Genomic DNA, 72,089 nt, shown 5'->3' on the forward strand with positions numbered 1-72,089 from the left:
GTCTTGTTCACGAGTGAGGGGAGAACCGAGCGCGAGATCGACAGACGGATCGGTGCGGCGGCCGCAGTAATGCGGTCACTGTATCGGTCCGTCGTGGTGAAGAGGGAGCTGAGCCGAAAGGCGAAGCTCTCGATTTACCGGTCGATCTACGTTCCCACCCTCACCTATGGTCATGAACTCTGGGTCATGACCGAAAGAACAGGGTCCCGGATACAAGCGGCCGAAATGAGTTTCCTCCGCAGGGTGGCGGGGCGCTCCCTTAGAGATAGGGTGAGGAGCTCTGTCACCCGGGAGGAGCTCGGAGTAGAGCCGCTGCTCCTCCACATCGAGAGGAGCCAGCTGAGGTGGCTCGGGCACCTGTATAGGATTCCCCCTGGACGCCTCCCTCGTGAGGTGTTCCGGGCATGTCCCACCGGGAGGAGGCCCCGAGGAAGACCCAGGACACGCTGGAGTGACTACGTCACTCGGCTGGCCTGGGAACGCCTTGGGGTCCCCCCGGAGGAGCTGGAGGAAGTGTCCGGGGAGAGGGAAGTCTGGGGATCCCTGCTCCGACTGCTGCCCCCGCGACCCGGACTCGGATAATGCGGTGGACAATGGATGGATGGATGGCATCTGCGGCTACATACCACACACCAAGTTAGATGCAATGCATATTACATTTAATTTTAAAATAATCTAATTTCTGTTTTTATTTTGCTCTCCTCAGTGTCAGGATTCCAGAGCGAAGACCAGTGAAACCCGTTTCCAGAGCCTCTCAGCCCTTGTCATTTCCATTTTCTGCCACAAGCTGCTTTTAAACCATTTCATAAAGTTTCCATAGTACAGAGCAGCTAATTGTTCAATAGTTATTTATACTATTTATACTGTTTATCCCTCGTTTTATTTATTTATTTATTTGTTACTGTTTTTGGTTTTTTTTATTTTGGATCCCCATTAGCGGACGCAAAACGCCAACTAGTCTTCCTGGGGTCCATAAACTGTTCCTCTATATCGTAAAAAGAAAAGCATTGTTATTATAAATAAACTTTTTTTATTGAACAAGGAACAAGTCTCTTTACAAACTTGGAACAAAACAAACAATTTGTAGAAACAAAGTATATACAACAAGTAACTTCAAGTAAACTGGAGTCGGGCAGGCAGACGAAAGCAGCAACAGGATGATGCGGGGGGGGAGGGGGAGGGGGGGGGGGGGGGGGGCGTCAGCAGCAGCACACAGCAGACATCCGCATAGGCAGGTGGAAGCAGCAATGGGATGACTAGGGATGGGGGGGGGGGGACCGCAGGCCAGCACGCAGCTCCCGAGGCTCCGGCCTGCAAACATGCACAAAGGAGAAAAAAGGGGGGCCGGCACAAGAAACTACAGGAACGATGGACAAAAATGATAGCTATGAGATATTCATAATAAATAAAAATGGTAATGGAGAAGAGAGGAAGGGAAAAGGAGAGGAGAAGAAGGGTAAGAGGCACCGCCCAGCGGATCATGTCGGTGCCCCCCTGCAGCATAAGCCTATAGCAGCATATCTACCGCAAAGCTATATTTGAGACTAACTATTATAGTCTTGTTCTATAGCTGCAACTATGACTACTGACTCTAACACACCAGAGTTTACACTACCTAGAGATTTACCAACACCAGCTAGAGGTTTACTAAACACTAACTATAGGCTTTACTAAACAGAAAGATTTTAAGTTTAGTTTTAAAGGTGGAGGTGGTGTCAGCCTCCTTAACCCAGATTGGAAGTTGGTTCCAAAGTAATGGTGCCTGATAGCAGAACGCCCGCCCTCCAAATCTACATTTAGATACTGTAGGAACTACGAGTAAACCTGCACTCCGAGAACGGAGAGCTCTGCCAGGAACATAAGCTGTTTTGGGCTTTATATGCAAGTAATACAATTTTTAATTGGATTCTGAATTTTACAGCCAATGGAGCGACGCTAACACTGGAGAGACGTGGTCTCTCCTGCTGATTCCTGTCAGTACTCTTGCTGCTGCATTCTGGATCAGCTAGAGCCTATTCATCAAATTACTTGGACATCCTGCTAACAACAAATTACAGTAATCCAGAAATCCAGTCTAGAAGATACAAACGCATGAACTAGTTTTTCTGCATCACTCTGAAAGAGGATTTTCCTAATTTTTGCAATATTACGGAGATGGAAAAACGCTATTTTACAAACCTGATTAACATATGGTTTAAACAACAAATCCTGATCGAAAACAACACCAAGGTTTCTCACAGTTGCACTGGAAGCCATCGCAACACCATCTAATCCCTTCCTAAGATTCTCTGGACCAAGAATGATAACCTCTGTTTCATCTGAATTTAGAAGCAAGAAATGTCTGGACATCCGGTCCTTGATGTCCCTAAGACATGCCTGAAGTTTAACTAAAGGTTCTGTTTCATCCGGCTTCATAGACAAATAGAGCTGCGTATCATCAGCATAGCAATGAAAGTGTATGCCGTGATTCTGGATTATACTTCCCAACGGCTGCATGTATAAACTGAACAAGATTGGCCCTAGCACTGAACCCCGCGGAACACCATAACAGACCCTTGACTGTTCTGAAGAAACTTCATGGAACTTCATGGAACCTGTCAGATAGATATATTCAAACCAACGTAGAGCTTTCCCTTTAATCCCAACAACATGCTCTAACCTGTGCAGTAAAATGCCATGATCAACAGTGTCAAAAGCAGCACTGAGGTCCAGTAGAACCAATATGGACACTAGTCCCTTATCTGAGGCCATAAGGAGGTCATTCGTGACACGAACCAGTGCTGTCTCTGTGCTATGATGCATTCTGAACCCTGACTGAAAGACTTCAAACAGATCATTTCTATACAAATAGTCACATAACTGGCTTTAAACTGCCTTTTCCAGAATTTTAGATACAAATGGAAGGTTGGAAATTGGCCTATAATTAGCTAAGGTGTCTGGGTCAAGAGAAGGTTTTTTAAGTAAAGGTTTAATTACTGCCACTTTGAAAACCTGTGGTACATATCCTAAGTTTAGGGATAGGTTGATTTGGTCTAGTATTGTCGTACCAATAAGAGAAAAACATTTTTGAATAGTCGAGTCGGGATGGGGTTTAAATTACATGTGGTTGACTTAGCTCTATTGACGAGTGAGGTCAGCTCAGGGAGGTCTATAGGATCAAAACAGTCTAGAGACAGGTCAGAGCCTAGGGAAGTCGCTAAAGCCGAGGAAACACCCACAACCGGCTGGTTGATTTCTTCTCTAATTCTCGTGATTTTACTGTTAAAGAAGCTCATAAAGTCTTCACTACTGAGAGCTGCAGGAATGCACGGCTCAACAGAGTCTTTGTCAGCCTGGCTACAGTGCTGAACAGAAAACGTGGGTTACTTTTGTTATCCTCTATCAACGTTGAATAAAAAGCTGTTCTGGCTTTGCGAATGGCTTTTTTATATATACTATTAGAATATCTTTCCATTCACGATAGGAGTCTACAGACTTACAAAAGTACCACTTCCTTTCCATTTTACGCACGTTTTGTTTCAACATGTGAATATCTGAATTATACCAGGGAGTTAAGCTCCTGTGGCTAGACACCCTCCTTTTCAAAGGAGCAACTTCATCTAAAGCTGAGTGCAACAAATCAGCAGTGTTACTAACAAGAAAATCAACATCAGAGGTAGAACCCAGGTCACTGGCCTCTACTGCTTCATTATTTTCCACTGTCGTAAGATGAGCAATGGCCTCCTTAAATTTAGCAATAGCTTCATCAGACAAACATCTGCTAAAATACTCCTATTTTGCACTTCAATGTCAATGTCAATGTCAATTTTATTTATAAAGCACATTTAAAAACGACGAGGTCGACCAAAGTGCTGTACAGCATACAAGAAAATAAAACAATACCAAAAGAAAAACACAGTACACAGTGTAGAAACAATAAAATCACTAACATACTAAAATGATCAATAAAATAGTAATAAAAAAATAGATAATAGAGAATAGACGACAAAGAACAGACACATAAAGAGCACAATCACTTCACACAGATGTGGGGAACTAATTTGTCACACACTAAAAGCCAAAGAAAATAAATAAGTTTTCAAAGAAGACTTAAAAACCACTAGGGTCTGGGCAGATCTAACATTTAGTGGCAAACTATTCCACAGCTTAGGGCCGGCCACCGCAAAAGCTCGGTCACCTTTAGTTTTAAGCCTAGATTTCGGGACGTCTAAAAGCAACTGATTTGACGACCTCAGAGCTCTGGCTGGTGTGTGAGAGTGGAGAAGTTCATTAAGGTATTGGGGAGCCAAGCCATTCAGTGATTTAAAAACAAGCAGCAGAATCTTAAAATCAATTCTGTAATGAACAGGAAGCCAGTGCAGGGAGGCCAGAACCGGGGTAATGTGGTCACGCTTTCTAGTTCCAGTCAACAATCGAGCAGCAGCATTCTGCACCAGCTGCAGGCGTCGCACAGAACGCTGGTCTAAGCCCACGTACAAGGAGTTGCAGTAGTCTAGCCGTGATGTAATAAAAGCTTGAATGACCCTCTCCAAGTCTTTAGGAGATAGGTAGGGCTTTACTTTGGCCAGGAGCCTTAGCTGAAAAAAAGCACCTTTAACTACAGACCCAATCTGTCTATCGAATTTAAAATCACTATCAAAAATGACACCAAGGCTTTTAATAAAAGAATTCATTTTGGAACCAAGGGGGCCCAGAGCATCAACAGAGTCATTTAAAACAGCCGGATGCCCAAACACAATAACCTCAGTTTTATTTTCATTTAGATTCAAGAAATTTTGTGCCATCCAAACCTTAATGTCTTTAAGGCAAGGCTGCAGAGAGTCCTTGCACTTTAACTTTAAAGGAAGGTAGATTTGGACATCATCAGCAAAACAATGAAAAGAAACATCATGCTTTCGGAGCACAGAGCCCAGAGGGAGCATATATAAAGAAAATAACAATGGACCCAAAATGGAGCCTTGGGGGACCCCACAAGTAAGAGGGGCCACACTGGAGGAGAAATCACCCAAGTGGACAGAAAAAGACCTGTCAGTCAAGTATGACTGAAGCAGCATGAGAGCCGCACCTTTGATACCCACAGAGTTCTCCAAGCGTGACAACAAGGTCCTATGATCAACGGTATCAAAGGCAGCGGTCAAATCTAAGGTCACCAGAATAGCAGCACAACCAGAATCAACAGTTAAAACCAGATCGTTGAACACTCTTAAAAGAGCAGTTTCAGTGCTATGACGAGTTTTAAAACCAGACTGAAACTTCTCATAAATATCATTCTTTTCTAAAAATGAGTTTAACTGAATAAAAATGACTTTCTCCAACACTTTAGACAGAAAGGGCAGTTTGGAGATGGGCCTGAAGTTAGAAAGAACGGAGGGGTCCAGATTTGGCTTTTTGATTAGTGGCTGCACAATAGCATGTTTAAAAGGAGCTGGAAAACACTAAAACAGGCATGAATCAAGAAAAGAATAAAAGAACCAAGTGAAGAAAAGACCTCTTTAAAAAGGCGAGAGGGAATACTGTCCGAGAGGCAGTTAGTGGGCCGTAGCTCACGAACAACATCAGACAGCGAGGACAGTGATATGGGCTCAAACTGATCAAAAACAGCTAAGCATGTAGGAGGAGCAGAAGGGTCAGGAGCTGCTAGGGATGGTACAGCCCGAAGAGAGGAGATCTTGTCAACAAAAAAATTTAAAAAGTCATCACAGAGAGCAGCCGTGGGTACAATGGGGGCAGTATCACGAGGGTTAACAAGAGAATCAAGAGCTCTAAACAGAACTTTGGGCTTATCGATATTGTTGGAGACAAGGTTGCGAATGTAACCAGTTTTAGCAGCTTTGATAGCTCTCTGATACTCCAATAAACAGTATCAGCGTATTTGTGTGGTTTAAAGTTTGTCCTGAACCTTCAGTCTTCCCCTTCATCTATGTAGTATATTTGAAAACAAGTGCATTACTCTGTTTGACCATTAGGCGGCCATATTTTCACCAAATCTTTAGAAACTGGAATAATACCCAATGACCTCAAAATTGCCAAAGTAGTCCCTGTATGCAAATCTGGAGACCATAGTGTATTTAGAAACTACCGGCCCATTTCTGTTCTCCCATGTTTCTCAAAGATCCTGGAGAAATTGGTCTATAACAGAACGATGAAACATTTGCAGGACTGTAATATACTGTATAAACACCAATATGGATTTAGGAAAAATCATTCTGCAGAAATGGCTTTACTTCAATTGGTTGATAAAATTCACACTGCAATTAATAATAATGAATACGCTTTGGGAATCTTTCTTGATTTATCCAAAGCTTTTGACACAGTTCATTTTGTTATTCTCCTTCCACTGTCGATTTGCTCTAAAAAAAAGAAAATCTACACGGAGCCAGTGTGATCTGCATCTTTTCTACAGAATAAAGGATTAAGTGTAAAGTGTGAAATATGAGTCTGGTCCAGATTCTGAATGGAGCATGAAAGGCAGCACCAAGTAAACAGAACAACAAGTTAGTTCGGGATGTTTCCGAATCCCACATCAGCAGCTGCTTGAGCTGGGGAGTTTCCCATTTAGTTGGTTTGCTTCATCACCACGGCTTTTAACTGGAAACAAAGGGATCTTGTAGGAGTCATACTCATGTGTTCATTCATTCAACTTTCCAGGGTTACGTACCGACTCTGTGGAGTCTGATTTCAGGTTTCCAGGCGAGGTCCAACAGTCTGCGCTGACGGTCGAGCTCTTCTTCATACTCCAAGATGCTTTTTTCAAACACTGACAATATTTCTACAGCAGCTGCTGTTAGTCGCTGACCGATAAACTCTCTCAGATGATTCACCTTAGACATTGTTGAAGAGGAAAAAGAAAGGAAACAACAGAACCGTCCTCTCCTTCTTCTTCTCTAGGTTTAATGGCGGATCACAACCAACGTTATTAGGTTCTACCGCCACCTGCTGTACCGGAGTGTGTAACATCAGGATCATTATTACACCAGGTTACAGTCTAACTTAAAGGGGGAAAAAAGGAAATACCTAAATAAAATAAGATAACCACATTTAAATCTTATTATCTATCCCTGCATCTTTAAGAAAGACAAGGATTTCCTTATAACAATCCCTCATCACCTCACTCCTCCCTAATAACCTACTAAACTCCATTCCCGTCCCAGCTCGTACATCCTGTCTCTTAAAGCGTTCCTTTCTACCTCATACTTGCCACATTTAAGAATCACATGCTCTACATTCTCTGTGACATCACACTCATCACATTTATCACACACGGACTTTGACATTAAATACAGAGTTGATTTTAAACTAGTATGACCTAATCTTAATCTAGAAATGATGACTTCCTCTCTCCTACACTTTCCTTTGAAATCCTTCACGTTAATTGACTTCTGTATGTTATAAAAATGTCTCCCTTTTACACCGTTGTCCCACACCTTCTGCCATGAATCCCTCACTGCCTTTCTAATTCATGATTTTGCTTCACCTTTACCAAAAGGAATTTCCATAATTACCTCACTACTCAATTTCAATGCTCTTTTAGCAATATTGTCTGCTTTCTCATTGCCATCAACACCCATGTGGGCAGGAACCCAACAAAACTGCACAGTAATTCCAGTTCTGCATAACCTCCACAACACCATTAATATTTCCAACACTAGATCTTCTCTTATTGTTTTATTTGAAGTCAAACTCTGAAGGGCTGCAGTGGAGTCTGAACAAATGACATAGTTCCTTCTCGCAGTTACAGTAAGTATTTCATTTACCAACGAAAGTAATTAGAACAAAATACAACATTCTTTTCATCACTGGTTTACTACGACTTCTGTCATTTAGCAGACGCTTTTATCCAAAGTGATTTACATCTGAGAAAACAACACAAGCAAGAAGGTTTAGAAAGAGTTTTATTTTTTCCGACACAATGAGAGCTGACGCAATTTATATGATAAGCTTCTGATTGTTAATATCAATAAATAAAAGAAAAATATTTTTTAATTCATGTGTACTTTATTATTTGTCATAAAACATTTATGTTGTTAAGAAACTTTTATTGCAATGGGCTTCAAAATAATACATATAAAAACATTTTTGGAACTTCCAAAGTTTTTTTTGCTGGAATTTCCCAAAACTAAACGTTAGGTTTGACTCTCAAAATCAAGCTTCCCTCTCAGGATTTCTGGCTAGTTCAGAAATGATGGCTGTTATATCTCAGTGTGTTTCAGCCTCTCCACCCAAACAAAGTATCATGAAGGTGTTTTTAGGATGCACTTTATGATGTTGTCCATTTTAATATTTTGAAGGGGAATCATCACTTTTAACTGTACCTGTATCAGAGAAAGAGTTGATGAAACAGGCAGCTGTTGCAAATATTCTGTTTGTAGGGCAGGTATGATTGGCTGTTTCTAACGTCAAATGCTGAATTAGTTGATATGAGCAAAGTTTCATGTTCAAGATTTGCACTTGATACTGTGAACGTTTCATTAAACAGCATTTAATTTTTTTGTGGCTCTAGTGGCCCTTTATTCAAGTTGCAGACAGGAAGGGGGAGAGAGAGAGAATGGGGATGACGTGCAGCAAAGGTGCAGGCCGGGATTTGAACCTAGGACCGCTGCAGGAGGACTGTAGCCTCAGTACATGAGCCGCTACTTAACCCACTACGCCACAGAGCTGCCCTGTGGTTAAAAAAGTACAATAATTCAGTATATGTTCAAAGTAGATACTGATCTAAATTTTACATTTAACATTACCGTAAATGTGTAGAATCATAAAAGAATTAATGAAAATAAAAACTGAGTCATGATTTTGTATTTTCTTTCATAGAAATCTAAATTCTTTTTCAAAATTATACTTATTTAAATTAAGTCAGATGTGTTTAAGATCTTAAATTTGACATTGCATGTATTCAAATTCTTATACATTTATCTTACATTCTAATTAAATTTTAGGCATTTAGTAAAAATTCTTAATATCATTAATCTCCACAACTCAAAATACTAATTAGTTCAATAAACTTTTTTTCAGTTCAATTCATGATGATTCTTGATGAAGCCAAGACCAGTGAAATAACAAACTGGATCAAAATGACGTGATTGAGGAAGTTGAGGATAAAGGACAAAAGTGCATCTCCACTTTTCAACTTCATTTGATGACATTTCTTTTTCCACATTGTTTTCTGATCTAAATGCAGGTTGTACTGATCACGCTGTACCAATAATCTGCTTCACTGACAACTTTCCTCTTGTTGATGCACTAAAGTCTTTTTTTATTTGTGTTTTTATTATTATTACGATAGATTGTTAACTCTTGGGTTTATGTTGAGCTTTTATAACTCACCACGAGGGGGGACTGCTGCTCTTTCTACATATGGAGAGTGTAATATTCCAGAATTATAAACAATAAAATAATTAATCCATCTAAAATGAAAACTTAATTACATTTTCATGATTATTTCTGACTAAATATGAGTTGAGGTAAAAAGACATTTACTTCTAAACGGATGTCTGATATAAAAGGGTTAAATCCAAAGTCTGTCCTCTTCCTGGAATCTGATCCCGATGATCCTCCCTCTTCTTCCTGGGGCCTGTACTACGAAGCAAGTTCAACATATCCAGGATATCTTTTCCTTATCCAGATTCACTAAGCGGGACAATTGCAATCCCGCTAAGCGGTCACACGACAGTGGTTATCAACTCGGTAGATCGACCCAGCTTTCTCCAATCTGGATATGAGCGCGTGCACATAAAAGGGGCGGTGTTTTCAGCGCATGACCAATCGCAAGCATGGAGAAGTCCGCTGTCAGAGCCGCTTACTTCAGCAGTGAAGAGCAAACTATAATTCTACAGAAATACGATGAGTATAGGAATATTATAAAGGCAAAAAGCAACACAGTTGCAGCTGCAAAATCCAGGAAAGACAGCTGGCAAAAGATCGCTGACTGTATAAATGCATAAGTTCATAGGGATATAAACATATATTTGAATATTCTGGGAATCTTAATCTTAAACTGTAAACCATGATCGGCAATATTAAAATAATAAAAGGCTTGCAATATTTCAGTCTGATTTGTAATGAATCCAGAATGTATGAGATTTTTTTTGTTTTTGTGTTTGCATTACAGAAAATCACAATATTCTAATTTTCTGAGACAGTCCTGTATATATTGGTTCTATAAGTATTGTTGTTGACCGATAACTTGTGCTGATGCTGTACCAAAGAATTGGGTTTATTTATTTATTTTATTTAATTTTTTCAGGAGGGGGGTATTTAGTATTTTAAAGTGACTTCTCAGAATGTTCGAGGGACGAAATTGAAAATCCCTTTTTTGCTATCCCCTTACAAATGCATCTTCTTTTTGATTTCTTCTTGATTTATTTATTTAATTGGTATTAGTTTTGGATTGACTGTACATCGGATTTTGGGTGATGATTTGTTTTATTTATTCATTGATTGATTTATTTTTTATTTTCTCCTCCACCTATTTTTTCTTTTTTTCCTTTTTTTTTGGATCGTTCATACAGGTACTCATCAGGGAAAGCAAAGGGGTTTTGGTGGTCCCTGAATACGCGTTCTGTTCGGAGGGATCCTCTCACGATCCGCGCACCAAGCTCCACTGGATTCTCTTCGACAGGGCATGTCATTTTCCAAGAGAGCTGATTGGTCAGCTGATCTGTATCTCGAACATAACCTGCTCCGGAGCAGGTTAGCTGTTCAGCATAAGTTACCATGGCGATAAGAAGTGAACCACCGTCGTAGTCCTGAAAACCCAGGGTTAAACCTGAAGTTACCTCGCTAACCCCAAATCCCGCTTCGTAGTACAGGCCCCTGCTCTCCAACCTGCAGATCTGCAGCTTCAGCACGGATCTCAACATCAGCTTTAAAATAAATCTTGTGGCAGACCAGTTGTACATTTAGATAACTTTATTTTATACATGTGACTAAATAATATTGTTAATTTCATATTATGTAAATAATGTGAAAAAGGTACATAAATATGTTGTAACTTTAGCTTGTATAGGTACAATAACACAGTTTGAATCATTTGAATTGCATTGTTTTGATTTAGTTTGTCCCATGAATTATCACGATAATCTGATGTACGCGCAGCTTAGATTTTAAAAAGCATAAAGCCTTTTACAGTTTTCAGCGAACTATGTATAACATCACAATATACAGCAAAATTTGGATACCGCAATATCGTATTGTATCGTGACTCAAGTATCGTGATGTGTATCCCACATTACACTCATTTCCTCATTCATTTGAGAAACAAATGTTCTTGTTTTCTAAATCAATAAAAACATTTTAAAAAGGGAAATAAAAGCAAACCGTATCTGACTGCACTGACTTCTGAAATCTTCAAGGTTTTTTGTTTAATGCTGCAGACATCAAAGTTTAGAAAATGGTGACAGATGGTTGGCTGTTCTGTTTCTGACGTGTTGATGGTTGTGTTTCTTCTTTTGTTTCTTCCTGTTTTTCAGAGAAACGTTATAAAAACTGAACACGTATATCAAACTTGGACTAACCTCTGAACGGAGTAGATGGAGAGAGTTTAACAACATGGACCTGCAGATTAACTTCACAAAGACAATGTGAGTGAAGAAGAAACAGACAGGAAAAAGAACGTGTGAGAGAGGCTTTGTAGATGAACGAAATAAACTGTCACGTTTAAAGAAACTTCAGCAAACGCTAACAGCTCTTTATTAAACCGTGGAGACAGCAAGTTACCAACAGCAACAAATAACGATTTTAAGAAGGAACAGGGATTAAAAAAACTCAATGCAGAACTTTAAAAGAAAGTAAACAACCACATCGTTCCCTCTGCGTCAAGTTGACGGAGAAGCATAAATCCGGGTTGAACCTGCAACCCTTGTGGGAGGGGATTAGGCTCATCGGCCACAGGAGGGGGTGGTTGGACTTCTGCGGGTTCTTCTTCTGTGGGTCAGACAGGAGTGGACAGCTGCCCCCGGAGGACGACAACATGAGCTTCATTTGTCACGAGTCACCAGACTTCTACTCCGGGTGATTTTTCATGTGACTCAGCAAATCCATTCTGCGGCCAAAACCTTTGTTGCACGTCTTGCACTAATATTGTTTTCTCGCTCGTGTGCGTGGTTATGTGGCTTTTAAGATTTGACAATTGAGTAAAGGTTTTTCCGCAGGTGTTGCACAGGTACGGTCTTTCGCCGGTGTGGGTCCTCGAGTGAATCACCAGGTTAGAACGTTGTGTGTAACTTTTTCCACATGTTTTACAGATGTAGGGCTTCTCGCTCGTGTGGATCCTCGAGTGAATCACCAGGTGGGAACTTCGCGTGTAACTCTTTCCACATGTTTTGCAGATGTAGGGCCTCTCGCCTGTGTGCGTGTATATGTGGCTTTTAAGATCTGATAATCTAGTAAAGGTTTTGTTGCAGGTGTTGCACAGGTACGGCCTTTCGCCGGTGTGGATCCTCGAGTGAATCACCAGGTTAGAACGTTGTGTGTAACTTTTTCCACATGTTTTACAGATGTAGGGCTTCTCGCTCGTGTGGATCCTCGAGTGAATCACCAGGTCGGAATTTTGCCTGTAACTTTTTCCACATGTTTTGCAGATGTAAGGCTTCTCGCCTGTGTGCGTGGTTATGTGGCTTTTAAGATGTGATGATTTTCTAAACGATTTGCCGCAGGTGTTGCACAGGTACGGCCTTTCGCCAGTGTGGATCTTCATGTGAGCTATTAAAATACAACTTTTACTGAACTCTTTCCTGCAAGTGCTGCAAGAAAATACCTTCTTCCCCGTGTGGGTCCTGGTCAGCTTTGATTTACAGTTCCTGTCTGACGGGACAGCAGCATCTTCGTGGTCACCGTGTCGTCTCATTGGCTGCGGATCTGCAGTTTTACTGGAGTCTGAGCGTAAACTTTCAGTCCCTTCCTCATCTTTGTTTTGAGCTTCAGGAGAAGTGTGCAACAGCAGCTGGTCACAGTTTGGTCCTGGTTCACCATTTTCAACTTTCACATCAGCAACATTGACCAATGAGACATCCACCTCTACGTCCTCATGCTTCATCTCCTGACCGCTGGAGTCTTCCTCCAGTTCTGTAGTCTGTGGATGCCCTGGTTCCTCCTGGTCCGGGCTGCAGCTCCTCTCCAGGTTATCCAGGTGCTGGTCACTGAAAACCCTGTCCTCCTCCACCTTACAAACATTTTCTTGTGGGAGTTCTGGAATTACAAAAAGGGACAAAAAGATAGGATTTTAACAAGTCAAAAGTGTTTCCCAGTGTTGATTGTTTGGTTGTATTTGTGAGGTTTAAAGTTTGTCCTGAACATTCGGTCTTCCTCTTCATCTATGTAGTATATTTGAAAACAAGTGCATTACTCTGTGACCATTAGGCGGCACTGTGACTCTACTCTTGTGTTACTGCGTTGGTATCGAGACAGTTGAAGAATAAAGTTGTTGTTCTAGGAATGGCTTCTTCCGTGTCATATATAACATGGTGTCAGAGTAAAAACTTGAAGTAAAACAAAAATAGGAAGACAAAATGGAGCAGATGAAACATCCGACCTCATTAAGTCTAGAACGAAATCTAGCGGAAAATTGGAGAGTCTGGATCCAGAGATTTGAACTGTTTCTTGTCGCCAGCGGAATCGACGAAAAGTCTGATGCAGTGAAAAGAGCCACGTTCCTACATGTGGCCGGGGACGAAGCAATTAAAGGTATATAAAACTTGTGACTTTGATGAAGATGTAGACGACTATGATACATTGAAAGAACTTTTCCGCCAACATTGTGAGCCAAGGAAAAATGTGACGTATTTGAGGCACCTGTTCTTTATTCGAGTGCAAGGAAAATCAGAGACTGTTGATGCATATGTGACTGATTTAAAAAACAAAGTGAAAGACTGCGAGTTTGAGCACCTCACCGACTCACTGATACGAGATAGAATCGTGTGTGGAATCACAGATGACCAAGTGAGAGGGCGACTACTGAGAGAACCGGACCGTATGCTAAATAAAGCAATAGACATTTGCAGAGCCAGTGAGTTGAGTCGGAGTCAGCTAAAAAGTCTACATGAAGAGGTCATGTCTGACCTCCAAGTTGGTGAAAATGTGCGGGTTACACAAGGCAACAAGTGGGAACCAGCCACTGTGGTAGAGAAACACATTTAGCCCAGATCAAACATTATCAAAACCACAAGAGAAGTGTACAGGAGAAATCGCAGATAGCTGCTCAAAAGAAGAGAGACTTCATTTCCAGTGACACCTGGTGACATCACACCAGAGCACTCGTGGAGCAAGACACTCTAACAAGTGCTGATCCAACTAGCTCTACTCCAGACTGTTCCGCTGTACTGCAGAGTCCAAGAGTAGCGACTGACAATGCTGTATCCAACAACAACCCTGTGAGAACAACTCGCTGTGGAAGGCCTGTTAGAGTGACTTGGTGTTATCTGGAATAAAAAACAGAAAAAAAAAAAAAAAAAAAAGAATGGAACAAGTATGATGTAAATGTTAGCGATCGAGCTGTTATGCGCTAATTGTGATCTTTTCAAATTCAGTCACAAGATTTAGGCATTAATGTTTTGTTTGAATTGAAAGTTATATTGTTACGCTTAAGTCAATTGTTTTTCCAGCTTCAAAGAAATATGCAGACTTAATACGGATCTGTGATATTGGATGGCAATTTTGGTTGGTAAATTTAGTCTCATGAGGACCGTATTATGTTATTTACAGTGCCTTTAGTGTAAACTTGGTTAAATGTTGTAATGCTGTTTTCATAACTGTCATGTCCATATAATAAATAGAAACTGTTATGAGGAAAACAAATAAACTTGAGAAAGGGAGGTGTAGTTTATTGAAAACAAGTGCATTACTCTGTGTGACCATTAGGCGGCACTGTGACTGTACTCTTGTGTTACTGCGTTGGTATCGAGACAGTTGAAGAATAAAGTTGTTGTTCTAGAAATGGCTTCTTCGCGTCATACATAACGATCTAACTACAAGTCCTGCATATGAACACATATATGAGCATCCTCCAACCATCGTGTTTTTTGCCAATGTCATCTCACATCTTACAAGTTCTAGTTCTACGGTATAGTGTATAACAACAGAAATGTTGACCGGTTTGAGAAGCAGGTTGATAACAGCCTATGGGATGATGGATACACCCATGATGATGTTGAACAAGCATATCAGTCATTTTTCAAGTCTTTCAACTCTGTATTCAACAGGTGCTTTCCTCTTGTCAGCAAAAAAGCAAACAAGGTCTCCGCATAGGGCTGGGCGATATATCGAGATTTTAATATGTATCGATATATTTTCCAACGCGATATGGTACGAGACAATATCGTTTATATCGATTATTACATTTTTTTTTTTTTTTTTAGGATTTTGAAAATTTTTTATGTTTTATTTGAGATTTGCGCAAATGTTTTGTTATTTGCACAACTGTCAACCTCAGTGGAAAAGTCTGCCTGTTACTGTCTACATTGTATTAATTGCACAGTGTATTTTAATTTAATTGTTATGCAGGAAAGGGATATTTGTTTTATTTTATTCAAGAAGCATTTTTATTCTATATATGCAGGCAGTTTATTTTTATTCCATTTGTTTTATACATGTTGATATTGTGCAGACCTCTGTTAATAAAGGAACCTGTGTGACATTTGGCACGAGGTTTTGTATTAAAACTGACTGTTTTTTTAAGGGTTTGCCTCAGAAAAAAATGAAGCTAACAGAGATGCTATGCTATAATGCTTTGGGGGAACCCCCAATTATGGCACAGAAAAAATATCAATATATATCGAGTATCGCCACTCAGCTAGAAAATATTGAGATATGACTTTTGGTCCATATCGCCCAGCCCTATCTCTGCATTTAGAAAACCCTGGTTTACACCAGATCTCCATAAGTCTCTGAAAGCTAAGAATAGATTGTATAAGAAATTCATCAGTAATCCATCCCCAATTAATATAGAAAATTATAAGACATTTCGTAACAATTATAATCATCTTGTTAGAACTGCCAAGAAAAATAACTTTTCCGACAAATTCAATGAGGCTTCTAATAACATAAAACTACCTGGGGAGTCATTAACCAGCTTCTAAATATGGATAAGTCTACAGCCACTCTTCCATCTCAATTTGGTGATGAAAATCGAGTCTACTCTGACCCATCTGACATTGCATACAATTATTTTGTTAATATTGGTAATATTGGTTTCTGACACATTTCCATCCTTCTATTCAGAGCTTCAAGCCTCCTACAGAGAAGGAAATCTTGGACATAATGATGTGCCTGAAAGACTCAGCTGCTGGTCATGATGAGGCCAGATCTAACTTAATTATGAAAACTAGACATTCAATTGCTAAGCCTTTCACCCATATTTTCACCAAATGTAGTCCCTGTTTACAAATCTGGAGACCATAGTGTATTTAGAAACTACCGAACCATTTCTGTTCTCCCATGTTTCTCAGAGATCCTGGAGAAATTGGTCAATAACAGAATGATGAAACATTTGCAGGACTGTAATATACAGTATAAACACCAATATGGATTTAGGAAAAATCCTTCAACAGAAATGGCTATAATTCAATTGCTTGATAAAATTCACACTGCAATCAATAATAATGAATACACTTTGGGAATCTTTCTTGATTTATCCAAAGCTTTTGACACAGTTAATTTTGATATTCTTCTTCAAAAATTATTACACCATGGATTTGCTGGAATCACTCATGTGTGGATTTTAAATTATATTCATAACCGTCAGCAATTTGTTATCATTGATGTTAAATCATCAGAGAGGGCCACCTTAAAATGCGGGTTCCCCCAGGGGTCTATACTAGGGCCCCTGTTGTTTTTGATTCATATAAATGATTTGGCCGCAGCCTTGTCCTCCTTGTTTCCTGTACTTTTTGCCAATGATACAAAGATATTTATTTCACATAATGATTTTTCATCTCTAATGGGAAAGGCTAACCATGATTTACAAAACATTTCAAAATGGTTTAAAAGGCGTTTATGTTTATGTTCTGGATCTCTGGAAAGCGTCTAGAGACAACATCTGTTGTATTAGACGCTATATAAATAAAAATTGAATTAAAATTAACAAACTATCACTGAATATAAAAAATCTAATTTTATTATATTTCCATCAAAATACAAAATATATTGTAAATCTAACACCGGTCTGTCTATAGGAGATGACCCGCTCACTCAGGTTACATCAACAACCTTCCTTGGTGTAATTATCCATGAAAGTTTAAGCTGGAAAAACCACATCAACCATGTCTGTAAAAAATATCTAAATCTATTGGTATTATTGGCAAATTCCGTTGGTTGGTGAATGAAAATTGTCTCCCAAACTCTTTACTATAGCTTGATATATCCATATCTCATTTACTGTAATATTATTTGGGGAGCTAGCTACAACACACATCTTCATAAACTTCATATGTTGCAAAAAAAGATTCTGCAGGATTGCCACACACTAATGAAGTTTTAAAAGTACTAAATTGTTAGTTTCTGACCTCTCTGTTACAAGTATGTTTTAAATCTGCTACTGTTCCCTCTGATTGGTATAAATCACTTATTAAACAGATTCCAAAGTCAACTAAAAGCGACCCTAGGGTCCCTCTTAATTATAGAGGAATCAGCCTTTTAAGTACAGTTCATAAACTGTTTTCTAATATTTTAAATTGTAGGCTGTATCAGTACCTAGAGGAGGAAAACATTTTAGTGGAGGAGCAGAATGGGTTCAGAAAACATAGATCCTGTCTAGATCATATTTATAACCTGTGTACTGTAATACGAGCTAGAACTTTTGAAGGAAAGTCTTTTGTTTGTTTTATTGATTTTCAAAAAGCTTTTCATTGTGTGCACAGAGATTTGTTGGAGTTTAAACTTGTGTTGGCTGGGTTTAACGGTTTATTTTACAAAGCAGTGTTACATCCCTGTAAATTTACTGTTTTTGTTTATTTATTATTTGTGAGTATCTGGTACTGGGGTGCAGAGGTTTGGTTGGGAGAGTGTTTCCTGTTGGAGGTGGCCTTTACCAATTCACCTGTCAGCTCAGGTCCACTGGTGTGGGAGGAGCTGGAGCTGCTGCAGGTGTGCTGATGGAGAGCGACGCCCACCTCTACCGGAGCCAACCAGAGGGAACCTCTCCCCTACAAAGCTGCTGCTGGAGCAGTGCACTTAGGCAGTCGTCTCACACCACCCATGTGTGAAGACGTGCTGTCCGTTCTGGCTGTTGTGAGAGCTTTGGGGCCAAATGTTTGGTTTCCCTCAGCCTTTCTGCCCAAGCAGTTTGGTTCCTGCTAAATCTTGTTGGTTCCTGCTAAATCTTGTTGGTTGAATGATTTACAAAAGTAATGGGAGCAGTAAGGTAAATATTAGATGGCTCCAACGCCTGAGTGATGTAAAAGCCTAATTTGTTGAGGATTGATTTAGAGTCGTTAGTTTAGTATAGTTCATTTTGTTGTAATTTTGTTTTGGTTAAAGGTTAGGTTAAGTTAGTGGATTTATTGTTTTAAGGTTAGGGTCCAGTTTTTTATGCTTGTTTCTTTGGTTTACGTTGGAGTCATTTTCTTTATATAAACTTTAGTTCTTTGGTTTAATTTGTAAACTGCTTTCCATACTGTTGTAAATAATCACTTGCATCATTTTCACCTTGAACAAAAGAACCATGGGTCAAAATAAAACATATCTTTACTCGCAAAACCTGCCTTTCATTTACATATTCTGTGATCCCTAGTAGCAGAGTACGTAATAAGCAGTGTGTAGGATCCATACTAAAAGTGCACATGCAACCAAAAGCCGAAAATGGCGTGCGCACAAAAAAAAAATCTGGATTCATAAAACCGTGTGCACGCACACTTGCACGCAATGTTCTCTTTATAAATCACAGTCCAGCTGGAAGGTTGCGCACGTGAATTCACCTCATACCCCGCCCTCTACACACCTGCTTGATACCATAAATGGGCAATGCAAACTACATGATGATTATATTTGCATATGAATGAGCCTGCTGAGCATGCGCAGCAGCTTCCTGCTGTTTGCGCGTCAGGATGAATGAGACGTGTCGAGCCACCGTGCCACTAAATTTCACAGAGACTGAGATGGAGATGTTGTTGATGAGGTGGAGGCAGGAAAACCACAGTATTTGGTGGTCACAGTAAAAGTATAAACAGTACAGTGAACAAGTATTTGATACACTGCCGATTTTGCAGGTTTTCCCACTTGAAAAGCATGTAGAAGTCTGTCATTTTTATCATAGGTAATGTGATGGAATCTAAAAAAAAAAAAATCAAGAAAATCACATTGTATGGTTTTTAAGTAATTAATTTGCATCAGAAAATGCAAGACTTGAAACCTGAGTTGTTTTGGACTGAGGATGATGCTAAGTTGGAATGGTTTTTCAGAGAGGAGGTTTTCTCTATAGCTACCGTTATAAAGAGAGCCTGGAAACAGAGAAAGGACAAATTATATGGAAACTGAGAAAGGATCTGTAATTTGATCTGTAATGTATACGTGGAATTTATAATTTTGTGTTTGTACGCAGCTGATGTTTGTTTGCTGGCGTAGTATCTGTGTCTTGTAAGGCCTTATAGGCTGTAACCTTAGAGGTGTATGACACATTAATAAACAACAATTCATTCATTCATTCATTCATTAATGAATTCATTCATTCATTCACAGTAATTGGTCTGCTCATTCTCAACTCAACAACAATTCAATATTTTACCCATCTTTAAGTTAAATACATATCAAACCTGCAATTTTGTTTTCAAAGTATTGTTCCTGCCAGTTTCATTTTCTTTGCTATGTAAAGATTGTTTTCAGTTCAACAGTGATATGCACCATTTTAATACAAGACAGGCTAATCATTTAAATCTCCTGAAGTTCTGTACTGGTTTGTGTCAGTTCTCCATCAGATACAGTTATGGAACACCTACAGCAATCTCGTCTACCTCTACTTCATTCAATCATTTTAAACATAAACTCAGGACACATTTAATTGATCAAATTAGTTAATTATATTTCTAGATTTGTTATTTTTTTCTTTAATCATGTAGATACCATGTATTTTATTAATGCTGCTGTTTATTTGCTTTGTCTTTGTTTTTAGACTGCAATCATGTATTCTGCATATTTTAAATCTTTGTACAATATTTTGCTGTATTTTACAGGTAGAGGCCTCGTATAAGCCCCTTGGGCTTTTTGCCTCAACTGAGCACTACTGAGGTCCAGCCAGCCGTCATTCGTATTTACGGTCAAATCAGCCGCTCCTAAATGTTCATGTGCTCCTATTTCAGCCTTTACGGTAAATGAATGAACGCGGCTCAGAAACGGAAAGATATGAAGTTAATGAGTTTGAGATAATGCAGATATTCCCTCACCGGCCTGGGCCTGGGACGGGTGGGTCGGGTTACCCGGGCCTGGCGGGGCCCGCCGTGCAGCCTGGGGTGCCTTCTGGCGGTGCTGGATCCCCCCGGGGAGGGGGAAACGGTGCGTGATTGTATGTCTGTGTCGGTGGGAATGCGGTATGGAAGGGTCCTGCCATGGAGGATTTGAGCCTCCATTGGCAGGACATCAAAAACTTAATAATTTATCAATATTATTTTATACAAAGATGGTTATTATTATTATTATTATTATTAGTATTATTATTAGTATTATTATTATTGTTATTATTATGTATAGTATATTATATTATTATTAGTATAGGTATCGAATAGGTGAATGGATGAATGAATGGGATGCCTGGGTCTGGGGCCCTCCGTTGTCGGGCCTGCGCGGGTGTCGCCTTGTTGGGGGGTTCCCTCTCTCCGGGCCCGTCTCCGGTCCCCCCCGCTGCCTCTACGGCGGGGCGCCCCTCTGGTCTTGGAGGGCCACTTTCGTGGGGGACGGGTGCGCCTGCCCGCGTCGGCGGCCGGGGCGGCTCTGTCTCTCCGGGCAGGCTGGCCCCCTGCCGGGTGGGGGTCGTTGGCCTGAAGGGTGAGGGCCTCCTGGCCGCGTGTCCGGCCCGGGCCGGGTGGCCGGGGATTGCCTGGGTCGCGGTCCGCCGCCGCGGGATCCCTGGCTGCTTCTTTCCGCGCCGTGGGGGCCCCGCCCGCGGGCCCCCTCGGCCGCCGCCGGGTGGGGGGGGGGCCTCGCAGGCGGTGGGTTGCCTCCCTCCTACTTCTCCCCTCTGTGGGGTTGCCGGTGGCCTGGGTTCCGGGCTCTTCCTTGTCGGCCTCTGGTCTCGCGGGTGGCGGGGTTGCTCCCCCCCCTCCCCCACTATAGATACACTTCAGGTGGAGCTTTGTTTGGTTTATTACACACACACACACACACACACACACACACACACACACACACACACACACACACACACACACACACACACACACACACACACACACACACACACACACACACACACACACACACACACAGTCATTTAGTCACATGCATACACACACACACACACACACACACACATGCATGATCATATACATACACACACACACACATAGACATACACACTGGCTTGTTCACCTGCATGCTGGCTCTCTAGTTTTTGGGTTTAGGTAGCGGTAGCGATAGCTTAGCTCAGACTGCGATCAGATCTCAAGATTTAGGTCGATTGCTGTTCGTGTTTTGGATGGCTCCGTGCCGGTTTCGTGCTTTGTTTGTGGTCTTTTTGTTGCAGATTTCCAGTGCTTGACGTGTGTCTCCGTGTGTTCCTGCTTCCTGGATTGGCAGTGGATGTCGTCACCCCCCCCCCCACCACCCCCCCCCCCCCCCCCTCAAAAAAAAAAAAAAACACTGGGTTTGTATGTGTATGTTTATGTATGTGTACGCATATGTGTGCGTATATATATGTATATATTACATATAGTAATAATGCACATATATACACTTTTGGTTTCTACCGTCATGGTATCAATCAATGATATGTGTGCAGACAAGGTAAAAAAAAAAAAAAAAAAAAAAAAAAAAAAAAAAAAAAGAGATAATGCAGATATGTTTTTTTCATATACCCAAACTTCCACTGTAATATTTACATGGTATTACTGTAAAAGAAAAGGATGAAACACTTTTCTTTTAAGATCTAAACTTCAAACACCTTTTCTAAAAAGGTCAGTCTCCTTTTTCGCTTAAGGTTCTGTTTTGCAGAGACTATAACAATGAATTCTCCCATAATTTCAACCAATAACCCATATAGCTCTCTTCATAACTAGAATCACTACAGGCACAATTAACTTCAAACAATTTTACTGTACAATTATTGAAATATTAAGGTGTAACCTTCAAACAATTTACTTTTCTACAAAAGTCAATCGCCTTTTTTGCTTCAGGTTCTGTTTTGCAGAGACTATAAAAATGAATTCACCCATAATTTCACCCGATACCTCATATATCTCTCTTCACAACTGCAGTCACTACAAGTATGCTTAATTTCAAACAATTTTACTGTACAAATATTGAAATATTAAGGTGTAAACTTCAAACACTACTTTTCTACAAATGTCAGTTGATTTTGTTGCAGAGACTGTAAAAATGAATTATTCCATAATTTCAGCTAATACCTCATATACCTCTCTTCAGGACTACAATCACTGCAAGTACGCTTAATTTCAAACAATTTTACTGTACAAATATTGAAATATTAAGATCTGAACTTCAAACCTTTCACTACAGGTTTGCTCAATTTCACATTCACTGTACTTTTATAATCCACACAGAATCACAGGCTCAGTCCCGTCACCACAATCGCCTCATTGTTTTATAATCATCCTTAAGCACACTATGTGGATATTTGATTTAGTTTTAGAATTCATTTTTACAGTCTCTGCAACAAAGGCGACTGACCTTTGTAGAAAAGTAGTGTTTGAAGTTTACACCTTAATATTTAAATTTTTCCACGGTAAAATTGTTTGAAATTAAGCATGCTTGTAGTAATTGTAGTTGTGAAGAGGGCTATATGAGCTATTGGGTGAAATTATGGGAGAATTCATTTTTATAGTCTCTGCAAAACAGAACCTGAAGTGAAAAAAAGTGTTTTCCTCTTCCTTTTCTTTTACAGTAAGAGTGTGTAAATATTACGGTGGAAGTTTGGGTGTAATCAAGGTAATGAAAAAAAAAACACATCTGCATTATCTCAAACTCAGAACTTCATATATTTCCGTTTCTGAGCCGCGTTCATTCATTTACCGTAAAGATTGAAATAGGAGCACATGAACATTTAGGAGCGGCTGATTTGACCGCAGCTGCTTGAGCTGGGGAGTTTCCCATTTAGTTGGTTTGCTTCATCACCACGGCTTTTAACTGGAAACAAAGGGATCTTGTAGGAGTCATACTCATGTGTTCATTCATTCAACTTTCCAGGGTTACGTACCGACTCTGTGGAGTCTGATTTCAGGTTTCCAGGCGAGGTCCAACAGTCTGCGCTGACGGTCGAGCTCTTCTTCATACTCCAAGATGCTTTTTTCAAACACTGACAATATTTCTACAGCAGCTGCTGTTAGTCGCTGACCGATAAACTCTCTCAGATGATTCACCTTAGACATTGTTGAAGAGGAAAAAGAAAGGAAACAACAGAACCGTCCTCCTCAAAGGAATCACTGCTCACGTGTTCCGTTCGCGCCAAACTTCCGACCTTCCGCCGGGTGTTACAATCTGGAGTTCCGGTAGAAATCACGGTTCTACGGATAGTTCCTTCTCGCAGTTACAGTCAGTATTTCATTTACCAACGAAAATAATTAGAACAAAATGCATACAACATTCTTTTCATCACTGGTTTACTACGACTTCTGTCATTTAGCAGACGCTTTTATCCAAAGTGATTTACATCTGAGAAAACAACACAAGCAAGAAGGTTTAGAAAGAGTTTTATTTTTTCCGACACAATGAGAGCTGACGCAATTTATATGATAAGCTTCTGATTGTTAATATCAATAAAAAAAGAAAATATGTTTTAATTCATGTGTACTTTATTATTTGTCATAAAACATTTATGCTGTTAAGAAACTTTTATTGCAATGGGACTCAAAATAATACACATGGTAAGTCTTTTGAGACATTAAAACATTTAAATATCCAACTTAGTTTAGTTCAGCGCTTCCAGTCGGTGGATTTATTATTGACGTGCACATGCAGGACTCATGAGTCACCGTTTGGCATTAAAATAAAAACGTAAGTTAAGTCAGAGGGAAGGTAAACTTCGGATGGTACGACCAGAGGGAACACAGGGAAGGAAATGAGGATCAATTAACATGATTTTGGTGTGAAATATATAGATATACAAGACACATTTAAAGCTGCAGTTTCCAACATTTAACCACTAGAGGGAATAAAGATCCCAAACTAACCCCCAAACTCTTTTTTTTAAATGTATTAATAAATATTGCTATACAAACACCAACAAGGTTTACAATAGTGTGGAACAGCTGATACAATGATGGAGTAAATTATAACAATAATAACAATAATAATAATAACAATAATAATAATAATAATAATAATAATAATAATAATATAACAATAATAATAATAATAATATAACAATAATAATAAAGATGAGTAAGTAAATAAATATAGAATAATAATAAATATATAGATAAATAAAACAGGAGAATAAAGCAGGTATGAGGAATAGAATCAGATGCATAGAAAACAATAAGGAAAGGTCAAGACAGTTATAAATAAAAGGTTAGTCAGAGGATACAGGGAAAAACTTTTCATAGTTGATTAAAAATATATAGCTTTTTTGTTGTTTATCAAATAAAGAGATTTAATGAGATAATTTAATTCTAGTAGAAAAGGGGCAAATTTAGGAGTAGCACCAGCACATTTTTGTTTGTGAATAAAGCTAAAAAGTAACTTGTGTTCCTTTCTCTTCCTCTAGCCATTTGGCTCTAGACCTAATAAAAGCTCCTTTAGCCAAGTCTAAATAAAACTGATCCAGGTGTAGCTGGATGTTTTTAATTCAAGTTCATCTTTAAGGTAAGTAGTTCTTTTGAGAGAAAGACATCAATTTTATACATCAAGTCAGATTCTAGCCTATGTTTTTCCTTCTTTAGCTCTTTACTTATTTTTATAGCAACATTTCTGACTTTATACTTGAATAATTCCCATTTGTTTTTATATTTATCATTCAAACCATCATTGAGCATCTCTTTAACAAGATTTTTAACTGCAGTATTAGAAGATACATCTTTTAGGAGACAATGATTGAATTTCCAGTAACGTCTTATATCAGAGGTCTTTTGGTTAGCAGTTAATTTCAGGATGATTTGTTTGTCGTCTGATAGACGGGCAGGAAAATGGATAATCTCTTTTACATATTGAAGAGGATGAAATTAAAAATAAATCTATTCTAGATTTTAAGGATTGTCGGTTATTACACCAGGGGTCCGTTTCACAAAGCAGGTTCAACCAACTCTGAGTCTAATCCTGAACTCTTAGTTGATCTACTCTGAGATCGGAATATCTGAGTTTTCGGTTCCAGAACAGCGGATTTGAGTTAATTTACTCAACGTAAGTAGTTTCACCTGGAGTTAAGCGTGTGCGCCACAACCATAGACATATATACATATGTATATATGTCTATGGCCACAACTATCAAAAGCCAGTATCTATAGAGCCCTGATACAACGATTCACCATGGCAACCGGCGACAACAAAAGATCCACCTACTTTTTCTTTTTTTTTTTTCAAACTTTATTTAACATTTCAATTTACAAAATCCCTTTGAGGAAACGTTAGTTTGCATCTGAAGATCCACATACTTCACGCCGTGTCCTTTTTCACCCGAATGGAATTAGAGATTTTAATGGGCGCATACGGCGAATTTGAACATGTTTTTCTAAAAAAGAGTAACACCGCAGCACAGAATATAATATCAAATTAATTTAACAGATCTCTACATCATTCACCTGCAATCCTGTGGAACCCCTTGATGGCTTGGACAGGTTTATGTAGGCTTGCCACCCGTCCCTTGAAATACGGAATTGTTCCGTAATTGGGAATTAAAAGTTGCGTTCCGTATTGAACCAATACAGACACATATTATGCTCTTATTTATTCATGTAATAATATACAGGTGGAGGTCGGAAAATGTGAATATATTGCAAAACATCATTCGTAGTAAATTCAACTTAAGGTGAAACAAATATTATTTCCCACTACATGCAAAGTGAGATATTTCAAGCCTTTATTTGTTATAATTTTGATGATTACGGCTCACAGTTTATGAAAACCCCAAATAAAAAATCTCAAAAAATTAGAATATATTATGAAATCATTAAACAATTCAATCATCAAAATTATAACAAATAAAGGATTGACATATATTGCTTTGCCTGTAATGAGACTATGTAATGTACATGTATTACGTGGTCTGATAACCATCTCCCGACGAATATTTAATTCTCTGCGCATTAATTCTGCACCTTCATCAATTGTGTCTTCATCAAAAGGACATGCCATGTTCGTGACAATGGACTTCTAATATTTATACTGACTCTGTTTTTAATGACAGACGGCAGAACTCGCCTGCTGACTGAATGAATGAGGAAATCAAATGTGCGTGTGTCTCTGAAAGAGGGAGGAGACGGAGAGAAACTCCAGGTTCGCTGAAATAAACCTGGTCCCGACCAGGTTAGATTCAGAGCGTCTGTTACTACGGTAACTGACCGAGAGCTTAAATTACCTCTCTTTGTGAAACAGGCTAGAGTTACTCCTCTTTCTCTGGTTTGAGTTACCTCCCTTTGTGAAACGGAAAACTCAGAGTTTCCCTCATTTCAGGGTTAACAGACTCAGAGTTTTCACTAAACCTGCTTTGTGAAATGGACCCCAGAGGGGTATTCCAGGAAGCAGGTTCAACAAATTCCGAGTTTAAACCTGAACTCTGAGTTGACTTAACCTGAGATAGGAAAGTCGGAGTTTTCGGTTCCAGAACAGCGGATATGAGTTAGTTCAATCAACTCTGAGTTTGTTAAGCTCGAGTTAAAAAGCCATCATCAGTAGAGCCCTGAAACAAGGATTCACCATGGCAACCGGCGACAACAAAAGATCCACATACTTTTTCTTTTTTTTTTTTTTAAGTTTATTTAACATTTCAATTTACAAAATCCCTTTGAGGAAACATTAGTTTGCATCTAATGAAGATCCACATACTTCACGCCACTGGAGTTAGAAGTGTTAATACGTGCGTATGGCGAGTATGAGAGCATTTTTCAGAAAAAAACACGAAACACGAGGAGAGAAATGGCGTGGGGGAAAGTTGCTGCAGTCAATGTGTAAGTTTGAATGCAGTATTCATTTAACATTTAAGTGTTTCTCAATCCTGGTCCTCGTGGGCCCCTGTCCTGCATGTTTTAGATGTTTCCCTGCATGAACACACCTGATTCTAATTAAAGGTCCTCATTAGCTTATCACCAAGGTCTGCACAGCTCTGTTGATGACACAGGTACTTGTATCACGGTGTGCTGAAGCAGGGTAGCATCTAAAACATGCAGGACAGGGGCCCATGAGGACCAGGGTTGAGAAAACACACTGTCTTATAATATTACAGATGAAAGCAGTGGTGGAATGGTATTGAATGAAATTTTATTGTCATTTAGATCAAACCCGGCTTCAGGGGAAAATGTTTTCTTTTATTTTTTTTTTATGCATTTATGGAATTACTCTGTGTCTATTTGTATTGATTTATTCTATTACTTAATACATATAAAATAACTACAAATGCATATCAGAAAAACATGATGGATTTCACTAGGTATTATCTTTCCCAACACTTATACCCCCCCCGGTGGTCGGTCGCTATCAATCTGGTTTTTAGCTCTGCAGTGTTACTAACTTACAAAAATGAAAATGAATCAGACAACCACGCAATTTTAAAAAAGAAAGAAAGAAGGCAAGTGATGCTCCAATGTTGCCCCAGCAGCAGAAGATATTAACGGGGCTGTTAGCCACTGATGGATAAATTATGCAAGTTCATTTTAAGGTAAGATATCAAATCACCCTACCCTCTTATAAATCTGTTTAAGGGAAATATTTGACTTTTTTTTAACTCTCTCTCTCTCTCTCTTTCTGTCTTCTGCTCCTCCCTCTCCTTTAACTGTTTGGAGTTAAACTCGGATGTCCCAGTGATATTGTTGCACTGATATAGTGAATAAAATACGTTGCGTTTGTTAGATACACCTTTTCTGCTCTCTCTGCCGCTTGCCCCATTGGCTGAATTGACGCCACTGAGGGAGGAGACGGAGAGAAACTCCAGCTTTATTGAAGTAAACCTGCTAGGGAGCAGGTTAGGTTCACAGGCTCAGTTGCCATAGTAACTGACTCAGATTTTGAGTTAACTCGCTTTCTGGAACTGAAAACTCTGGATTTCCCTCATCTCAGGCTTAACAAACTCAGGATTTTCACTAAACCCGCTTCCTGGAATACCCCTCAGGGGTCCGTTTCACAAAGCAGGTTTAGTGAAAACTCTGAGTCTGTTAACCCTGAAATGAGGGAAACTCTGAGTTTTACGTTTCACAAAGGGAGGTAACTCAAACCAGAGAAAGAGGAGTAACTCTAGCCTGTTTCACAAAGAGAGGTAACTTAAGCTCTCGGTCAGTTACCGTAGTAACAGACTCTCTGAACCTAACCTGGTCGGGACCAGGTTTATCTCAATGAACCTGGAGTTTCTCTCCGTCTCCTCCCTCAGTGGCGTCAATTCAGCCAATGGGTCTTTACGCAATACACATCTGTTTTCTGCACCACGGACAGCAAGCGGCAGTTAGAGAGCAGAAAAGGCGTATCTGACAAACGCAATTTAACTCATTCTGTTCACTTTATTCACTATGTCAGTGCAACAATATCACAGGGACATCCCAGTTTAACTTCAAACAGTTAAAGTCCAAATGCAAAAAGGAGAGGGAGAGTAAAAAAAAGTCAAATATTTCCCTTAAACAGATGTATAAGAGGATTTATATCTTACTTTGAGATGAACTTGCATAATTAATCCATCAGTGGCTAACAGCCTCGTTAATATCTTCTGGACCCATCACTTGCCTTCTTTCTTTTTTTTTATTGCGTGGTTGTCTGCTTCCTTTTCATTTTTGTAAGTTAGTAACACTGCAGAGCGCACTTTGTTTTAACTTTATTTAAAACTTTATTTAAAAGTTCCAATTACAGTCAGAACATTGACCGTGGACAGTCAGGCATCAAGGAATTAAATAAACAAATACAGTATGAGACATAAAGTGGATGAAGTGCATAAGTCATTACATAAGTAACATAAATATAATAAAATAAATCAATTTAAATAAAAAGAAAGAAAATGGCAGGACATATATTATATCTGCAGAGCGCACTAAAAACGAGATTGATAGCGACCACTGTCGTCAGGGACGCTGGGACATTTCAAGATATGAGGGGGGGGGGGGGGGGGGTACAAGTGTTGGGATAGATAATACCTACTGAAATCCATCATGTTGTTCTGATATGCATTTGTAGTTATTTTATATGTATGAAGTAATAGAATACATTAATACAAATAGATACAGAGTAATTCCATAAATGTATTTAAAAAAAAACATTTACATTCTCCCCTGAAGCCGAGGTGTGGCAGCTGCCGTACCCAATTGACGGCCCTGATCTAATTGACAATAAAATTTCATTTTTTTTTCTTCAAAATATGCTCTCATACTCGCCATATGCACGTATTAACGCTTCTAACTCCAGTGGCGTGAAGTATGTGGATCTTCAGATGCAAACTAACGTTTCCTCAAAGGGATTTTGTAAATTGAAAAGATAAATAAAGTTAAAAAGAAAAAAAAGAAAATGTATGTCGCTCTTTTGTGTCGCCGGTTGCCATGGTGAATCCTTGTATCAGCGATCTACTGATGCTGGCTTTTGATTTCCCTCACGCTCGCGCTTAACTCCCGGTGAAACTACTTAGAGTTGAGTAAATTACCTCAAATCCGCTGTTCTGGAACCGAAAACTCAGAGTTTCCGATCTCAGAGTAGATCAACTAAGAGTTCAGGATTAGACTCAGTGTTTGTTGAACCTGCTTTGTGAAACGGACCCCAGGACTGCTCTCAGTAGCTAACGAACAATAATAATAACATGTGCAATAACTAGATGTGCAATATCTATGCATTACCTGTCTACCTCACACTCATTCTACCTGCTTTTTTTGCAGTTTTTCTTTCCTTTGCACTATTTTTTGTTTTTATCTCCACCGCAACGCATATATATTGTCCATATTTTGTAATTATATACATCTTATATATACTTTTTTACCTTTTTACCCCCTTCCCCACATGCGTGCGTGTGTGTGTGTGTGTGTGTGTGTGTGTGTGTGTGTGTGTGTGTGTGTGTGTGTGTGTGTGTGTGTGTGTGTGTGTGTGTGTGTGTGTGTTAAGTGACGTGAGTTTCCCCATTGAGGGAGTAATAAAGGACTATCTTATCTTATCTTATCTTATCCAAAGTGATTTACATCTGAGAAAACAACACAAGCAAGAAGGTTTAGACGGACTTTTTTTTTCCGACACAATGAGAGCTGATGCAATTTATATGATAAGCTTCTGATTGTGAATATCAATAAATAAAAGAATAGTATTTTATTTTAATTCATGTGTAGCTACTTTATTGTTTGTCATGAAACATTTATGTTGTTAAACCTTTATTGCAATGGGCCTCAAAATAATACACATGGTAAGTCTTTGAGACATTAAAACATTTAAATATCCAACTTAGTTTAGTTCAGCGCTTCCAGTCGGTGGATTTATTATTGACGTGCACATGCAGGACTCATGAGTCACCGTTTGGCATTAAAATAAAAAAGTAAGTTAAGTCAGAGGGAAGGTAAACTTCGGATGGTACGACCAGAGGGAACACAGGGAAGGAAATGAGGATCAATTAACATGATTTTGGTGTGAAATATATAGATATACAAGACTCATTTAAAGCTGCAGTTTCCAACATTTAACCACTAGAGGGAATAAAGATCCCAAACTAACCCCCAAACTCAGAATGACTGTTCATTCATGCATGAAGTTCTGAGCGACTGATTACAGCTGTATGTCAGTTAACAATCCATCAATAACCTTTTTGACTATTGTCATATCACCACAGTCAGTTAACACCTTGTTTTTACATTTACTTACAATATCTATGATTTCTCTCTCCTCCACAGCTGTGAGAAACATTGAATCTGGATTTCTACTTATTAATGTTTCCTTCCATCCAGAGCAAGCGTGCAGGTGAACAAGCCAGTGTGCATGTCTATGTGTGTGTGTGCGTGTATTGTATGTATATGATCATGCGTGTGTGTGTGTGTGTGTGTGTATATGTATGTGTGGCTATGTATGGGTATGAGTGTGTGTGTGTGTGTGTGTGTGTGTGTGTGTGTGTGTGTGTGTGTGTGTGTGTGTGTGTGTAATAATCCTAACAAAGCTCCACCTGAAGTGTATCTATAGTGGGGGAGGTGGGGGAGGCAACCCCGCCTCCCGCAAGGCCAGAGGCCGACCAGGAATAACCCGGAACCCAGGCCACCAGCAACCCCACAGAGGGCGACCCAGGCAGTCCCCGGCCACCCGGTCCGGGCCGGACACGTGGCCAGGAGGCCCTCACCCTCCCCGCGCCCACGAAAATGGCCCTCCAAGGCCAGAGGGGCGCACATTTTCGACAAAACTACCCCATGTCTCATTCACCTGTAAGCGAGGCCGGTTTTAGGGGGGGGCAGGGGTGGGCTTTGCCCACCCAAACGTGCGTCCTGCCCATCCAATCAAATTGATGGGGATCCTTTATTTTTTTATAATTTTATTTTTTTATAAATATAAAAAAATATCACAGAATATCTGTACCGTTTCTGATTGGGTGGGCACCGCGCATCATTTTTAGACACAACAATGAACGCATACCGCAAAAGTCGTGTCTCGGCGGAGGGACCCGACGTCCCAGCAAAATGAGCAACAGAGAAGTTCAGAACAGCACACAGAGCACACACTGAAGGCTGATTTATGGTTCCGCGTAACACCAACGCAGAATGGTCACGTCGCCGCGTACCCTACGCCGTAGACTATGGCATAGCCGTGGCAACAGAGCCTGCACGGCAGCGCACCGCACCGCCAGCCGCACCGCCAGCCGCACCGCCAGCCGCACCGGCGCTCTACGCCCTTGCCGGGATGGAGACGCCTCAGACCCCCAGTAGCTGACAACCTGGCAGGGCACATTCGACGTGACCGCCCGGCCGCGAGCCGGCAGTGAAGCCGGGAGCGGCAGGGGCCCTCCTATGTCAGGCTGCGGTTGCCAGTTGGTCTGGAGGAGCGGCGGGGGGGGGGGTCACACTGGGACACTCTGAGCCGAGGAGGACCGGTGGGAAGTGGACACGGGGGCTGGAAGCAGAGTGCGCGCATGGGACAGAGGGGGGCGTGGGCAGGACTTAAAATGAAGGCATCCGATTGGTTCTTTCCCCCCTGCCAATCCTCTGGTCCTCTGACCAATCCGTGCCATTCGGACCGCAAAAAACAGATTGGTCAGAGTTTTTACAGGATTAAAGCTGTCAGAGAGGTCAAATTTTTTTCTTTCCTTTTTCTGAACACATTATTCACTGGCTACTCTCAGGATGGAAGGACCATTTCACCCAGTATAACAATAAATGTTTTTGAATACAGTCACAGACTATACCTTTAAATACTATGAAAAATGTACACAAATATGTTGTAACTTTAGCTTGTATAGTTACAATAACACAGCATGGATCATTTGAATTACATTGTTTTGACTTAGTTTGTCCCATGAATAATCACGATAATCTGATGTACGTGCAGCTCAGATTTTAAAATGCATAACGCCTTTTACAGGTTTCAGCGAACTATGTATAACATCACAATATATAACCTCTGAACGGAGTACATGGAGAGAGTTTAACAGACGTGTGAGAGAGGCTTTGTAGATGAACGAAATAAACTGTCACGTTTAAAGAAACATCAGCACATACTAACAGCTCTTTATTTGCACGGTGGAGACGGCAAGTTACCAACAGCAACAAATAAAACGATTTTAAGAAGGAACAGGGATTCAAACAAACTCAATGCAGAACTTTAAAAAAAAAAGTACACAACCACATCATTCCCTCTGCGTCAAGTTGACGGAGAAGCATAAATCCGTATTGAACCTGCAACCCTTGTGGGGAGGGGATTAGGCTCATCAGCCACAGGAGGTGGTGGTTGGACTTCTGCGGGTTCTTCTCCTGTGGGTCAGACAGGAGTGGACAGCTGCCCCCGGAGGACGACAACATGAGCTTCATTTGTCACGAGTCACCAGACTTCTCCTCCGGGTGATTTTTCATGTGACTCAGCAAATCAATTCTGCGGCTAAAACCTTTGCTGCACGTCTTGCACAAATATCGCTTCTCGTCCGTGTGCGTGGTTATGTGCTGTTTAAGAGCTGATGATTGAGTAAAGGTTTTGCTGCAGGTGTTGCACAGGTACGGCCTTTCGCCGGTGTGGGTCCTCGAGTGAGCCACCAGGGTGGAACGTAGCCTGTAACTTTTTCCACATGTTTTGCAGATGTAGGGCTTCTCGCCCGTGTGCGTGTATATGTGATTTTTAAGAAGTGATGCGTGTCCAAACGATTTTCCGCAGGTGTTGCACAGGTACGGCTTTTCGCCGGTGTGGGTCCTCGAGTGACCCACCAGGTGGGAACGTTGCCTGTAACTTTTTCCACATGTTTTGCAGATGTAGGGCTTCTCGCCCGTGTGCGTGGTTATGTGCCGTTTAAGATTTGATAATGTAGTAAAGGTTTTGTCGCAGGTGTTGCACAGGTACGGCCTTTCGCCAGTGTGGATCTTCATGTGATCCATTAAAATTACAACTTTTACTGAAATCTTCCCTGCAAGTGCTGCAAGAAAATACCTTTTTCCCCGTGTGGGTCCATGTCAGCTTTGATTTACAGTTGCTGTCTGACGGGACAGAAGCATCTTCGTGGTCACCGTGTCGTCTCATTGGCACCGGTTCTGCAGTTTTACTGGAGTCTGAGCGTAAACTTTCAGTCCCTTCCTCATCTTTGTTTTGAGCTTCAGGAGAAGTGTGCAACATCAGCTGGCCACAGTTTGGTCCTGGTTCACCATTTTCAACTTTCACATCAGCGACATTGACCAATGAGACATCCACCTCTACGTCCTTGTGTTTCATCTCCTGACCGCTGGAGTCTTCCTCCAGTTCTGTAGTCTGTGGATGCCCTGGTTCCTCCTGGTCCGGGCTGCAGCTCCTCTCCAGGTTATCCAGGTGCTGGTCACTGAAAACCCCGTCCTCCTCCACCTTACAAACATTTTCTTGTGGGAGTTCTGGAATTACAAAAAGGGACAAAAAGATAGGATTTTAACAAGTCAAAAGTGTTTCCCAGTGTTGATTATTTGGTTGTATTTGTGAGGTTTAAAGTTTACAACAACAGACACTATAACAAAACAAAAACAAACACTGTTTGAAAAGGGGATGGCAGAAGCAAAGCTTATTAATTTCCATCCCCCGCCAACACACATATAACAAAGACAACCATAACACAAAGTTACTCCCTTAAACCCTCTTCCCCTCAATCATTTCATTTCTTTACATCAGTTTATCTCCTCTTCCCTTTTATACATTTCAAAGACTGCTTTTCTGTACTTGCTTTTAAATTGACTGACACTTTGACTAAGTTTAATTTCATCTTCAAGGCTGTTCCACAGAATAACCCCACCAACAGAAACACACATACTCTTAAGAGTTGATCTTACACTTTGTTGTTGTAATTTAAGTTTTCCTCTTAAGTCATACCTTTTGCCACCTTCCCTGTCATAAAATAATTTTTGAATTAAACTTGGCAGAAGATAGTTTTTAGCTTTGTACATGATTAATGCAGTTTTCAATTTGACCAAATCAAAAAATTTTAACGCAGAGGCCTTAAGAAAAAGTAAATTAGTGTGATCATTGAACCTGACATTGAAAACTGTTCGTATGGCTCTTTTTTGTAATATGTATAGAGGCAACAGGTTGGTTTTATATGCATTACCCCAGACTTCCACACAGTAACTCAAATATGGCAAAACAAAAGAATAATATAAAATAAGTAGAGACTGTTGGTTAAGTATGAACCTAGATCGCCTCATAACACCCACACTCTTTGCAATCTTGGAACATACATAGCCAATGTGAGTTTTCTAGCAGATTTTTGTATCAATTATCACGCCAAGAAATGTGATATGATTCACTCTTTCGATACTTATATTATCTATTATTATTAAATAAAGTTTGTCCTGAACCTTCGGTCTTCCCCTTCATCTATGTAGTATATTTGAAAACAAGTGCATTACTCTGTGTGACCATTAGGCGGCACTGTGACTGTACTCTTGTGTTACTGCGTTGGTATCGAGACAGTTGAAGAATAAAGTTGTTGTTCTAGAAATGGCTTCTTCTGCGTCATATATAACGATCTAACTACAAGTACTGCACATGAACACCTATATGAACATCCTCCAACCATCGTGTTTTTTGCCAGTGTCATCTCACATCTTACAAGTTATAGTTCTAAGTTATAGAGTGTATAACAAAATAAATGTTGACCGGTTTGAGAAGCAGGTTGATGACATCCTATGGGATGATGGATACACCCATGATGATGATGAACAAGCATATCAGTTATTTTTCAAGTCTTTCAACTCTGTATTCAACAGGTGCTTTCCTCTTGTCAGCAAAAAAGCAAACCAGGTCTCTGCATTTAGAAAACCCTGGTTTACACCAGATCTCCACAAGTCTCTGAAGCTAAGAATAGATTGTATAAGAAATTCACCAGTAATTCATCCCCAATTAATATAGAAAATTATAAGACAGGTAGGGGGCACGGTGGCGCAGCTGGTAGTGCAGCTGTCTCACAGCAAGAAGGTCCTGGGTTCGATTCCCGCCGGGGGACGCTGTGGGTGCTGAAGTGCGTGTTAGTTCTCCCATGACTTCAGTGCCCACACCATGGGTGGGGTTGGTGAAAGGATCTTTCTGTGTGGAGTTTGTATGTTCTCCCCGTGTTCCCCTGGGTAGCTAATGTGAGCTACCCTCACAAAAACATGCACACAGTCCTGGGCTATACATGCCCCCTCTGGCCAACCGGGGCGCCAGATGGGGTGGGGAGGATCCGGCCGGAATAACGTGATCCTTCCACGCGCTACGTTCGGCCGGAGAAACCCCATTCTGTCTGGTGAAAAGATGCGGCCTGCTCACTCCTCAGGTTAAGGAGGAGACCTGAGCTCAGTGCAGGGCCCTCCTGGGGTTGGTAGAGGATGGCAATGCCCAGGACTGTCAGTAGGTAGGAGCACGGGGTGGTAAAAAAATGGGAAAAAAACCGGGATAAAAATATTGAAAAAAAAAAAAAAAAAGAAAATTATAACATAACAATAACAATCATAACAATTATAATAATCTTGTTAGAACTGCAGAGAAAAAGTACTTTTCCGACAAATTCAATGAGGCTTCTAATAACATAAAAACTACCTGGGGAGTCATTAACCAGCTTCTAAATATGGATAAGTTTACAGCCACTCTTCCATCTCAATTTGTTGATGAAAATCGAGTCTACTCTGACCCATCTGACATTGCATATGTTTTTAACAATTATTTTGTTAATATTGGTACAGTTCTTTCAGAAAGGATAACTCCTATAGCCGGGTCTCCATCTGAGTTTCTGACCGGTTCCCATCCTTCTATTCAGAGCTTCAAGCCTCCTACAGAGAAGGAAATCTTGGACATAATGATGTGCCTGAAAGACTCAGCTGCTGGTCATGATGAGGTCAGATCTAACTTCATTATGAAAACTAGACATTCAATTGCTAAGCCTTTGACCCATATTTCCACCAAATCTCTAGAAACTGGAATAATATCCAATGACTTCAAAATTGCCAAAGTAGTCCCTGTTTACAAATCTGGAGACCATAGTGTATTTAGTAACTACCGGCCCATTTCTGTTCTCCCATGTTTCTCAAAGATCCTGGAGAAATTGGTCTATAACAGAATGATGAAACATTTGCAGGACTGTAATATACAGTATAAACACCAATATGGATTTAGGAAAAATCATTCTACAGAAATGACTATAATTCAATTGGTTGATAAAATTCACACTGCAATCAATAAAAATGAATACACTTTGGGAATCTTTCTTGATTTATTCAAAGCTTTTGACACAGTTAAATTTGATATTCTTCTTCAAAAATTACTACACTATGAATTTGCTGGAATCACTCATGTGTGGCTTTTCAATTATATTCATAACTGTCAGTAATTTGTCATCATTGACCGTAAATCATCAGAGAGGGCCGCCTTAAAATGCGGGGTCCCCCAGGGGTCTATACTAGGGCCCCTGCTATTTTTGATTCATAGAAATGATTTGGCCGCAGCCTCGTCCTCCTTGTTTCCTGTACTTTTTGCCGACGATACAAACTTATTTATTTCACATAATGATTTTCATCTCTAATGGGAAAGGCCAACCATGATTTACAAAACATTTCAAAATGGTTTAATATTAACAAAAATCACTGAATATAAAAAAAATCTAATTTTATTATATTTGCATCAAAAAATAAAATATATTGTAAATCTAACACTGGTCTGTCTATAGGAGACGACCCGCTCACTCAGGTTACATCAACAACCTTCCTTGGTGTAATTATCCATGAAAATTTAAGCTGGAAAAACCACATCAACCATGTCTGTAAAAAATATCTAAATCTATTGGTATTATTGGCAAATTCCGTTGTTTGGTGAATGAAAATTGTCTCCTAACTCTTTAGTATATATCCATATCTCATTTACTGTAATATTATTTGGGGAGCAACCTACAACACACATCTTCATAAACTTCACATTTTGTAAAAAAGATTCTGCAGGATTGCCACACACAATAATTGGTCTGCTCATTCTGCCTCTCTTTTCAAACAACTCAATATTTTACCCAACTTTAAGTTAAATACATATCAACCCTGCAATTTTATTTTCAAAGTATTGTTCCTGCCAGTTTCATTTTCTTTGCCATGTAAAGATTGTTTTCAGTTCAACAGTGATATGCACCATTTTAATACAAGACAGGCTAATCATTTAAATCTCCTGAAGTTCCGTACTGGTTTGTGTCAGTTCTCCATCAGATACAGTTATGGAACACCTACAGCAATCTCGTCTACCTCTACTTCATTCAATCATTTTAAACGTAAACTCAGGACACATTTAATTGATCAGATTATCTAATGATATTTCTAGATGTGTTATTTTTTAATTTAATCATGTAGAAACCATGTATTCTATTCATGCTGCTGTTTATTTGCTTTGTCTTCGTTTTTAGACTGCAATCATGTATTCTGCATATTTTAAATCTTTGTACAATATTTTGCTGTATTTTACAGGTAGAGGCCTCGTATAAGCCCCTTGGGCTTTTTGCCTCAGCCTAGCACATTACCAATCTCTCTTTTACATTTGTATGTTACTTGTTCTGTTTTTATACGGTGCTGAATAAATACATCTAAAAAAAAAAGAAATCTACACGGAGCCAGTGTGATCTGCATCTTTTCTACATAATAAAGGATTAAGTGTAAAGTGTGAAATATGAGTCTGGTCCAGAGTGTGAATGGAGCATGAAAGGCAGCACCAAGTAAACAGAACAACAAGTTAGTTCGGGATGTTTCCGAATCCCACATCAGCAGCTGCTTGAGCTGGGGAGTTTCCCATTTAGTTGGTTTGCTTCATCACCACGGCTTTTAACTGGAAACAAAGGGATCTTGTAGGAGTCATACTCATGTGTTCATTCATTCAACTTTCCAGGGTTACGTACCGACTCTGTGGAGTCTGATTTCAGGTTTCCAGGCGAGGTCCAACAGTCTGCGCTGACGGTCGAGCTCTTCTTCATACTCCAAGATGCTTTTTTCAAACACTGACAATATTTCTACAGCAGCTGCTGTTAGTCGCTGACCGATAAACTCTCTCAGATGATTCACCTTAGACATTGTTGAAGAGGAAAAAGAAAGGAAACAACAGAACCGTCCTCTCCTTCTTCTTCTCTAGGTTTAATGGCGGATCACAACCAACGTTATTAGGTTCTACCGCCACCTGCTGTACCGGAGTGTGTAACATCAGGATCATTATTACACCGGGTTACAGTCTAACTTAAAGGGGGGGAAAAAAGGAAATACCTAAATAAAATAAGATAACCACATTTAAATCTTATTATCTATCCCTGCATCTTTAAGAAAGACAAGGATTTCCTTATAACAATCCCTCATCACCTCACTCCTCCCTAATAACCTACTAAACTCCATTCCCGTCCCAGCTCGTACATCCTGTCTCTTAAAGCGTTCCTTTTCTACCTCATACTTGCCACATTTAAGAATCACATGCTCTACATTCTCTGTGACATCACACTCATCACATTTATCACACACGGACTTTGACATTAAATACAGAGTTGATTTTAAACTAGTATGACCTAATCTTAATCTAGAAATGATGACTTCCTCTCTCCTACACTTTCCTTTGAAAACCTTCATGTTAATTGACTTCTGTATGTTATAAAAATGTCTCCCTTTTACACCGTTGTCCCACACCTTCTGCCATGAATCCCTCACTGCCTTTCTAATTCATGATTTTGCTTCACCTTTACCAAAAGGAATTTCCATAATTACCTCACTACTCAATTTCAATGCCCTTTTAGCAATATTGTCTGCTTTCTCATTGCCATCAACACCCATGTGGGCAGGAACCCAACAAAACTGCACAGTAATTCCAGTTCTGCATAACCTCCACAATACCATTAATATTTCCAACACTAGATCTTCTCTTGTTGTTTTCTTTGAAGTCAAACTCTGAAGGGCTGCAGTGGAGTCTGAACAAATGACATAGTTCCTTCTCACAGTTACAGTAAGTATTTCATTTACCAACGAAAATAATTAGAACAAAATGCATACAACATTCTTTTCATCACTGGTTTACTACGACTTCTGTCATTTAGCAGACGCTTTTATCCAAAGTGATTTACATCTGAGAAAACAACACAAGCAAGAAGGTTTAGAAAGAGTTTTATTTTTTCCAACACAATGAGAGCTGACGCAATTTATATGATAAGCTTCTGATTAATATCAATATATAAAATAAAAATAGTTTTTAATTCATGTGTTCTTTATTATTTGTCATAAAACATTTATGTTGTTAAGAAACTTTTATTGCAATGGGCTTCAAAATAATACACATGGTAAGTCTTTGAGACATTAAAACATTTAAATATCCAACTGATCAAACTATCAAACTGATTTTGGTGTGAAATATATAGATATACAAGACTCATTTAAAGCTGCAGTTTCCAACATTTAACCACTAGAGGGAATAAAGATCCCAAACTAACCCCCAAACTCAGAATGACGGTTCATTCATGCATGAATCTCCCACAGGTTTTCTGCAGGGGTTTGAAGCCTCTTTTTCCTCGTATTGTGGCAGGTTGGAATTATATAAAGCAAGAAGTTTAATGCGTAATTAGGGGCGTGGCCTTTTGATTGGCATTAATTTGTCCAACCTGTAAATAAATACTTTTTCTAAGATCTTAGAAAATGTTGGGAGTAAAGAATCAGGCCTGTAATTAGTGAATTGGTGTCTGTCTCCAGTTCTGTACAGTGGGATGACTTTTGCAGTTTTCATTTGTTTTTGGAAATGTCCCAGTTCTGAGCGACTGATTACAGCTGTATGTCAGTTAACAATCCATCAATAACCTTTTTGACTATTGTCATATCACCACAGTCAGTTGACACCTTGTTTTTACATTTACTTACAATATCTATGATTTCTCTCTCCTCCACAGCTGTGAGAAACATTGAATCTGGATTTCTACTTATTAATGTTTCCTTCCATCCATCAGCTGATCCAGGATCACACATTTTTCTGCCAGCTTTGGTCCAACACTCACAAAATACCTGTTAATTATTAACAATCTCATTCATATTATTAATGACTTCATCGTAATTGGTTAAATATTGTGGTTAATTAGTCTGTCTTGAACTTTTACGTTATTTTTAGTCCTTATTCATGGAGAGACATTTTCATTCAACCTTCTCCAGAGACCAACAGAGCAGATCATCTTTTTTAACCCACATCAACTCCATGGTTCCTGACACAGTGGATTCCTATCAGTTTTCCTACCGTGCCAACAGATCAGTGGATGAAGCGATGGCTTCGGCTTCACTTCACCTTCCAACACCTGGACAGGATGAACACCTATGCACGGCTTCTGTCCCTGGATGTGTCATTTGATGAAGCCAAGACCAGAGAAATAACAAACTGGATCAAAATGACGTGATTGAGGAAGTTGAGGATAAAGGACAAAAGTGCATCTCCACTTTTCAACTTCATTTGATGACATTTCTCTTTCCACATTGTTTTCTGAGTTAAATGCCGGTTGTACTGATCACGCTGTACCAATAATCTTAATCACTGACAACTTTCCTCTTGTTGATGCACTAAAGTCTTTTTTATATTTTGTGTTTTTATTATTATTATTATTGATTGTTCTCTCTTGGGTTTATGTTGAACTTTTATAACTCACCACCAGGGGGCACTGCTGCTCTTTCTACATATGGAGAGTGTAATATTCCAGAATTATAAACAATAAAATAATTCATCCATCTAAAATGAAAACTTAATTACATTTTCATGATTATTTCTGACTAGATATGAGTTGAGGTAAAAAGACATTTACTTCTAAACGGATGTCTGATATAAAAAGGTTAAATTCCAAGTCTGTCCTCTTCCTGGAATCTGATCCCGATGATCCTCCCTCTTCTTCCTGCTCTCCAACCTGCAGATCTGCAGCTTCAACACGGATCTCAACATCAGCTTTAGAAGAAATCATGTGTCAGACGAATTGTAAATCTAGTACAACTTGATTTTATACATGTGATTCAATAATATTGTTAATTTTATATAATTTCAATAATATGAAAAACGTACACAAATATGTTGTAACTTTAGCTTGTATAGTTACAATAACACAGCATGGATCATTTAAATTAGATTGTTTTGACTTAGTTTGTCTCATGAATTATCACAATAATCTGATGTACGTGCAGCTCAGATTATAAAATGTATAAAGCCTTTTACAGTTTTCAGCAAACTATGTATAATATCACAATATATAACCTCTGAACAGAGTACATGGAGAGAGTTTAACAACATGGAGCTGCAGATTAACTTTACAAAGAGAATGTGAGTGAAGAAGAAACAGATGGGAAAAAGAACGTGTGAGAGGCTTTGTAGATGAACGAAATAAACTGTCACGTTTAAAGAAACTTCAGCACATACTAACAGCTCTTTATTTGCACTGTGGAGACGGCAAGTTACCAACAGCAACAAATAATACGATTTTAAGAAGGAACAGGGATTCAAACAAACTCAATGCAGAACTTTAAGAAAAAAAGTACACAACCACATCGTTCCCCCTGCGCCAAGTTGACGGAGAAGCATAAATCCGGGTTGAACCTGCAACCCTTGTGGGGAGGAGATTAGGCTCATCAGCCACAGGAGGTGGTAGTTGGACTTCTGCGGGTTCTTCTTCTGTGGGTCAGACAGGAGTGGACAGCTGCCCCCGGAGGACGACAACATGAGCTTCATTTGTCACGAGTCACCAGACTTCTACTCCGGGTGATTTTTCATGTGACTCAGCAAATCAATTCTGCGGCTAAAACCTTTGTTGCACGTCTTGCACAAATATAGATTATCGCCCGTGTGTGTGGTTATGTGCCGTTTAAGAGCTGATGATTCAGTAAAGGTTTTTCCGCAGGTGTTGCACAGGTACGGCCTTTCGCCCGTGTGGGTCCTTGAGTGAACTACCAGGGTGGAACGTAGCCTGTAACTTTTTCCACATGTTTTGCAGATGTAGGGCTTCTCGCCTGTGTGCGTGTATATGTGATTTTTAAGAAGTGATGCGTGTCCAAACGATTTTCCGCAGGTGTTGCACAGGTACGGCCTTTCGTCAGTGTGGATCCTCGAGTGAACCACCAGGTGGGAACGTTGCCTGTAACTTTTTGCACATGTTTTGCAGATGTAGGGCTTCTCGCCCGTGTGCGTGTATATGTGCCGTTTAAGATTTGATAATGTAGTAAAGGTTTTGTCGCAGGTGTTGCACAGGTACGGCCTTTCGCCAGTGTGTATCTTCATGTGATCCATTAAATTACAACTTTTACTGAAATCTTCCCTGCAAGTGCTGAAAGAAAATACCTTCTTCCCCGTGTGGGTCCTGTCCAGCTTTGATTTACAGTTGCTGTCTGACGGGACAGCAGCATCTTCGTGGTCACCGTGTTGTCTCATTGGCTCCGGATCTGCAGTTTTACTGGAGTCTGAACGTAAACTTTCAGTCCCTTCCTCATCTTTGTTTTGAGCTTCAGGAGAAGTGTGCAACAGCAGCTGGCCACAGTTTGGTCCTGGTTCACCATTTTCAACTTTCACATCAGCGACATTGACCAATGAGACATCCACCTCTACGTCCTTGCGTTTCATCTCCTGACCGCTGGAGTCTTCCTCCAGTTCTGTAGTCTGTGGATGCCCTGGTTCCTCCTGGTCCGGGCTGCAGCTCCTCTCCAGGTTATCCAGGTGCTGGTCACTGAAAACCCCGTCCTCCTCCACCTTACAAACATTTTCTTGTGGGGGGTCTGGAATTACAAGGGACAAAAAGTTAGGATTTTAACAAGTCAAAAGTGCTTCCCAGTGTTGATTGTTTGGTCGTATTTGTGAGGTTTAAACTTTTCCTGAACCTTTGGTCTTCCCTTTCATCTATGTAGTATATTTGAAAACAACGGCATTACTCTGTGTGACCATTAGGCGGCACTGTGACTGTACTCTTGTTTTACTGCGTTGGTATCGAGACAGTTGAAGAATAAAGTTGTTTCATTTCAGGTTGAGCAATTCTGAATTCTTGTGAATTCTTGTATTGTCTGCATCCCGTTTGTCCAGTATTTTACACACTACCCAAAGTGCACAAAAGCCTGTCAAATCCTCCGGGTCGCCCTATTGTGGCCCAGATGAAAGCTTTACTATCACATTTGTCAGAGTTTGTGGATCACTATATCAAACCTTGTGTCCAAACACTACCAGCGTATATTAGAGACTCCACAGATTTCATTAATAAGATCTTTAACCTCACTAACCTTCCTGATGATCTTCTGTTGGTCACCTTTGACATCCCCAGTCTCTACACTAATATTCCCCATGATGGAGGTAGAGAAGTCTAAAAGTTCTTGTAGCAGACCTTGGATTTGAAGAAAAGGTAGAGAGTCTCGACTGATGCGTAAGGTTTGTTTTATTGAAGTCGCATCCGGAATCATGCCGACAGAGTCCTTACGACACCGTGAAAACTATATAGGAAAAGGATACAAACAATTTATAAAACTAGTTTCCACAGCGCGTATAGAAAACTCATGAATGAAACTGTTCTTAATTTAATAATACAATGTTAAAAACATACACAACTATATCAAATTGTCAAAGGAAACAACCAGAAAACAAATACAAACATCGTACCTCGCTGCGCTCTCCAAGGAATGCGAAACAAACTGGTTTCCTCTCGCACAAACAGAGCAGACCCTGAAAAGGTGATTGTCTGTTCATCACCATCAACACAAAAAATGTATGGACTGACCGGCACAGAGCCACAGATGACAAAAAGGGACCCAATCCTGTATGAAAGCCCAGGGAAGTTTTAAAGGTTTACCCGGCTGTCAGAAGCCAGCTGATCATCAACAGCTGGAGCCGCCCGCCGGACCTTTTAAATAATGTGGGCGGATTTCCGGTCAATTTACATACAAATCATATTAAATACAATATATACACGAAAAAGAAATTACAATTTTAAGACACATCCAAAGAATAATCAACTGAAATTATACTCATAACAAATCCCATGTTTATCATAAAGAAAAATGTATCAACTAAACAAATTGGCTCAATATGGTCCTTTACACTCCCACCAATCATTCAATCCGAAACCTTTCCATATTTATGAATGATTTAAGTCTTCAGGACCATTTAATCCTTAAAACGTGCAAATTAACATGGTTTACTATGCTAAGGGCCAAATGTACATGTCTGCATACGCATGTTTCCCATGTCATTGTTCACTTTCCAGGAGCAGCACCAATTTTTGAACTGCTCTCTCCATGATGGTGAGCTTTTCTCCTCAACAACCTCACTCATCCTCGCCAGCAGCTCATCCCTCTCTTGAGTGAGCTGTTCAATCTCATCCTCAAGATGTCGTACCTTATTAGCTCCATGTTTCTTCAGGGCTTGATATTGTACAACAAGGTCGTTTGTTTTCTCACCCAGTTCCGTCTCTACGGTGCAAAGCATGTCCCCCATGTGGTGACACTCAGCTATGACAGTGTTTTGCTCTCTGATCAGTTCCTCACACTGGTTTCTCAACTCCTGGTTCAGGTTTTGATGCTCCTCGCTGTGCTGGGAGTTTTGGTCTTGGGTTGAACTGGTAAGTGGCTCTACATCTTGATCTTGCCGGTCATGATTAATGACCATTACACCTTCAGTAGAAGCACCAGCCATGGCCATTTGCATCTCATGGGTTTTGAACTCCAGCTCCTCTTTTCCCATTTGAAAGTCTTCTTTGGCTCTCTCCAGCTCTGCCTCAAGCTCACCCTTCACATTACTGATCAGAGTGAGCTCATCCTGCGACATGGTGTTCTGGGTTTGAAGATCATCAAGTGTTCCTGTTACCTCGCTGATCTCTCTTTCTTCTCCTTCGCCATTACTGGAGTCATCTTGACTGGCTCTAGACAGCTCCAGCATTTTGGCAATCTCAGAACCACGGGCAGGTTCCTCATCTTCCTCTTGAACATCCTGCAGGAAGCTTTCTTTGAGGGCAGGCTCCTCTTGGAGCATCAGGAGACGTTCCCTCTCGATCTCACAGTCCTCCGGGGCTCTCATTTCCCCCTCGTGCTGCAGACTCTTCTGAGCCAGCTCCTGGTGTCTGCATTGGGATTCCTCAATGGTGGTTTCTAGGACTTTGATCTTCTTTTGCCTGTCGAGGTGAGGATTTGCGGCTCCTATTATACTCCAACCCAGCTCAGTTTTCTGTGCAAATGGTTCATTCTCACTGCCTCTAACAACTTCAAGGGGTGCTAAGGCTGAAGGACAGTCGTATCCGATCAACAGCCCTACCTCACAATCTTGAAGCGCTGGCAACTCGTTGGCAAGATGTTTGAGATGTGGCCATTGCAATGCTGTGGTCTTTGTTGGAATAGAGGACGTATCAACAGGGATAAAGTCACGTTCCACGATTAAAGCTTCGAACTTGCAAACCACAGACGCTTTGACTTGGTATTACTGTATCTATGGCAGTCATTGTACTGAGTTTTAACTGGAGTGGTCGAGTCATAACATTTAGCTCTTTGATAAGACTTTCCAAGACAAAGGATGAATCACTCTGCGTATCAAGAAGAGCGTATGTGAGAATTTCCTTCTGAGGGTCTCCATTGAATGACAAGAAGACTGGGATGATACTAGAAGTGGCAGACGCCTTACGGATGAGTCTATGTGACAGAGCTTCATGAACTTCCGTACTTGGTTCTTCTTCTGTGGGAGCATCTTCTGCTGTGTCTCCACTCTGCCTTTCTCCCACCTTGTGCAGGCAAGTGGGATGTCGTCGACCACACACTCCACAGATATGTCTAGTTCTACACTCCTTTGCAAAGTGTCCTTTGCGTAAACATCCAAAGCAAAGACGATTTTGATGTATAAATTATCTTTTTTCTCCCATTGACTGAGATGCAAAGAGAGGGCACTTAGCGATGCCATGCAGCTCTTCCTTACAGACAATGCATGGTAGCCTTGACTTAGAAACAGAGTCAGAAAAATGTTCTGACATCTTGAATGTCTGATTTTTAGCTTGGGCATTAGTGCTAAGGGACTTTACTCCTTTGGGAAATGTATCATCTGACGATCTAGCGCTAAACAAGAAGGGTGAGGCAATAGGATTACAGGCTATGCGAGCCTCCTTCTGCACAAACTCAGCAAAGTGTTCAAAGCTTGGATACTCTTCAGATTTATCAAGCTCTTCCACAGCAATTCTGCTCCATTTGCGCACAACCCAGTCTGGTAACTTCTTCAAAAGCTTATGATTTTCTTCGCTGTCATTTAAGATAGACAGCCCTTTAACATGAGGCATGGCCTCTACACAGCCTTTTAGAAAGTCAGAAAAATCTCTGAGAGCAAGGGGGTCGTTTGGACCTATTTTAGGCCATTTCATCAGCTTATCTCGAAAAGCTTTCTGAACAACGAATGGATTGCCGTACCTGTCCTTTAAAACAGACCAGGCACCTTTATAAGCATCTTCAGAGCTCCGATAGAAGAATCCCTCTACAGCCTTACGTGCCTCACCAGCAAGGTAGCTTTTCAGGTACAGCATTTTTTCGCTTGCAGGAATAGGTTTAGAGTCAATCAAAGTTGTAAATGACACCTTAAAGTCCACAAATTTCAAAGGATCGCCAGCGAATGTGGTAGGCTCAGGAACAGGGAGGCGATTTAAGGAGAGTGAATTTGCGATTGTTTCAGCAAAGATGGCTACTGTGTCTAGATGACTATTCAAATTCATAGGCGGAGTCACTCTAACAGGGTCTGGATTGTAAGGCTCATCAGCAGCATCCCCTTCAATTTGATTGTATGTTTGAACACGAGCTGCAGCCACTTTAACATCCATTTCGACTTCCATCAGTTTCAACCTTGTTTTCTCCTCTTGCAATTTCAAGTCAACTTCCACCTGCTTTTGTTTTAATTGTACCAACAGTTGTGACTCATGGAGTTTCCAATCACTCTCCAGTTTACTAAGTTTGGCTTGCTGGACTTGTATCTCCAGCATTGCTTTTGCTTGCTCGCATTTAGCTGCAAGATCCGCTTCTGCATCTGCTCGTTTTGAGGCTCTAGAAATGACTGACAAGTTATCTTCCCTTTCATCAAAAACAGTCTCGGTGTTAGTTCCGCCAAAGATCGACCCATGATCATCTCGATTTAAAATCATTCTCACTCTTTGTTTCTCAGTTTCAGGGTTAAAGGTGTTTTGATCAAGGCCTCTGTCCAGTCGTCTACTCACGAGGTCAGCGATCTCTGTAGTCAGCGTGTAGCTCCTCCCGGTAGAAAGTATGAGACCCGAGCTCGTTTTAGAAAACAGGGTTTATTCCCGGTCACCGACCGACCCGTGAGAACTAAAGAAAATAAAAATGCAATCATGTAAATACACGTGCAAAGCTTGTAGCTTAACATAATTACACAGACACAAAATTAACACACCTCGTAGGCTGCACACTACCAAAAGGGGCTGAATCTTGTCCTTTCTTCTTTCTTTGTCTTCTGTGTGAATATTTAATTTGTTACTAACATTAATTTTGTCACTTGTGGAAACAACCATTCGTTTTCACCCTTACCATGCTTTGCCAGTTGGTGTCGCCAAAGGTGGCACCGTCCAGAAACAAAAATACAAACAATAGGTCCGCACAATAATGGCAGGTAGGAACCAAAAAATATATAAATAAATCAGAACATTAAACTGACATGTGTGCAGTTACACTCCCACCAAATCACGAGTGATTTTCTTAGAATTACTTATGAAAGACACATATACTGTGTATGAACATTACTTGAATACTTAAACTTATTTAACTACTATCATGTAACAAATCAGTAACAATCAATAAAGCCAGCTAATAAACTGAGTGAGTGAATGGTAGATTGTGCTCTTTATTCAGCTTCCAACAGCGTGACCGTCTTCTGAATAGGTCTCTCCAGGTAGACTGGTTTGGAAGTGCGTCTTCCCGTTCTGTCCAGCGTGGGATCACTGAGCAACAACGTGAGCGTCCTCACTTTCCCATCCTTTCCAGGATGAACTTGGGTAACCTTGGCCAACTTCCATTTGTTTCGCGGTATCCCTTCATCCTTTAGCAGAACAATGTCGTTGACCTGCGCATTTCTGCGGTCTTTAGTCCACTTTTGTCTATTTTGGAGATTTAAAAGATACTCCTTTTTCCAGCGTGACCAGAAGTTGTTGGCCAGGAGTTGAACTCGACGCCATCGCTTACGGAGGTAGAGGTCTTCCCTGACGAACTTCCCAGGCGGAGGTGATATGATTGTGGACTTCATGGTCAGAATGTGGTTTGGTGTCAATGGCTCTGGACTGGATGAATCATTCAGGTTGTCCGTAGTCAGCGGTCTGCTATTCACTACTGCCATGACCTCATAAAGAAAGGTTCGTAGAGAGGAAGAGTCCAGTAGCTTGGCAGACTGTTCAAGGATAGACATCAAAACACTTCTGATGGTGCGGATCTGTCTTTCCCAGACTCCGCCCATGTGACTTGAGGCTGGGGTATTAAAGATGAACTCGCATCCTCTCTCTTTGAGTTCCTCTTGATCCATCTCCTTTAAAGCTTCAACAAATTCTCGCCTCGCGCCAACGAAGTTTGTCCCCTGATCACACCTTATCTGCCGCACTGCTCCACGAATAGCGATGAAAGAACGCAGGGCGTTAATGAAGGCATCCGAGGTCAAGTCATCGAGCATTTCAATGTGAATTGCTCTGGAGCACATACAGGTGAGCAACAGTCCGTACCTCTTTAACTCCTTTCTCCCTTCTTTGATGTAAAACGGACCGAAACAATCCATGCCACAGAAAGTGAATGGTGGTGTGGCTTCTGTTCGGTCTACAGGAAGATCTGACATCCTTTGTTCCTCCAAATCTCTTCTACATTTCCTGCACTTGGTGCACTTGTAAATGTGTGACGAGACCAGAGTGCTGCATCCGAGGATCCATATTCCGTTGGAACGGAGCTCATTTGTGGTCATTCCCCGGCCTTGATGGTGCACTCTTTCGTGATAGTGCTTGACCAGCAATGATGAGATGTGGCTATCTCTTGGAAGAACCGCGGGATGCCTTACATGTGGATGTAAAGAAGCATGAGTCAAGCGGCCTCCAACTCTAATGATGCCTTGATCATCCAGGAATGGATTCAGTCTATGCAGCTTGGACTTCGGTGGTATCTCCTTGTGGTGCTGGAGATACTGGATCTCTTGAGAAAGGTTTGTTTCTTGAACCAGCATTATTATTGTTAGCTGTGCTTGCCTCCTTTCTTCTAGACTTGTAGCTTCACAGGACCTTGGCTGCAGACCTTTGATTGCTTTAGCAAGGCGTTTTAGCCTAGCAATGGCCTTCACCAACCTTGACCAATCTGAGAACTTGTGTAAGCGATCCAATAGTGACCTCACCTCCTTTGCCTGTGTGTCGTAAACTTGGGCCTTCTTGAGCTCTGGATCACTACTTGGGATCTCTCCCACCTTGACATCTCCTGTTGGTAATTTCATCTGCCAAAGCAGGTCTGGGCCTGTGAACCAGTTAGACGTTAACAGCTGGTCAGCTGAGAGACCTCTTGAGGCATGATCTGCTGGGTTTTCTTCTGAAGTTACATACCTCCATTGTGCAGATTCTGTACTCTGTTTGATGCGTTCTACACGATTGGCTACGAAGACATGAAATCTTCTGGCTTCGTTACTGATGTAGCCCAGAACAATCCTTGAATCTGTCCAGAAGACTTCTTGTACACAATCCACTTCAAGCTCTCTTTTGAGCATGTCACTGACCTTGACTGCCACCACTGCCGCTGATAGCTCTAGTCTCGGTATGGTGGTCACCTTAGTGGGAGCAACTCTTGATCTTCCCATGACTAGTGTACAGTGCACTTCTCCTGATGTACTGATCACTCTGAGGTATGAACACTCTCCATATCCTGACGCACTAGCATCGGAGAAATGATGCAACTCATAGTGCAGGGCTTCAAAGTTTGGTGGTACGTAGCACCTCTGGATCTTCACACCAGCCAGGGTTTTCAGGTCTAGGAGCCAAGATTCCCAGAGAGGTCGCAGGTCATCAGGTAAGGTGTCATCCCAACTGAGCTTGTCGCGACACATCTGCTGGACAATCCTTTTTCCTACCAGGATGAATGGTGCAACGAATCCGAGCGGGTCAAATATTGAGGCGACCGTGGACAAGACTCCTCTTCGGGTGAGTGGATTCGGTTTGACTACTACTCGGAACTGGAATTCATCCGAGGTCACACACCATTGAATGCCGAGCGCTCTTTCCACATGATGTTCACCCAGCGCCATGTTCAGATCCTTGGCTGCTGCAACACATTCCTCCTGAGGAATTGTGGCCATGACTTTCTCACTCGTTGAGATGAACTTATGCAGCCGGAGTTTGCCCGTGCTGCAGAGTTCTCTTGCTTCCTTCACTAGTTGGATGGCTTGCTCTTGTGATGCGACACTTGCCAGCCCATCGTCAACATAAAAATTTCTCTTGATGAACTGAACTGTGTCTTCACTGAATCTTCCCCGTCCTTCATCAGCGAGATGTCTGAGTCCAAAGTTGGCGCAGCCTGGGGAAGAAGCTGCACCAAACAGGTGGACTTTCATTCGATAGATAGATGGTTGAGCTTCCAGATTTCCTTCCTCCCACCAAAGGAAGCGTAGATAATCTTGGTCTTCTGCCTTCACAAAGAACTGGTGAAACATACGCTCGATGTCGCACATTATCGCCACAGGACCTCTACGAAAACGACAAAGGACTCCGACTAAGTTGTTTGTCAACTCCGGGCCAGTTAGTAGATGGTCGTTTAAGGAAGTCTCCTGAAATCTTGCAGAACAGTCAAAGACGACACGGATCTTTCCGGGCTTTTGCGGGTGATACACCCCGTGATGGGGTATGTACCATGCGGGAGTCTTGTTGATGTCTTCTTCAAGAATCTTTTCTGCATCTCCACGAGCTATGATGTCATCCATGAATGTTTTATAGTCCTTGTAGTATTGTTCATTTCTTTTTAGTTTCCTTTCTAGGCATCTGAGACGGTGGACGGCGCAGATCTTGTTGTTTGGTAAGTTAGGTCTCTCCTTCTTGAATGGTAGAGGCATCTCATAGTGACCATCATCGTTGAGCCGGATGTTCCCTTGCATCTGTGACAGGAATCTGAGGTCTTCTTGAGAGATGCTTGTGTCATCTGAAGCTCTTTCGACGAAGTCAGACTCCAGGACCTTGATGACATCTACAGGTGAGACTACATGTTTTATCTGTGTTCTGCAGACATAGTGCACTTCACTTGTGACATTTGAAGCCAACTGACACTCTGGAATGACTTGCTTCACAACAACTTGATGACTTACTCCTATTGCATCTCCATAATCGAGATGGAGGTTGCCATAGCCTACTATGCTCCAGCCCAAGTCCGTTCTCAGTCCGAATGGTTGATTTCCTTCACCAGACTCTACCTGTCTTGGAACGAGAGCTTGAAGACAGTTGTAGCCAATTAACAAACCAACGTCACAACTTTGAAGAGGAGCTATCTCGGCTGCAATGTGTTCAAGGTGAGGCCAAAGTTTAGCCGTCTCTGGTGTGGGAATATGTTCTCTATTTGCAGGTATGAAGTCTCTTGTGTAGGTAACTGGCAGAGGAATTACCTTGTTTGAGTAAAATCCCCTTACTTGCAGGCCAGTAATTCTTTGAGATGGCACGATCGTGTTTCTTGAAGCCATAGTAGACAGCTTTAACTGAACTGGTTCATTATTTGTATGCAGAGCCTTCGCAGTTTCTTCAAGAAGGAAGGTTGTGTCACTCTGTGTGTCTAGAAGTGCGTACACAAGAATTTCACAATCAGGCTCACTTGAGGCTGACACCCACACTGGAATGATAGTGGATGTATGAGTGTCTTTGAAGTTCTGTATGACTCTGTTTGACATTGCCTCAAAGGAGGATCTCACTGCTTTGTCTTGTCTTTGTCTTGTGGTTGTCGTGTCTTGTTCAGTACTTCTGTCCTTAGGCTTGTCATGGTTACCTGCTCCATTAGCCCTTGTTAGCATCTTTCTGTCTCTAGTGCGGTTATCATGGAGGCAAGTTGGATGTTCCCTTTCACATATGTTGCAGGTCTGTCGCCTTTCACATTCCTTTGAGCGATGGCCAGATTGCAGACAGCCAAAGCACAACTTGTTTTCCTGAACAAACTTAACTCGTGCAGAGACTGTTTCATCCATGAACTTGAAACACTTGAGTAAACTGTGACCTGCCCTTTCACAGAAAGCGCAACTGGCAACAACAGTGTTTTCATTTGAGTTTGTTGCCAGCACCTTTGCTCCAGGAGCTCCGGAGTTCCTCAAAATCTTGTTCCTTTCACCTTCACTTGGCTTGAGAGCATAGAGAGATGTTATTGGGTTGCAAGCGATTCTGGCTTCACGTGCGATGAACTGAACAAAGTTGCTGAAGCTTGGGAACTCGTGACTTTGCTCTTGCACTTCCATGACCCTCCTATTCCATCTAGAGGTCAGCCAGTCTGGAAGTTTAGCGAGTATCTTCTGATTTTCATTACAGTCATTCAGTATTTGAAGGCTCTTGATTTGAGACATGGCCGCCTCACAGCTGCGGAGGAAATCAGCAAGATCTTGAAGTTCTACACTGCTCTTGGAGTTTATCTTGGGCCATGAATCAAGCTTGTCCCTGAAGGCTTTGGCGATGAGGAATGGATTGCCATATCTCTCTTCTAGGATGGTCCATGCTGCACGATAGGCTGACTCTGTGCCTAGCAGGAAGTAGCTCTCTATGGCTTTCTTGGCTGTGCCATTCACATACCGTCGCAGGTAATATATCTTTTCTTCACCTGGTATGTTTTTTCTGTCAATGAGTGTCTGAAATGAAGTCTTCCAGTCATTGAATCTGAGTGGATCACCGCTGAATGTCGTCGGTTCTGGTATAGGAAGGCGACTTGCACTGATGGACTCTGCAAACACTCTCACAAGAGCCATTGTGCTGTCTTCTCTCTCTAGTTGTGTCAGTGTTTGTGTTGGACGTTTATGCGGAGACAGGTAACTTTCAACTTTAATTTCTCCCTTCTCTTTCAGCGGAACAGGATGATGAAGCAGTTGATCTATCTCATCATCTGAACATTCACTTTCTTCATACACTTTCTGACGTGCCTTGGCAGCCTCTAGATTCTTTACTGTCTCCAATCGCTCCAATTCTCGTCGCTTGGCCTGTAGTGCCCTTTGCCTCTCTGCATTTTCAGCCTCAAGTTGTTCGATTTCTTTGATATGACGTTCTTTCTCTAATAGTACTTGCAAGGCAGCTTCATTGGCGGCAACCTCAGCAGCAGCCTCCCGTCTGTGAGCAGAATACTGGCTGGAGCCTCTGGATGAGACCTTTGAGTCACTTCGAGAATGAACAGAAGACCTGGTGGACTTCAATTTGCTATGGTGAGAGATGCTTGTTCTATCTGATGCTGCAGACTTAAACACAGATTCTCTATCCCTCTCCTTGCTGTCTTGGTTTTCAATCCTATGATCTTCATCAGTTTCTCTGAGTAGATAACTTGTAGCAGTTTTAATTATTGTCTTTGTTACTGCTTCACAGGTGTCTATTCTGCGACGTGTGTCAGAGTCTGGAATATCAATACGTCTCAACTCTTCATAGACATTGTTCAGGTCATATGCAGCATCATTCACCTTAGTAATGTGTTCATGCAGCAGGCTGTTTGGACACTCTTCACTCAGCTGTCCTTTAGCATCCTTAATGACTGCTTTCCACTTGTCGTAGCTCTTGATGAAACGGTGTTGAACCCTTTTTAATTGCTCCTTGTGCAATTCTTGGCCCCTTACCGTCAACTTGCGAGCTCTTTGACTTCTTTGTGGCTCTGGCGAAGAAGCCTGGATAGCAGCTTCGATGCTTTCAGATGCTTGTGGTTGCATGTCTGTTTCATGTTGCTGTATGTCTTCACTACCACCATTTCTGTCACTCTCATGTATGTGTGACATTTTACTTTGATTACTTTAGTTATTTATTTTTTTTATTTTTTTTAATATATATATACCTATTTTTTTGTATTTATTTATTTTTTTTATATTACTCTTAGCCTTGTAGTTATTTTCAGAATGGCCCAATAACCTTAATGTAGCTGAATTAAAACTCTGTTTAACATGTAGCAAATGATTATGCCTTTCTGTTCAATAGTTTGGCTTATTCAATTATGCTCTTATTACTACCATTGAGTGTTAAATCTAGCACAGATAAGTTAGAAATGTAATAAACACTTGCAATGCACCTTTAAATGACTGGGATGCTGTTATCTTAATATTTACATTACTTGTTTTAACAGAAAAAATTTGACAGTGTAATTATCGATGAACACTACTTGGTTTAACCAAGTACGCAATTTTACAGTGTAATTCGCGGTAAACACAGCTTCGCCATTAACAGGATTTGCTTCAAAGAACATCAACACACTTCAGCAATAAAGGTAAGAACAACTTGAAAATTTAAATATTTCAGTCTCTTGTGCAAGGAACTCAAAGTTTATTCAGACAAATCCACACGATAGCAGCTTCAGCTTCCTGGCTGCTTGCTTGGCTGCTGCGAGGACTGTAATTACCGGCGCACCCGCGACGTAGAGAAGCTTCATCCCGTCCGCGGATCACCTGCTCCAGCAGCGTTTTCCTCGGCTACTCACGCGAAGCAGTCGAGTTCTCACTGTAGCTCCTCCCGGTAGAAAGTATGAGACCCGAGCTCGTTTTAGAAAACAGGGTTTATTCCCGGTCACCGACCGACCCGTGAGAACTAAAGAAAATAAAAATGCAATCATGTAAATACACGTGCAAAGCTTGTAGCTTAACATAATTACACAGACACAAAATTAACACACCTCGTAGGCTGCACACTACCAAAAGGGGCTGAATCTTGTCCTTTCTTCTTTCTTTGTCTTCTGTGTGAATATTTAATTTGTTACTAACATTAATTTTGTCACTTGTGGAAACAACCATTCGTTTTCACCCTTACCATGCTTTGCCAGTTGGTGTCGCCAAAGGTGGCACCGTCCAGAAACAAAAATACAAACAATAGGTCCGCACAATAATGGCAGGTAGGAACCAAAAAATATATAAATAAATCAGAACATTAAACTGACATGTGTGCAGTTACACAGCGTATTACAAGCATCCATTTTCTGTATAATGTCAGGAGTATTAAGAGAGTTTCGCAGAAGTGGTCCGTAACTTTGGTTTACTCGATCATATCCACCTTGAACTCGTTTGTTTATATCTTCCAAATCCTCCTTGACGCAGAATTTCTTTAGCTTTGTCCTGGCTTCTTTAGCCATCTGCTTCCAGGATTCATAAGCCTTTATGAATGCTGTTATGTGCCATTTAGCTCCTGCTTCACGCATTTGTTTACCCTTTTCTGTGAGCTGCCGCTCACGGCCACTGGGGGTCGCTTCTTGTGCGTCATTAGGCTTTTCATTTTGATTTCCCTCTTTTGATGACATTATTTAATATGATTGATCACTTGACTAAATGCAAGATAATGGACTATAATATGAATGTAGCACAGGTTTTTACACAAAGTCCACAGTTAACTGCTCATCATTTACATAGACCGTCCATATATTTAAAATGAAGTTTCAATCACAAACATTTGAATATTTTCACGTGGCAAACGCATTCAAAATATCATCAAGCAATTGTTACATTTTCTGAAAGTCCATTCCACCCTTTTCAGTCCGTTTGGGAATAATCCTTTTCAAGGTTCAGTTCGTCCGGTGCTTTTATTAAACAACGTCTCTCACCACGCTGAGTTCGCTGCTCCTGCCGTTGACATTTCACTCACCACGCCGAGTTTTCACTGTAGCAGACCTTGGATTTGAAGAAAAGGTAGAGAGTCTCGACTGATGCGTAAGGTTTGTTTTATTGAAGTCGCATCCGGAATCATGCCGACAGAGTCCTTACGACACCGTGAAAACTATATAGGAAAAGGATACAAACAATTTATAAAACTAGTTTCCACAGCGCGTATAGAAAACTCATGAATGAAACTGTTCTTAATTTAATAATACAATGTTAAAAACATACACAACTATATCAAATTGTCAAAGGAAACAACCAGAAAACAAATACAAACATCGTACCTCGCTGCGCTCTCCAAGGAATGCGAAACAAACTGGTTTCCTCTCGCACAAACAGAGCAGACCCTGAAAAGGTGATTGTCTGTTCATCACCATCAACACAAAAAATGTATGGACTGACCGGCACAGAGCCACAGATGACAAAAAGGGACCCAATCCTGTATGAAAGCCCAGGGAAGTTTTAAAGGTTTACCCGGCTGTCAGAAGCCAGCTGATCATCAACAGCTGGAGCTGCCCGCCGGACCTTTTAAATAATGTGGGCGGATTTCCGGTCAATTTACATACAAATCATATTAAATACAATATATACACGAAAAAGAAATTACAATTTTAAGACACATCCAAAGAATAATCAACTGAAATTATACTCATAACAAATCCCATGTTTATCATAAAGAAAAATGTATCAACTAAACAAATTGGCTCAATATGGTCCTTTACAGTTCTATTTGCAGGACTTACTCATGCCCCCGGGTACGTTTATTGTTGACTTAGCTACTTTTATCATGAAGAAAAACTACTTTAACTTTAATGGTGAATATTATTTCCAAGTATCTGGTACCAGCTCTATTTGTGCTCCGAATTACGCAAATCTATACGTGAGTCACTTTGAAAAAAACTTTGTGTGAAATCCTGAGCACAATATTTTTTTGCCAAAAATCTTAAAATGGTACAGATTCATTGATGACATCTTCTGTCTAATTAAAGCTGATGCTAATGAACTGGAAGACTTTTTTTTACCTTACTGAATAGCTTCGACAGCAACCTCCGATTTACAATGGAGTATAGTAGTGAAAAAGTTATTTTCTAGATATGTGGGTTGAAAAAAAGAATGGCTCTTCATCCACTTCACCCTACCGCAAAGAAACCGAAGGAAATACGTTCTTATTGGCTAGTAGTTTTCATCCTCCTCCCCTCAAAAGAGGCCTACCCAAAAGCCAGTTTTTTAGACTCGGGAGAATTTGCAGCAGTACAGAGGATTTCATAGACAAGGCATCAGAGATGAGCTCTAGATTTGTCCAGCGGGGATATCCTATGGATTGTATCCAGAGGGCGTATGATGCGGCACGGAAGAAATCACGCTCAGAACTGCTACAAAAAAGCCAAAAGAAAGAAAGGAAGTTCTCTGTGACCCGCATCACTCTGTGAAATCCACATTTGAGAAATACTGGCACATCCGGACCTCGGACCCCGAATTGGCCCCCACTTTTAAAGACCCCCCCCCTCTTTGTATATAAACAGAGAAACTCTAAAAGACCTGGGGTCCGTTTCACAAAGCAGGTTCAACAAACTCTGCGTCTAATCCCGAACTCTTAGTTGATCTACTCTGAGATCGGAAACTCTGAGTTTTCGGTTCCAGAACAGCGGATTTGAGGTAATTTACTCAACTCTAAGTAGTTTCACCTGGAGTTAAGCTCGTGCGTGAGGGAAATAAAAAGCCAGCATCAGTAGAGCGCTGAAACAAGGATTCACCATGGCAACCGGCGACAACAAAAGAGCGACATACTTTTTTTTTTTTTATTTTAAACTTTATTTATCATTTCAATTTACAAAATCCCTTTAAGGAAACTTTAGTTTGCATCTGAAGAGCCACATACTTCACGCCGTGTCCTTTTTCACCCGAATGGAATTAGAGATTTTAATGCGCGCATACGGCGAATTGTATGTTTTTCGAAAAAAGAGTAACACCGCAGCACAGAATATAATATAAAATTAATTCAACAGATCTCTTCATTCACCTGCAATCCTGTGGAACCCCTTGCTTGGACAGGTTTATGTTGGTTTGCCACCCGTCCCTTGAAATACAGAATTGTTCCGTAATTGGGAATTAAAAGTTGCGTTCCGTATTGAACCAATACAGACACATATTATGCCAGGGTTCTCCAACCCTGGTCCTGGAGAGCACCTATCCATGTTTTAGATGTTTCCCTGCTTCAGCACACCATGATACAAGGAGCTGTGTCAACAACAGAACTGTCCGGACCTTGATGACAAGTTAATGACGACCATTGATTAGAATCAGGTGTGTTCATGCAGGGAGACACCTAAAACATGCTGGATAGGTCTCTACAGGACCGGAGTTGGAGACCCCTGTATTATGCTCTTATTTATTCATGTAATAATATACAGGTGGAGGTCGGAAAATGTGAATATATAGCAAAACTTCATTCGTAGTAAATTCAACTTAAGGTGAAACAAATATTATTTCCCACTACATGCAAAGTGAGATATTTCAAGCCTTTATTTGTTATAATTTTGATGATTAGCCTATGGCTCACAGTTTATGAAAACCCCAAATAAAAAATCTCAAAAAATTTGAATATATTATGAAATCATTAAACAATTAAAGGTATTGTGACATGAAAAACAAATTTTTCTTGATTTTTTGTGTTTTGTTGGGTGTCCTGACATCAATTACACCCAAAAAACAACAAACTTTTAACATTCAGTGTATTGTGTGCTTTCTGGGATTTTCCGCATAACTATGCAAAAACGGCGCACCTGGTTTGGTGGCGGATCGTTACGTAACGATCCGCTAAATCACCGCCCCCTCCACCCAGCTCCCTGCCTCCTCTCCTCTCCAGCGCACCATAAAGGCTGATTTATGGTTCCGCGTTACACCGACGCAGAGCCTACGGCGTAGGGTTACGCGGCGACGCGCAACGTACGCTGAACCCTACGGCGTAGGCTCTGCGTCGATTTAACGCGGAACCATAAATCAGGCTTAACACAGAGCTGTTAGAGCCTCTTCTGTTCTCATCACCGGAGGAGAACTGCTAAGAAGACCCGCGGCCACTGACTGGACTTAAGATAAGGGGGCACTTTATTTACATGCCTTTTATTTTATGATTGTTTTCGGTGGACTGTCTGCTTCTCCCTGCTCCTTTTCCGTGCATGCTTCGCCTGTCGCTCCGGCTTAACTCTCCGACGCCGCTGTGAGAAGTCCGGGACCAGAGGACTCGACTGGAAGTCGAGTCCTCTGGTCCCGGTTGGACTTCCCCGGGCTGTAGTCGCCCGGTCTGGGCTGTGTGTGTGGGTGTTTGTGTTCGGTGTGCGCGCGTATGTGTGGAGACGCCGGCAGAAGCGTGTAGCAGGAGGAGGAGGAGGAGGTTTGGTGGAGGAGCGGCACAATGATTGACAGGGAAGGGGAAAAAGGACCCGTTTTTCACAGCGCCAAAAAACACTGTAATAAACAGCCAGGAATGGAGTACTAGAGTGAAGTTTTTCTTGTTACAGCCTTTTAGACACATTTGAGGGATGTTGGCCAAGACTTTTAATAGTGTTAAAAGCATTTTAAAAATGATGTCACAATACCTTTAAATCATCAAAATTATAACAAATAAAGGATTAACATATATTGCTTTGCTTGTAATGAGACTATGTACTGTAATGTACATGTATTACGTGGTCTGATAACCATCTCCCGACGAATATTTAATTCTCTGCGCATTAATTCTGCACCTTCATCAATTGTGTCTTCATCAAAAGGACATGCCGTGTTCGTGACAATGGACTTCTAATATTTATACTGACTCTGTTTTTAATGACAGACGGCAGAACTTCGCCAAAACTCGCCTGCTGACTGAATGAATGAGGAAATCAAATGTGCGTGCGGCTCTGAAAGAGGCGGAGACGCAGAGAAACTCCAGGTTCATTGAGATAAACCTGGTCCCGACCAGGTTAGGTTCAGAGCGTCTGTTACTACGGTAACTGACCGAGAGCTTAAGTTACCTCTCTTTGTGAAACAGGCTAGAGTTACCTCTCTTTCTCTGGTTTGAGTTACCTCCCTTTGTGAAACGGAAAACTCAGAGTTTCCCTCATTTCAGGGTTAACAGACTCAGAGTTTTCACTAAACCTGCTTTGTGAAACGGACCCCTGCTTGTTCCCGCTGACTATACTACCCAAACACCTAAGCCACCTACTCGGAGACTGTTGGCTCCCTTACCTGCTGGAAATTACCGGTGTGGTAACTGCGCACAATGCAATAACACCTCCAAGACCAACTTTTTTTATCATCCCCACTCTAATAAAAAATGTTCCATCAAAGAGGTGATTACTTGCACATCTACACATGTCATATATATGCTACGCTGCCGTTGAGGTCTAGCATATGTGGGAAAAACTTCCAGACAGTTAAAACAAAGGATAAGTGAACACAAAAGCTCCATATGGAGAAAAGACATTAACTATCCTGTGGCTGTTCATTTCAACGAGAACAAACATGATATCTAAACTTTACGTTTTTGTGGACTTGAAAAAGTCAGCCTTCCACGGAGGGGTGGGAATCTGGACTTGCTGCTAAAACGTTGAGAGCTCTTCTGGATTTTTACTTTGCAAAAACTGGCACCGAAGGGATTGAATGATGAACTGCCTTTGAGTGTTATGATTTGGTTTTTTATCATGTGTAGTTTCCTTCCTCACACTCCCCACAATAACGATAGCCAGTATCTATATGTATAACTTGTGTCTTGTGTGTGTGTGATATCTATATCTATATATATAAACATTTTGAGAGTTGAATTTGACCAGTTCTCCTTTCCCTTCCTTTCTCCAGGGAATGGGTGGATTAGGAGACTGGCCCTGACTCCTATTTATTCTAAGATGTTCTCCTTATAAGTTTTGATCTACTTTGTGTTTTTACAGTACATTCATCCTCCCTATTTGTTATATTGTATAAGATCAGAACACTTAGATGGGATTTCTGCTGTGTGACTCTCTTCCCTCATTGTAAATATTTTAAATTGATTGCTACCTAAGATTGACACTTTACAGGTATAATCATCCTCCCTTTCTAATGATTATACCTTTGGATTCGATGGTCATTGATTGATGTATTTGATACATGCACTTTATGGGTGTTGTCTCTTTTCCCTGGTTTTTGGTGATGCTTACTGACTGTATTCCGGTATGTGACCTTGTTTGAAGGTGCTCAGGTGTTTGTGTGGCGGCGCCTGATTGGACCACATAGTCCTACCAGCCTATAATAGACAAGCTTTTGTTCCGATCTGTTTGATGCCTTGAAAAAGGTCTATGACCGAATCGTTGGCCCAATAAACACGAGTACGGTGAGAAGAAGGTGTGCGGGAGTTTTCTTTTTAATATTTGTACAGTAAAATTGTTTGAAATTCAATGTGCCTGTACTTATGAAGAGAGGTATATAAGGTATTGGGTGAAATTATTGGAGAATTCATTTTTACAGTCTCTGCAAAACCGAACCTGAAGGAAAAAAGGCAAATCCCTTTTTTAGAAAAGTAAGGTGTTTGAAGTTTACACCTTAATATTTCAATTTTTCCACAGTGAAGTTATTTAAAATCCAGTGCTTGTAGTGATTCTAGTTGTGAAGAGGGGTATATGAGGCATTGGGTGAAATTATAGTAGAATTCATTTTTATAGTCTCTGAAAAACAGAAGCTTAAACGAAAAATGAGACTGACCTTTTTAGAAAAGGTGTTTGAAGTTTAGATCTAAAAGAAAAGTGTTTCATCCTTTTCTTTTACAGTAAGAGCATGTAAATATTACGGTGGAAGTATGGGTATATGAAAAAAACATATCTGCATTATCTCAAACTCAGAACTTCATATCTTTACGTTTTTGAGCCGCATTCATTTACCGTAAAGGCTGAAATAGGAGCACATGAACATTTAGGAGCGTCTGATTTGACCACGGAAGTACGAATGACGGCTGGCTGGGGGAGTTTCCCATTTAGTTGGTTTGCTTCATCACCACGGCTTTTAACTGGAAACAAAGGGATCTTGTAGGAGTCATACTCATGTGTTCATTCATTCACTTTCCAGGGTTACGTACCGACTCTGTGGAGTCTGATTTCAGGTTTCCAGGCGAGGTCCAACAGTCTGCGCTGACGGTCGAGCTCTTCTTCATACTCCAAGATGCTTTTTTCAAACACTGACAATATTTCTACAGCAGCTGCTGTTAGTCGCTGACCGATAAACTCTCTCAGATGATTCACCTTAGACATTGTTGAAGAGGAAAAAGAAAGGAAACAACAGAACCGTCCTCTCCTTCAGGTTAGGTTCTACCGCCACCTGCTGTACCGGAGTGTGTAACATCAGGATCATTATTACACCAGGTTACAGTCTAACTTAAAGGGGGGAAAAAGGAAATACGTAAATAAAATAAGATAACCACATTTAAATCTTATTATCTATCCCTGCATCTTTAAGAAAGACAAGGATTTCCTTATAACAATCCCTCATCACCTCACTCCTCCCTAATAACCTACCGGTACTAAACTCCATTCCCGTCCCAGCTCGTACATCCTGTCTCTTAAAGCGTTCCTTTCTACCTCATACTTGCCACATTTAAGAATCACATGCTCTACATTCTCTGTGACATCACACTCATCACATTTATCACACACGGACTTTGACATTAAATACAGAGTTGATTTTAAACTAGTATGACCTAATCTTAATCTAGAAATGATGACTTCCTCTCTCCTACACTTTCCTTTGAAAACCTTCACGTTAATTGACTTCTGTATGTTATAAAAATGTCTCCCTTTTACACCGTTGTCCCACACCTTCTGCCATGAATCCCTCACTGCCTTTCTAATTCATGATTTTGCTTCACCTTTACCAAAAGGAATTTCCATAATTACCTCACTACTCAATTTCAATGCTCTTTTAGCAATATTGTCTGCTTTCTCATTGCCATCAACACCCATGTGGGCAGGAACCCAACAAAACTGCACAGTAATTCCAGTTCTGCATAACCTCCACAACACCATTAATATTTCCAACACTAGATCTTCTCTTATTGTTTTATTTGAAGTCAAACTTTGAAGGGCTGCAGTGGAGTCTGAACAAATGACATAGTTCCTTCTCGCAGTTACAGTAAGTATTTCATTTACCAACGAAAGTAATTAGAACAAAATGCATACAACATTCTTTTCATCACTGGTTTACTACGACTTCTGTCATTTAGCAGACGCTTTTATCCAAAGTGATTTACATCTGAGAAAACAACACAAGCAAGAAGGTTTAGAAAGAGTTTTATTTTTTCCTACACAATGAGAGCTGACGCAATTTATATGATAAGCTTCTGATTGTTAATATCAATATATAAAATAAAAATATTTTTAATTCATGTGTACTTGATTATTTGTCATAAAACATTTATGTTGTTAAGAAACTTTTATTGCAATGGGCTTCAAAATAATACACATGGTAAGTCTTTGAGACATTAAAACATTTAAATATCAAACTATCAAACTGATTTTGGTGTGAAATATATAGATATACAAGACTCATTTAAAGCTACAGTTTCCAACATTTAACCACTAGAGGGAATAAAGATCCCAAACTAACCCCCAAACTCAGAATGACGGTTCATTCATGCATGAATCACCCACAGGTTTTCTGCAGGGGTTTGAAGCCTCTTTTTCCTCCTATTGTGGCAGGTTGGAATTATATAAAGCAAGAAGTTTAATGCGTAATTAGGGGCGTGGCCTTTTGATTGGCATTAATTTGTCCAACCTGTAAGTAAATACTTTTTCTAAGATCTTAGAAAATGTTGGGAGTAAAGAATCAGGCCTGTAATTAGTGAATTGGTGTCTGTCTCCAGTTCTGTACAGTGGGATGACTTTTGCAGTTTTCATTTTTTTTTGGAAATGTCCCAGTTCTGAGCGACTGATTACAGCTGTATGTCAGTTAACAATCCATCAATAACCTTTTTGACTATTGTCATATCACCACAGTCAGTTGACACCTTGTTTTTACATTTACTTACAATATATATGATTTCTCTCTCCTCCACAGCTGTGAGAAACATTGAATCTGGATTTCTACTTATTAATGTTTCCTTCCATCCATCAGCTGATCCAGGATCACACATTTTTCTGCCAGCTTTGGTCCAACACTCACAAAATACCTGTTAAAATGATTAACCACCTCATTCATATCATTAATGACTTCATCGTTATTGGTCAAATATTGTGGATAATTAGTCTGTCTTGAACTTTTTTTGTCTTGAACTAATTTTACGTTATTTTTAGTCCTTATTCATGAAGGAATTCATGTCCCTCTCCATGAAGGCAAGTGGTCTCAGCCCTGAAACAGCTATTTATACATTATTATAATTATTATTATTATTTTTTTAAATATTTTTATCCCGGTTTTTTCCCATTTTTACCACCACGTGCTCCTACCTAAGTGACAGTCCTGGGCATTGCCATCCTCTACCAACCCCCTTGTTATTAGGGCCCGAGCACTTGCAGTGCGAAGGCCCTATTGTATTTGCAGGAATTTTTATTAGGGCCCGAGCACCTTCAGTGCGAAGGCCCTATTGTATTTGCAGGAATTTTTATTATTATTATTATTATTATTATTATTTTTTTCCTGACAAAGTGATGGCCTTTTTGCCCCCCTTAACATGCCCAAAAAGTCACAAAATTTTGCACCCAAGTCAGGCCTGGCGAAAAATTTGATATTTAATGGTTTGCATTAATGGGCGTGGCAAAATGGCTCAACAGCGCCACCTAGAAAACTTTGTGCCTCAAGCCCCACGATACGGTTTGACGTACATGCACGAAAATCGGTACACACCTTTATCATGGCGCAACTGAAAGAAAAGTCTCTTGGCGTCATGCCCGAAACCAAACAGGAAGTCGGCCATTTTGAATTAGTCGTGTCATTTTGGCGAAATTTATGCCATTCCTTCGAAAGTTAATTCAGCCCGAACCGTAACGTGCACCCAGGTGTGTTATACATCAAAATGTGCGTCTCCATCCTGCGACAACACGCATTACTTTTCTCTTTCAAAAGCGCTTCCTGATTCAAACATCTGCCGGCCCCGCCCCCTGACCAATCAGTGGCGAGTAGGGTGATGACGGCCCCGCCCCCCGACCAATCAGTGGCGAGTAGGGTGATGACGGCCCCGCCCCCCGACCAATCAGTGGCGAGTATGGTGATGACGGCCCCGCCCCCCGACCAATCAGTGGCGAGTAGGGTGATGACGGCCCCGCCCCCGACCAATCAGTGGCGAGTATGGTGATGACGGCCCCGCCCCCCGACCAATCAGTGGCGAGTAGGGTGATGACGGCCCCGCCCCCCGACCAATCAGTTCCCTGTAATGTGGTGACCTCAGAAATATTCCCGGCTCAGCCCGGTTACAACCTTGGCAGAATGGTTACAGAAAAAGTAATAATTAAAATAGTAGGGTTTTACTAATATTTATAACTTACAAATATTTAAAAAATTAGGAAAAAAAAGTTCCAGACATTTTATCGCTATGTTGGTCTGTCCTAAGCCAGTAGGTCAAATTAAAGGAACAGCTGAGACTTAGCTCAGCCAGATTATTGCGGTCTTTGGTGCCAGAGGTTGGGAGTTCAAGCCTGGCAATATGCCGAAATTTTTGTAAGCAATTTTTGTGTTTTTTTTACATCAAAATGTTCGTCTCTGTCCTGTGACGACGCACATTACTTCTCTCTTTCAAAAGTGTTACCGTGACGACGCTAGACGCGAAAAAGCGCTCGTCTCCCTCATCTGATTGGTCCATATTTGATAGTTCTCCCAAAGTCACCAAATTTTGCATGCAAGCCAGGTTACAACCTTGGCAGAATGGTTACAGAAAAAGTAATAATTAAAATAGTAGGGTTTTACTAATATTTATAACTTACAAATATTTAAAAAATTAGGAAAAAAAAGTTCCAGACATTTTATCGCTATGTTGGTCTGTCCTAAGCCAGTAGGTCAAATGAAAGGAATAGCTGAGACTTAGCTCAGCCAGATTATTGCGGTCTTTGGTGCCAGAGGTTGGGAGTTCAAGCCTGGCAATATGCCGAAATTTTTGTAAGCAATTTTTGTGTTTTTTTTTACATCAAAATGTTCGTCTCTGTCCTGTGACGACGCACATTACTTCTCTCTTTCAAAAGTGTTACCGTGGCGACGCTAGACGCGAAAAAGCGCTCGTCTCCTTCATCTGATTGGTCCATATTTGATAGTTCCCCAAAAGGCACCAAATTTGGCATGCAAGCCAGGCCTGGCGATAAATTTGATATTTCATGGTTTGCATTAATGGGCGTGGCAAAATGGCTCAACAGCGCCCCCCGGAAAACTTTGTACCTCAAGCCCCACAATACGGTTTGATGTAGATGCAAGACAATCGCTACACACCTGTATCATGGCACAACTTAAAGAAAAGTCTCTTGGAGCCATGGCCGAAACCGAACAGGATGTCGGCCATTTTGAATAAATTGTGTCATTTTGGCGAAATTTATGCCATTCCTTCGGCAGTTAATTCAGCCCGAACCGTAACGTGCACCCAAGTGTGTTATACATCAAAATGTGCGTCTACATCCTGCGACACCACGCATTACTTTTCTCTTTCAAAAGTGTTACCGTGGCGACGCTAGACGCCAAAAGGCGCGCCCCCCCTTCATGTGATTGGTCCATATTTGATAGTTCTCCAAAAGTCACCAAATTTTGCATGCAAGCCAGGCCTGGCGATACCTTTGATATTTAATGGTTTGCATTAATGGGCGTGGCCTAACGGCTCAACAGCGCCCCCTAGAATACTTTTCTCTGCCATAACTTTTGAATGGTTTGACATAGGAAGTTGTGGGTGGTGTCATGGGACTTTGTACTGAGTTCTTAAGCTTCATTGGCCTTAATTAGCCCCGCCCCTTCTTCTGATTGGTTGTCCCGATTTTCTGCTATAACTTTGGAATGGTTTGACATAGAAAGTCCTGGGTGGTGTCATCAGATTCTTTATGGAGTTCTTAAGCTTCGTTGGCCTTAATTAGCCCCACCCCTTCTTCTGATTGGTTGTCCCGATTTTCTGCTATAACTTTTGAATGGTTTGAACTAGGGAGTCGTGGGTGGTGTCATGGGAATCTGTAATGAGTTCTTAAGCTTTGTTGGCCTTAATTAGCCCTGCCCCTTCTTCTGATTGGTTGTCCCGATTTTCTGCTATAACTTTGGAATGGTTTGACATAGAGAGTCGTGGGTGGGGTCATCAGATTCTGTATGGAGTCCTTGACCTTCATTGGCCTGAATTAGCCCCGCCCCTTCTTCTGATTGGTTGTCCCTTTTTTCTGCTATAACTTTTGAATGGTTTGACATAGGAAGTCGTGGGTGGTGTCTTTTCTGATATGCTTATGGGGGGCGGTGGCCGTGAGTGCGAGGGCCCGTTCATCGCTGCTTGCAGCTTTAATTATAATTATTATTACAAAAGTGCATCTCCACTCGTTGAGTTTGCACTTTGAAAGAGATTGAAAATGGACTGGTACCAAAAGCCAGGCTTGTTGCACGAGGTTTTGAGCAACTGCAAGTTTCTGCTACAGAAGGAATCTCCAACCTGTGCTTCAGTCTCTGAGGCTCCTTGTGGCAGGAAGTTATCAAAAACAATGGACACTGCATTTGATGGACATAAAATCTGCCTTCTTTCATGGACTAGAAATGTGGAGACATTTTCATGAAACCTTCTCCAGAGACCAACAGAGCAGATCATCTTTTTTTAACCCACATCAACTCCATGGTTCCTGACACAGTGGATTCCTATCAGTTTTCCTACCGTGCCAACAGATCAGTGGATGAAGCGATGGCTTCGGCTTCACTTCACCTTCCAACACCTGAGGGGTATTCCAGGAAGCAGGTTCAACAAAGTCCGAGTTTAAACCTGAACTCCGAGTTGACTTAACCTGAGATAGGAAACTCTGAGTTTTCGGTTCCAGAACAGCGGATATGAGTTAGTTCAATCAACTCTGAGTTTGTTAAGCTCGAGTTAAAAAGCCATCATCAGTAGAGCCCTGATTCAACGATTCACCATGGCAACCGGCAACAACAAAAGATCCACATACGTTTTCTTTTTTTTTTTACTTTATTTAACATTTCAATTTACAAAATCCCTTTGAGGAAACATTAGTTTGCATCTGAAGATCCACATACTTCACGCCACTGGAGCTAGAAGTGTTAATACATGCGTATGGCGAGTATGAGAGCATATTTTGAAAAAAAAAAAAAAACAGAGCTGCAGGAGCAAAGGAGAGAATTGGCGTGGGAGAAAGTTGCTGCAGTCAATGTGTAAGTTTGAATGCAGTATTCATTTAACATTTAAGCACACTGTCTTATAATATTACAGATGAAACCAGTGGTGGAATGGTATTGAAGGAAATGTTATTGTCATTTAGATCAGGGGCAGCCGCCACACCCGGCTTCAGGGGAAAATGTAAATGTGTTTTAATTTTTTTTTATACATTTATGGAATTACTCTGTGTCTATTTGTATTGATTTATTCTATTACTTAATACATATAAAATAACTACAAATGCATATCAGAACAACATGATGGATTTCACTAGGTATTATCTTTCCCAACGCTTTTTCTACTCTCTAACTCTGCTGCTTGCTGTCCGTGGTGCAGAAAACGGATGTGTATTGTGTAAAGGCCCATTGGCTGAATTGACGCCACTGAGGGAGGAGACGGAGAGAAACTCAGGCTTTATTGAAGTAAACCTGCTAGCGAGCAGGTTAGGTTCAGAGGCTCGGTTGCCATAGTAACTGACTCAGAGTTTGAGTTAAATCGCTTTCTGGAACTGAAAACTCCGGATTTCCCTCATCTCAGGCTTAACAAACTCAGACTTTTCACTAAACCCGCTTCCTGGAATACCCCTCTGCTCTCCAACCTGCAGATCTGCAGCTTCAAGACGGATCTCAACATCAGCTTTAGAATAAACCATGTGTCAGACGAGTTGTAAATCTAGTACAACTTGATTTTATACATGTGATTAAATAATATTGTTAATTTCATATTATTTAAATATGAAAAACGTACACAAATATGTTGTAACTTTAGCTTATATAGTTACAATAACACAGCATGGATCATTTGAATTACATTGTTTTTACTTAGTTTGTCCCATGAATTATAGCGATAATCTGATGTACGTGCAGCTCAGATTTAAAATGCTTAAAGCCTTTTACAGTTTTCAGCGAACTATGTATAACATCACAATATATCGCAAAATTTGAATACTGCAATATCGTATTGTATCGGGACTCAAGTGTCGTGATGCGTTTCCCACATCACACTCATTTCCTCATTCATCTTTAAACCAAATGTTCTTGTTTTCTAAATCAATAAAAACATTTTAAAGGGGAAATAAAAGCAAATCGTATCTGACTGCACTGACTTCTGAAATCTTCAAGGTTTTTTGTTTAATGCTGCAGACATCAAAGTTTATAAAATGGTGATAGATGGTTGGCTGTTCTGTTTCTGACGTGTTGATGGTTGCGTTTCTTCTTTTGTCCTCGTTTCTCTGAAGTTTCTTCATGTTTTTCAGAGGAACGTTTTAAAACCTGAACATGTAAATATATCAAACTTGGACTAAACTCTGAACGGAGTAGATGGAGAGAGTTTAACAACATGGAGCTGCAGATTAACTTTACAAAGAGAATGTGAGTGAAGAAGAAACAGACGGGAAAAAGAACGTGTGAGAGAGGCTTTGTATATGAACGAAATAAACTGTCACGTTTAAAGAAACTTCAGCACATACTAACAGCTCTTTATTTACACCGTGGAGACGGCAAGTTACAAACAGCAACAAATAATACAATTTTAAGAAGGAACAGGGATTCAAACAAACTCAATGCAGAACTTTAAAAAAAGTACACAACCACATCGTTCCCTCTGCGTCAAGTTGACGGAGAAGCATAAATCCGGGTTGAACCTGCAACCCTTGTGGGGAGGGGATTAGGCTCATCAGCCACAGGAGGTGGTGGTTGGACTTCTGCGGGTTCTTCTTCTGTGGGTCAGACAGGAGTGGACACCTGCCCCCGGAGGACGACAACATGAGCTTCATTTGTCACGAGTCACCAGACTTCTCCTCCGGGTGATTTTTCATGTGACTCAGCAAACCAATTCTGCGGCTAAAACCTTTGTTGCACGTCTTGCACAAATATGGCTTCTCGCCCGTGTGCGTGGTTATGTGGCTTTTAAGATCTGATAATCTCGTAAAGGTTCTGCTGCAGGTGTTGCACAGGTACGGCCTTTCACCGGTGTGGATCCTCGAGTGAATCACCAGGTTGCAATTTTGCGTGTAACTCTTTCCACATGTTTTGCAGATGTAGGGCTTCTCGCCCGTGTGGCTCCTCGAGTGAACCACCAGGTGGGAAACTTGCCTGTAATTCTTTCCACATGTTTTGCAGATGTAGGGCTTCTCGCTCGTGTGCGTGGTTATGTGGCGTTTAAGATCTGATAATTTAGTAAAGGTTTTGCTGCAGGTGTTGCACGGGTACGGCCTTTCGCCAGTGTGGGTCCTCGAGTGAATCACCAGGTTGGAACGTTGCGTGAAACCTTTTCCACATGTTTTGCAGATGTAGGGCTTCTCGCCTGTGTGTGTGGTTATGTGGCGTTTAAGATGTGATAAATAAGTAAAGGCGTTGTTGCAGGTGTTGCACAGGTACGGCCTTTCGCCAGTGTGGATCTTCTTGTGATCCATTAAAATACTACGTTTACTAAACTCTTTCCTGCAAGTTCTGCAAGAAAACACCTTCTTCCTCGTGTGGGTCCTGATCAGCTTTGATTTACAGTTGCTGTCTGACGGGAAAGCAGCATCTTCGTGGTCACCGTGTCGTCTCATTGGCTCCGGATCTGCAGTTTTACTGGAGTCTGAGCGTAAACTTTCAGTCCCTTCCTCATCTTTGTTTTGAGCTTCAGGAGAAGTGTGCAACAGCAGCTTGCCACAGTTTGGTCCTGGTTCACCATTTTCAACTTTCACATCAGCGACATTGACCAATGGAACATCCACCTCTACGTCCTCGTGCTTCATCTCCTGACTGCTGGAGTCTTCCTCCAGTTCTGTAGTCTGTGGATGCCCTGGTTCCTCCTGGTCCGGGCTGCAGCTCCTCTCCAGGTTATCCAGGTGCTGGTCACTGAAAACCCCATCCTCCTCCACCTTACAAACATTTTCTTGTGGGAGGTCTGGAATTACAAAAAGGGACAAAAAGATAGGATTTTTAACAAGTCAAAAGTGTTTCCCAGTGTTGATTGTTTGGTTGTATTTGTGAGGTTTAAAGTTTGTCCTGAACCTTCTGTCTTCCCCTTCAGCTATGTAGTATATTTGAAAACAAATGCATTACTCTGTGTGACCATTAGGCGGCAC

At 40.9% G+C, this 72,089-nt stretch overlaps 3 protein-coding genes across 3 annotated transcripts; all 3 read right to left on the minus strand.

Moving 5' to 3' along the window:
- Positions 1-11,370: 11,370 nt before the first annotated feature.
- Positions 11,371-33,800, minus strand: LOC133440669 (zinc finger protein ZFP2-like). Its single transcript, XM_061717992.1, has 3 exons — positions 33,270-33,800; positions 32,096-32,263; positions 11,371-13,177 (listed from the first exon to the last, which is right to left on the minus strand). Exons 1-3 carry the CDS (start codon positions 33,798-33,800, stop codon positions 11,987-11,989), a joined length of 1,890 nt encoding a protein of 629 aa, XP_061573976.1. The 3' UTR covers positions 11,371-11,986.
- Positions 33,801-38,499: 4,699 nt separating this feature from the next.
- On the minus strand, positions 38,500-43,416 carry LOC133440670 (zinc finger protein OZF-like). The gene is made up of 2 exons (XM_061717993.1): positions 42,695-43,416; positions 38,500-38,530 (listed from the first exon to the last, which is right to left on the minus strand). Exons 1-2 carry the CDS (start codon positions 43,303-43,305, stop codon positions 38,500-38,502), a joined length of 642 nt encoding a protein of 213 aa, XP_061573977.1. The 5' UTR covers positions 43,306-43,416.
- A 27,215-nt stretch (positions 43,417-70,631) lies between these two features.
- On the minus strand, positions 70,632-71,904 carry LOC133440423 (zinc finger protein 239-like). Its single transcript, XM_061717680.1, has one exon. It carries the CDS (start codon positions 71,754-71,756, stop codon positions 70,791-70,793), a length of 966 nt encoding a protein of 321 aa, XP_061573664.1. The 5' UTR covers positions 71,757-71,904; the 3' UTR covers positions 70,632-70,790.
- Positions 71,905-72,089: the final 185 nt, after the last annotated feature.

Source organism: Cololabis saira, chromosome 3, assembly GCF_033807715.1.
Source record: "Cololabis saira isolate AMF1-May2022 chromosome 3, fColSai1.1, whole genome shotgun sequence".
Classification (NCBI taxonomy): Eukaryota; Metazoa; Chordata; class Actinopteri; order Beloniformes; family Belonidae; genus Cololabis; species Cololabis saira.

Excerpts from the sequence above, each read along its gene's own strand:
- LOC133440669 (XM_061717992.1), bottom strand. The coding sequence starts at position 33,800 with ATGAAGATCCACACTGGCGAAAGGCCGTACCTGTGCAACACCTGCGAC. Across the intron at positions 32,264-33,269 it reads ATCACCCGGAGGAGAAGTCT|ACCAACTGGCAACCGCAGCC; the intron begins GGTGACTCGTGA and ends CCGCTCCTCCAG. Across the intron at positions 13,178-32,095 it reads GAGCGCCGGTGCGGCTGGCG|CCACAAGAAAATGTTTGTAA; the intron begins GTGCGGCTGGCG and ends ATTCCAGAACTC.
- LOC133440423 (XM_061717680.1), bottom strand. The coding sequence starts at position 71,756 with ATGAAGCACGAGGACGTAGAGGTGGATGTTCCATTGGTCAATGTCGCT.
- LOC133440670 (XM_061717993.1), bottom strand. The coding sequence starts at position 43,305 with ATGAGACAACACGGTGACCACGAAGATGCTGCTGTCCCGTCAGACAGC. Across the intron at positions 38,531-42,694 it reads AATCTATATTTGTGCAAGAC|AAAAGATGCAGATCACACTG; the intron begins GTGCAACAAAGG and ends TTTATTATGTAG.